Source organism: Rhinolophus hipposideros (assembly GCF_964194185.1).
Source record: "Rhinolophus hipposideros genome assembly, chromosome: 12".
Classification (NCBI taxonomy): Eukaryota; Metazoa; Chordata; class Mammalia; order Chiroptera; family Rhinolophidae; genus Rhinolophus; species Rhinolophus hipposideros.
The window spans coordinates 24,937,108-25,007,063 of NC_138058.1; the positions used below are offsets into that span (position 1 = coordinate 24,937,108).

At 49.4% G+C, this 69,956-nt stretch overlaps 3 protein-coding genes and 1 long non-coding RNA gene across 9 annotated transcripts in view; 2 read left to right on the forward strand and 2 right to left on the reverse strand.

Moving 5' to 3' along the window:
- SFXN5 (sideroflexin 5) overlaps positions 1-7,458 on the forward strand; it is a 110,245-nt gene extending 102,787 nt beyond the window's left edge. For 3 of the 4 annotated variants that reach the window (XM_081069408.1, XM_081069405.1, XM_081069406.1), the window contains one exon: positions 4,315-7,458. In XM_081069408.1, the coding sequence (XP_080925534.1) occupies positions 4,315-4,392 (78 nt within the window). In that variant the 3' untranslated portion in view covers positions 4,393-7,458. The remainder of the gene's footprint in view (positions 1-4,314) is intronic. The other variant, XM_081069407.1, reaches the window with a different exon arrangement.
- Positions 7,459-15,044: 7,586 nt separating this feature from the next.
- EMX1 (empty spiracles homeobox 1) lies at positions 15,045-31,522 on the reverse strand. Of its 2 annotated transcripts, none has more exons than XM_081069410.1 (3): positions 30,294-31,044; positions 24,334-24,518; positions 15,045-15,610 (listed from the first exon to the last, which is right to left on the reverse strand). In XM_081069410.1, exons 1-3 carry the CDS (start codon positions 30,820-30,822, stop codon positions 15,443-15,445), a joined length of 882 nt encoding a protein of 293 aa, XP_080925536.1. In that variant the 5' UTR covers positions 30,823-31,044; the 3' UTR covers positions 15,045-15,442. The 2 variants fall into 2 exon arrangements, with proteins under 2 accessions (XP_080925536.1, XP_080925535.1); XM_081069409.1 differs by lacking the exon at positions 15,045-15,610 and adding an exon at positions 23,539-24,232 and having other exon boundaries at positions 30,294-31,522.
- Positions 31,523-56,726: 25,204 nt separating this feature from the next.
- On the reverse strand, positions 56,727-60,770 carry SPR (sepiapterin reductase). The gene is made up of 3 exons (XM_081069628.1): positions 60,144-60,770; positions 59,235-59,525; positions 56,727-57,539 (listed from the first exon to the last, which is right to left on the reverse strand). Exons 1-3 carry the CDS (start codon positions 60,463-60,465, stop codon positions 57,349-57,351), a joined length of 804 nt encoding a protein of 267 aa, XP_080925754.1. The 5' UTR covers positions 60,466-60,770; the 3' UTR covers positions 56,727-57,348.
- Positions 59,880-69,956, forward strand: part of LOC308506310 — a 15,205-nt gene continuing 5,128 nt past the window's right edge. Inside the window, exons 1-3 of one of the 2 annotated variants that reach the window (XR_013994682.1) lie at positions 59,880-60,085; positions 61,135-61,295; positions 62,547-62,707. This is a non-coding gene — a long non-coding RNA (uncharacterized lncRNA). Of the gene's footprint in view, positions 60,086-60,823; positions 61,296-62,546; positions 62,708-69,956 lie in introns of those variants that run through there. The other variant, XR_013994683.1, reaches the window with a different exon arrangement.

A 69,956-nucleotide genomic window follows, 5' to 3' on the forward strand; every position in this document is an offset into this window, starting at 1 on the left:
AGCACCCCTATCTCAGGCAGGTGATCTTCAAGGGTGGGGGAAGGGGCAGCCCAGGCATCCCTGCCCAGCCCTCCTCGTTAGCCCAGTGGCCATGCGAGGACCCCTGGTAGTCCTGACACCCATGAGACTTCAAGACACCCCACCCCCAGCTGTGGCCAGAGAGCTGGAGGGGTCTTCACCAACGGCCCGTTGAGTTGGCCCAGGGCAGAAGTGAGAGGCTGGGACTGGGGTCAGTCAGCATTGAGTGAAGTTTAGGAAATCTGGACTCTGGAGGTCACCAAATCCCGATACCAAGACCAAAGCCTCTTGGCCTTCTCTGGGACCACCCAGAAAACTCTGGTGTCCATGCTGCCTGGTATCTCTCTGTGGCACCCTCTGTCACTGCTTCCACTCCTTGGGCCGGTCCCCCAAGGCCACCATCATGGGTTTGTTCCCTCCGCCCACCCCTCAGTGTGCCTGTTCCCCAGGCTGGCACCTTCCCTTTCCATCTGCTCTCCTGGGCAAGCTCCTCCACTCCGGGGGCTGTGGCTGTGCTCACACACCCTGGGCTCATTCCCCTGCCCAGACCCCTTCCCCGAGCTTCAGAACCTAAGGTCTGTCTGCCTCTCAGATCTCTACGCCTGGGGGACTCAACATGGCCACACCTGAGCCTGTCCCCCTCCCGTGTCCCCTGCCTCTGAGAATGGCATCACCAGCCTCCCAGCTCCTGAGCTAGAATCAGGAATCATCCAACGCAGTCATCCATGACACCTCCCTCTCACCCCCACATAGGATTGGTCATCAACTCCTATGGATTTCATCTTCAGAAAGGATCTCCAGCGTACACCCTCCTCTCAGCTCCACTGGCAGCATCAGAGGGCAGGACCTGGCACCTGTCTCTCATTCCCACAGCTGCCACCTCACCCCTCTAGTCCGTCCTCCATACCCACTGCCACCAGAGAGACCTTTCTAAAATGGAGCCCACCCCTGCTCAGAATCCTTCCATGGCTCCCAGCTGCCCTCAGATAAAAGGCTGACACCTTCACGTGGTCTACAAGGGTCTGCCTGTCGCAGCCCCACCTCCGCTGCCACGTACCTCATATGCCCGCTATTGCCCACTCCAAACAGGCCGTGCTAGCCAGCTAATGCTTTTCCCTTCATCTAGCAAGCTTTTCCTGCCCTCTCATCAAAATCCCCCATTTTCTTCCCAGCCCACCTCCTCTGAGAAGCCTTCCTTCCTTTTTCTTTCATCAGTACACGGGAACCCCCGACCCCTCCCCAGTTTCCGAGGCACTTTGTTTCTCTCTGGGAACATGTGCTCTCCTATCTGACTCCTCTCCTTGACTTTGAGCTTCTCAAGGGCATGGGCTGATCTTATCCATCCGTGTGTGCCCAGCCTCGGTGTATGGAGTTGGCAGCCATCAACACCTGCTGACTTGAGGGCCGATGGCATTGAAATGAGAGAAGAAGCCTTGAATGCCAGCTCTGTCCCCAAGCCCCTGCTCCTGAGCGCCTCAGTCACCTCCCCCCCCAGAACCTTCCCACTTCCTGCATCTCCCCCATGCTTCCCTCCTACCTGCCGCCCTCAGCACAGTGGGGAGCCTGGGAGCCCTGGGTCTGTGACCGCCTCCACTGGAAGGGTCCCCCCGGCCAGTGCTCTCCAGGGAGTGGGCCGAGTGGGCCCTGGTCCTGGCCTGTGCTCCTCCATGTGGTGGAGAGCAGCGTCTCCGATTTTAATGCGGGCCTCAGTGCTTCAGTGAAAGCCGGCATGGGAAGTTGCTAATAATGGCACTAAAATAAAATATGCTACATCTGTTATGGGTAGCAGAACAAAATTAGCTGCTCACACCTCTGACATCCAAGATGTCTTAACTTAAAATACTCCTTGGCTTACTTTACATCATTTACTGATTATATTTAAAAGAAATACAATTTTGCAATTACTGTTCTTTCCAGCGTGATATCTATGCACCATTCTCCTTTTATGTTTATATATTTCTCCTTCATTAGTGCAGTCTGAAGGGTGATTAGGATTCTTCAAACATTTTACAGAGGTTAAACGTTGATTAAGATTTAATTATTACTGTAAATAGCTTGGAATGACATATGGTGCAAAAGCCTGACATATGTGCATTTGAATAAATGAAGTGCTATTTCCCAGGATGCCTCAGTAGCTGTTTAACAGCTTTCCCGAAGGGTTATGTTACACCTCATGGTAAGATTGCTGGGATGTTATATTTTGTTGGTTTTTGCAGCTGAAAGCTAAGAACAGTTTTCCAGTTTTTTAAAAACATTGAATATTTTAAATACCTAAATTGTTTTGCACAAATTTTTGCTAATTTGTCTAACTAGGTTAAACATTTTCAAAAGCATTTAGATTTTTAAGCGTGGGCGCTGTGCATTGTGTCAGTGGCAGCATGGGGACGAGGGGAGCGGGTGGAGTGGAGGGGCCTCTGAGGCCAACAGAGGTGGGGACAGAGGAGGCGGTTTGAGGAGGGGGGTGGGGAAGAGGCCCAGGTCTCCAGCCGAGCTCCTGTCTCTTTGGCCCTCTCACCTGGTCAAAGCCTGGGTATTGGGGTACCAGGGACTACAGGAGAAGGGGCCCCCTTCTCCAGGAACTCTGGTATGCCCACCAGTTCTCATCCACACCACTTCCCTCTTGTCTGGCCTCTGACATGCACAGCCTGGGCATGACTGAGCTCTTCGCAGGCAGAGCTGGTCTGTGACACCTGCTGGCTAGGCCCCAGGGTCTCTGGCCGGAGCACCATGGGGGGGCAGTGTGGGGAGCTGGGTTGGGGCAGGGGTTGATTCAGTTCCATTTTATATGGGTTGAGTTCAAGTGCTTGTGAGACATCCATAGAAAGATCTAGTAGGCAGTCAGCTGTGGGCCTGAGGCTCCCGGGAGAAACGTGGCTGGAGACTCCTCCGAACTGAGAGTCACCAGGAAGATTGAGTCACCCAGGGTGTGTGTACAGGGAAGCGAGCCCAGCCAGACTGAGCCCTGGGGACCCTGAGAAGTGTCCATTAGATGTCACAAAAAGGGGAACAGCAGTGACCATGGAGAGAAAGATTTTTGTGGAGTGTTGTGGGAACACAGGCCAGATTTGCTGTGGGTTGAAAAGTCTGTGGAAGGTGAAGAAGTGGAGACAGCCACTGTAGACAACACCTTAAAGAAATGTGGTTGCTGGGGACAGCGGGCAGTAGCTACAGCATGACGCAGGGTTACGAGGAGGTTTTCTCAGACGGAAGGTTCTGGTCTGTGTTGAAATGCTGATGGGCAGGAGTCAGTGAACTGAAAAGATGGGAAAGAGGGAAGACAGTCAGAGAGTGGGCTCCGGGAGTGAGCAAGGGGGAGACAGAGCTCATGGAGATCTGCTTCTGAAGGAAGGGATTGTTGCTTTGGGGGAGCAGGAGGGCAAATGTAGAGCAGAGTGTGGACACAGGAAGGTGGTGGGTTTGATGATGGGACCCCGAGGGGTTCCTTCTGATGCCTTCTACTTTTCCTCTTTGGTACAAAGAAGGCTGTTCTGCTCAGGATGAGTGGGAAGCTGAGCGTTTGGGGTGGCCTCTGTGGAGAATGGGACGGAGAGGTGACCGGCCATGTGGCCAGGGTCCAGGGATTTGCCTGGCCACTGGGAGGGTCCAGCCAAAGTCAAACGGTGAATGTTGCATGGCCTCAGATGGTCAGGTTCAAGTGGAGACAGGGTGGCTGTATGATTGGTTTCCTGCAAAGTGAACTTCTGCCAGTCAGGGCTGGAAGGACCTTGGGGCTAGGGAGTGGCTGAAGTGATGGGCCCTTGTGTCCAGGTTAGAGGGGGAGGATGTGAGATGTTGGGAGTCTGGAGCCTGAGATTTTGGTAGTCTACAAACAGGCGGGGAGTGTGAGTGAGGTGTTGGAAGGATAGGGGACTATTGGGTCCGAGAGAGTGAAGTTTGGCTATAAGGAGTCTGGATGGTGACCAGGTCCAGGGTGTGGCCCTGGGAGGCAGTCTGTGCAGTGCAGTGCAGTGGGCAAGGTCATTGGAGATGAGGAAAACACAGAGCTCAGAGACCAGGGTATAAGATGTTCACCCCCATGGACACGCTGTCAGAGGAAGCAGCACGACCTGGGCGGGAAGGGATACTGTGAGCCCCTGGGCAGGAGGGCAGAAAAGAAGGAAGATGTGTCATTAGAGGGCACATGTGCCAGAGTGCTGAAGTGCCAGAGGCAGGGCGGGGGTGGGGGGAGAACTGTGGGCTCTAGGGTAGTCCTAGCTGCTACTCCCAGCTCCCCACTCGCCTCTTCCCTCCTCTGTCCCCTCACCTTGCCTCCCTCTATTCTCACTCTCTCCTCAGATCGAAACATCCCAGTTAGAGCCTGAGATTGCCCGGGCCACGAGCAGCCGGACAGTGGTGTACAACAAGGGGCTGTGAGTCGTGGCCGGCTGGCCTGGGGACGCAGCGTTGTCCAGGCCAACAATGTGTGGGCAGGGAAGGAGGATTCTGGGCTGCACCTGCAGGGAGGGGCATGCTGACCCCACCAGTCCTGGGCCACCTGGGGTGGGGGGGTCTCCATCCACAGTGGTAGGGAGACTAATCTATTCACATGTTAACATAAGGGAGAGGAATTCTGACACGTTTCCTATCAAAAATAATCAAGTGCATTTCTGGGCCTTACATGGGGTTGTCAAAACTCTACTCCACACGATTATGTGTGAAGCTAAAAAATTGTAGAGTGCCCACGGGGTAGAATTAGGATCCTTTTATACTTTGTGTTTTTTTATTTTTATTTTTTATCAGAATCAAGCCTTGGTTGCGGCTGCCCAGACTGCTAGCAGGTGGACAGTGGTGGGAATAAGAGTAGTTCTGGAAGCTGGTTGGTTTGGTGGCTAGGCTGGTAGATTTAGGATATTACTGTGGCCAAAACCAATGTCTCCCTGGGCTGGGCAGGGGTAGTGAGGGGAGGGGAGGCAGTCTACACCTCACAGGACGAAGCAGCTATGACTAAGTTCCTCAGAAGGTGGCCCAGGAAATGAAGGAGCACTGGAGACCTCTGGAAGTTTCCATGGGCATCTGGCTCTGAGTTTGGCCGGCCTTCATCCATGCCACACTTGCAGAACCAGTTCCTTTGCATGAAGCCCAGTGATACACTGGGGCTGGTGTTACCCTTCATTGGAGCCCTGATCCTTTCGAGGCCCCTGAGATGACCCCAGCTCCAGGCAGGAAACCCCAAGAAGGAACAGTGTTAGGCCAGAGCCACGGGCACGCACTCTGGTGCACTTCTGCACTATGGAAGATCCTCCTTTTGGGCACCACCTTTTGGAAGATCCTCCTAGGCTGGAAGCTGGGCGTTGGGTCTGGCCCTGGGCTGACTGCCGTCAGAGGGGCCTCGCCAGCCCCCGATGATTCCTGCCCCATCTCACTGCTTCCTGAGCAGAAGGGTCTCACACCTGAGAGTTTGGAGGCCAGATCTCTAAGCACCTATCAGAGAGGAAGCATCAACCCAAGAACGGCAGGCCTCAGCTCTGGCACGAATGGGCTGCGTGACCTTGGACAAATCCACTCCCTTCTCTGAACTTTCACTCTCTGCCCAGAACCAGAGGACTGGATCAAGGGGTTCTCACCTGCTCTTCCAGCTAGACCTTGTCTTGGCCTGTCCTGCTTAGATACTGGTCATCCCAGGCACCTCCCAACGTGGACACTGGACTGGGAAAGGGGTGGACCCCTTTGGGAATGACCAGATGTTGGCCTCAGAACCTGGACCTTGCCTTTATGTATGTGACCCCACATCCTGGGAGCATTTGACCTTTGCCAAACAGTTTACCGTTCCGAAAGAGGAGGCCTGGGCCTGAGTAGGGGGCCACACCCGCATGCCGCCTCTCACCCTGCACTGGCCTTGACGCTGTTTGCTGCCGGCTGTCGTCTCCTTTCCATTTGCAAGCCGGGAAAGAAGAGAACTCTTCAGAGGAAAGCAGGGCCTGAGGGGGGGGTAAACAGGGTAACCCCCTCATTGGAAAGGCCCACAAAGGAGGCAGCATGGGTCTCAACGCACCCCTCACCTGACCCCATCTGGAAGGAGCCCTCGGCAGCCACAGGGCCTCCCCTACCCTGGTGACTCTACCTGGGGAGAGACCTGGCTGGAGGTAAAGACGTGCACATGCAGGAAAAGGCAGGTACAGGGCAGCAAGAGCGTGGCCGCGGGCAGCTCTCACTGCCGTTAGGGTTGGGGGAGTTGTGGTGAGGTGGATTTCCGCAGGTATTGACACCAGGCATGCCCCTAGAAGTCCTTGCTGCCGTCACCTCCTAGCCAGGCTCTGGCCTGAGGGCCCCCCACTCTCCCAAGGAGCAGCCCACCCACTGCCCATCAGGAAGGAGAGAAGGCAGAGACAAGCTTGGAAGACAAAACAGCAGAGGGAGGGGGTGCCGTGGTATTGGAGGGGCAGGTATGTTTTAGCTGTTCCCGCCATAATGTGAGTGTGCCAGGGATGGGGGGCTGGGTATATCGGGATCCTCTTTTGCAAAGTTCACTTCAAGCTCACCCTGTCCCTCGTCTCATTGGGTCTTACTCTTGTGCACTTTACCTTGGGACCAAAGCTGTCCACCCCAGCTCCACTCCCACCCCTTTGAAAGGCCTGGCAGAGATGGGGTCTGTCCGACTCCCCCTCTGTGCCGGCTGCCCCAGCCCAGCCCCAGCCCTGTGGCCTCTTCATCTCATAACCTACTTCCATTGTCTTTGGATGATTTCTGGTCATGCTCCCAAATGCAATTTCAGGTGAGCTAAGGGATGGTGGTGGCAAAGGGTCCTTATAGCTTAGGTGATGGTGACAGAGATTCAGCAGGCCATGTTGCGAAGCCCTGGTCTGGCTGTGGAAGACACCGTGAAGAGAAACTTTCAGCCGACATCCATCCTCCACTCTGCTGAGGCCAGAAGAAGGGAGGCCTCATGGGAAGATTGTTTCTTGCCTGGGGTGGAGGCTGAACCAGAACCCACAGTCAGGGTGGGGCTGGCTAGCCCCGCTGTGCCAGAACACAGGGCATATCTGCAACTGGTTCCCCAATCCTGGTGTATGTGCCCAACCCTACTCTCATCATTTCAGACATTTCCAAAGGCTTCTCTACTTCCAGTGGGATGCGCTTCTCCCACTTCCAGTCAGCAAGCTGAGTGTGCAGGGACCAAAAGCCCAAGATGTCAAGATGGCTGCTAAGTCCAGATGGCTGACAGACCCTTTCCACTTCCTGATTGTGAGTGGGGGGGGGGGGGTTGTTTCCTGTCCTGGGGCTCCAGCCTGGCAGAAGGGTGGGGTTCTGAGAGAAGAATCCAGTGGATAGAAGCAAGGTGGTTTCCCAGCCCTGGATCTGTGTGAATGAGGCACCAGTACACATGCCTTGGCCATATCCAGGTTACTTTGCAGTGTCTTTTTAACCTCAGAAAATTTCTCAATCTCTGTGATTTATGTAATACTAATGAACTGTGGGCAATAAATGATGGATTTAAAGCATCAGGGTTTGGCTTTGTGAATTGTGGGTGGGAGAGGTGGGGGCACTGAGACACAGTGGGAACAAGCCAATGGGCTACCTGAGGATTTTGTGGGAAGGTCCCTGAGAAAGGTGCAGACCCAGGGAGGCTCAGAGGGAAGGAGAGACGGAAGGATGGAAGAGCATGTGAGGGCAGGAAGCAGGACAAAGGGGGTGAGTTGAAACTCCGCAGAAAGAACCCCCTTTACAGAGCTGTTGCTGAACTGGAGTAGGTAAGGGATTTTGGTAGATTTTCATACTGATTATATCCAGGGGACTGGGAGGGGGAGCAGAACGGGGGGAGCGGGTATTTCTGGACTTCCTGGGGGCCAAGAGAAGCTCCATAGGGAGAAAAGGTTTGAGCCAAGTGGAAAGGTACCTACTGTCTGCAAACTGCTCAGCACAAGCCCTGGGAACTGTTCCTTCCTGACTCCTCCATGGGCTTTGGCTGCCTCTTGATAGTTCAGGCTCCTCTTCTTCCAGGCAGTGCCCAGAGTTCCTGAGGGAGTGAGGCCAGGCCTCTTCTCTGTGCCCTCCAAGCAACTTCCACTCCTGCAGAGAGAAGCTGATGGCCTCCCAGGGCAGGGAGACCATGCAGGAAAGGTGAGCTGTGAGGTTGAGAACAGGCCACCTGGGTTCCAGCCCCAGCTTGGCCTCAGCACGACTGACTTCCAGCCACTTGCTTTATTCACCCATTCATTCGGTCAGATGTTTGTTGAGTATTTTCTCTAGCAGAGCCTTGGTGTCCTTAGCTATAAAATGTCAAGAATAGCATCATTCGCTGGACTGTTGTAAAGAGATCGGAGACACCAGGTGAGGAACTCACCCACTCTTCTCTTACCCTCCCTGGTATCAGGGGCGCTGGGTAGGAGGGAAAGGGATGGGGGAGGGGACTGTTCCCAAAGCGATACTTACATACTTCCCGGTCAGGAGGCTTCTGGTCTCTGGGGAATTTCTTTGCTAAGAGCTCCACTAGTCACAGCCCCCATCGGGTGGGGTTGGGCGGTGGGCGGAAATCCTTGACTCTTGGGACAGATGCAAATCCTTCCTGGGAGCTGTTTGTTGTTTTTAGCTGGTCTGGGGGCTCAGCTCCTGCCCAGCCCAGAGATCATTAACACTCCAAGAATGTGGCTTCTCCTGGCCCTCTCCCCACCTGCCGGCCCCTAGGGCCTCCCTCCTCCTACTCAGGCCATGGTTAGGAGAGTCAGAATGCTAAGGGATGAGGGCAGTGATGAGTGACCCTCTCCCAAGGCTCTAGGGAGCCCGATCTCATTTTCAAATGGAGCTTCCCTTAGTCTTCCGGAGCTGCTGCTGTTCCTGCCATCTCACCCATCCTGCCACTGATTAGCCCCCAAAACAGGAACCTCTTAGCCACTCCCTGCAAGGCCTAACCCCCACGTTCCCATGCGTCCCTGCAATACCAAGTGTCTCTCAGGGCAGTGACTGAGAAGTGTTCCTTCTCCATGCCACACTCTGAGATGAGGTAGCTGCTGGCAGCCTTGTCTAAGGTCAGAGCCTGACTCCTTCCCCACAAGGACACCTCCTCAACCAGAGCAAGAATCTAGGGCCTCACCTTACCCCATGCCCTGGGCCTTGTGGAGGGGTGGAGAAAAGGAAGAAGAGAACAAAAACGGGAAAAAGAAGATGGGCAAATGGGCTAACAGGCAGAGGCAGTAGATGTGAGGAAGTGAGGGAAGGGAGCTGCCATTAGTCCCCTGGACACTTGAGCTGGTTCTCGTCTTCACAGGTAAGCCGGGCAGAGGGAGGAACAGTACAAAAGCTCAGTGTTATTAGAGAACAGAGGGCAAGACACTGGAGGTGAAAGTGTGCCAGCTGCAGCAGGGCCGAGGATAGTTGGGAGTCCTCAGAGGCTTTCAGTGGGGAAGAGGAGTCATCTGGCAACAGAGTGGAGTGTAGGGTGGACCCAAAGAAGACTGTTGGAAAGACTAGGTAAGAGGCCGCTGTGGCAGTCAACGTGAGGGAAGATGGGGCCTGGACCAGACGGTGGGATGGGGATGGAGAGAAATGAAGAGATCGAGACTGTTCAGCTCTTGGTGATTGATTGTGGGGAGGGTGGCAGAGAAGAGAAAAAGATGGCCCTAAGTTCCTGGCTTGAGCAGCTGAGGACATAGATGGTGGTGCCATTTCTCAGTGCTAAGGAACAGAGAAGGAAGAACAAATTGGCAGAGAAGGTGATATATTCTGTTACAAATTAATAGAGGTTCCTGTGAGATAACCAAATTGAGATGTTAGGAGACAATGCGTATACTTGTTTGGCACTCAGGAGGCAGGTCGGGATTGGATATGTAGAGTGGCTTGTTATCCGTTTATTTTACTGAGAGCACCTGGAGCTAACGTAACAGTGGTAGCCACTCGGGAGTACGTGGGATAAGAAGAGGAAGAGGAAGACCTGTGATGGCACCCCAAGGAGTCCCCATCTCTAAGGCCTGGGCAGAGACAGGAGGCTGCTAAGAAGTTCAACCACAAGATAAGTGTTAATGGCCTGAATTGTGGCCCCCACCCCCCCAAACTCATATGTTGAAGTCCCAATTCCCCATACCTCAGAACGTGACTGTCTTTGGAAGTGGGGTCTTTAAAGAGGTATTTAAGGTCAAATGAGGTCATGAGGGTGGGTCCTAATTCAATATGACTGGTGTCCTTATAAGAAGAGGAAATTTGGACACAGACATGCATGGAGGGAGAACAACACCATGTAAATATGAAGACAGGCGTCTGCGAGTTAAGGAAGGGGGCATCGGTAAAAAACAGCCCTGCTGGCACTTTGGTCTCGGACTTCCAGCCTCCAGCACCGTGAGAAAATTTCTGCTGTTTAAGCCATCCTGTCTGTGGTATTTGACATGGCACCCCTAGCAAACTAATACAAGAGGTAAGAGGAAGATGAGGAGAGCATGGTATCCCAAAGGACAAGAGCGTGCTTCAGTAGGAGGGGTTGTCCACGTACTTAGTAGGTGATGAGAGTTGATGGAAGATGAAGTGCAGAGCGTGTCCCTTGGAACGACCTGCAGAGAATGGTCCAGTGGAGTATGCTCAGGGCAAAGGCCAGTTTGCCATGTGTTGAGAAATTAACAGGACTCCCACTGACTGCCAGTGTAGATTATTCTTTACAGAAACTTGGTTGTGAGTTGGGCAGAGAGGCATGACAATGACTGCAACATAACATGGAGCTAAAGTGGGGGGGCACTTTAGAAGGGATACTCTTGGGCCTGTTGAAACTCTAATGAGTGAGAGTGGGAGAGACTGTAAAGGCAGGACAAAGAAGGAACCCAGGAGTGGGTTCCCCTGGGGATGTGGGGAGAATCCTCTTTGAGGAGAGAAGTCTCAGGCGGTAACAGGAGGTAGGTGGAGAAGATGGTTTGGATGCAGGCAGCGTAGATTTGAAAGTGGGAAGTTGAGGGGTGAGAGGCTAGTTTCCCCAGCCCCTCCAGGTCTACTCTGCACCCTTCTCCACCAGCTATCCATCCCAGGTGTGTGGCTTGAGTGGCCTTGATACCTGACTCCCACCACTGGGAGTCACCAGCAGGAAACGAGGATTGGAGGAGACCGAGACTGGGGATTTATTTCCCCTGGCCTCCCCTGCAGTCTGTGGGCCTCTTGCTACTGAAGTCCCCAACTCCATCTGGGGCGCTCCCTTTCCAGCTGGCCTAAGAGTCTGGTAACTGCTCCCCTTGCCCGTTGCCGCTTCAGGCTCCCCATTATTGATAGCGTTGGGGTACTACAGCATCTCTTGTTGGCTTCCCCAAATCATTAATTGTTCCTTTAATTAACTCTCAAAGTGCCCCATTTGAAGGGACCATCTCTTCCTGTCAGGCACTTTACTGATATGAAGGTGTCCCCTTCAAGTGCTTCTTTTTTCTCTCTGAAGATGGAAATAAAGTCCTCTGCTGAGGGAAAGGGAGAGAAGAGGTCTGGGGAGAATGGTGACTGTTTGAGACATCTCCTGTGGAGAATGCGAGTGGGCTTATCAACAGGGGTGAGGCCTCGGCTGAGGCTGGGACCCCGGGTGTCCAGGGGGGCTACCCAGCAAGCTCGCCTGATGTCCTCACAGCCTCAGTTGCAAGGGCAGACAGGGAAACAGGTTCAAGCAAGTGTGCCATGTTTGCCAGGCAGGTGCCGCTCAGGAACAGTGGGACAAGGGGATGTGGGGGGAACATAGAGGGGCCGTGGCCAGGAGGGGCCCATCAGGTCAAAGCACGGATGTTGAGGAAAATTGAGTGAGTGAGGGGGAAGAATGTGGAGTCTGATAGGAAAGGGCATCTGAATGTGTGATTTGAAGGAAGCTGTAATTGTAGGCTCCGATGAGCCCTGAGAGTGGGTGGTGCTGAGGAGGGTAGGGAAAGAGAGGCTGGAGGGCTGGGGGCATTGTCCATGTAGACGCTCAGGCCTTAGGGAGACAGAAAGCCTATAAGCTGATAGCCACGGGCTTTGACAAATGAGGGGGTGTGACCAGGACCTACAGCCACATACTGCCCACATGCACAGCCGCACGCCCACGCACACCCACACTGTCACACTTGCACACACACGCCCACAGCCCTCCCAGACACTCTCACATGCACTCACCCTCACACACACCCCAGACAGCAGATGGGGTGCTCGGGTAATTGGTTAAACCTGTTCCGATGTCTGGCTCCGCATTGGCAGCGCCTGTCTGACAGGAAAGCTGGCTGGGCCTGCTCTGCTAAGCCTGCTGGCCTCCCTGCCCCTCCCCCTGCACGGCTGCCCTGGAGCAGGGGCTCTGGGAGAGGCCTGTGGGCCCAGCCTGGCTCCCTCCTGGCCATGAGGTGGGGGTTCCGTGTGTCCCATGGGCAGCAATCACAGCACCCGTAAGGAGGAGGTGGTGTAAACCAAGTGCAGAGATGCTAAGAGCACGAGCCATGCTGCTGCGGAGGCTGGAGGGACTAATCCTGGAAGTTCTGAGGACAAGGGGATGTGTAAAGATCATTCCCTGAACGTGAGGCACAGGGTGTAGGCCAAGAGTGTTCAGAACAGCTCCCCTGTGCTCCCTCTTCTTCCGCCGCATGCAACTTAGCGTTCTCACAGGTGCTCATCACACCTCAGCCCATCGGACTCTGCAGGGCCTGCCCTGCTGAGGGGATAGAACCCATGAGGTTGTTACAGAGAGGGCCTGGTCCAGCAACTCCTGTCCACCTGTCCTCACCCCTGCAGGCCCTGATCTCCAGGGGGAGGGGCAGTTGGGGGAGGGAAGGGAGCATCATTCTTGGGCTGCTTCTCCCCTTCCCAGCTGCATCTGTGTCTCTTCGAGAGACTTTGGTTTGTTCCCTGGAGAGGGCCCAAAAACTCCCAAATTAGCAAACCTGGCAAGCCCGCAGCTCAGAAAATAGTTCATCCTGATTCCATGTTTTTCAGGCTCACAGAAGCCTTTATTAATGAAGTCACAACACCAATATTTACCGTCTGCAGGGAGAGGCACAACATGGGGGATGGATGGGAGTGCAGCGGGACTCCCGCCCCGCCCCGCCCCCTGCAGGCCTGGCCTAGGAAGATTGGCAGGTTTCCTTGGGTCCTTTCCAGCTCTTTATCTGGATGACAGGGGGTGCTCTGCTGTGATCTCCCTATACCCCTCCCCCACCAAGTGAGAGAGAATCTTGAGAAGGCTCACAAATGCCTCTGACTCCCACTAGTGCCAAAAGGATGCCTCCTCTTCTCACCCTCACCCAACCTGTGCGCATATGCTCCCCAGAGGTCATCCCACCTGCTTGACAGGGAGCGTCTACCCAAGGTTTAACTTGGGCTTCTCTAGAATGCGAAGGATGTGTTTCCTGGTTGGGGTGGGGGGTGGGGAGGGTAAGGGGCATTGGGATGGGACAAAGCCTTTTGGTTTCTAGCACTGACTGGCCCCAAGTAATATGCTGATACTCCCAGCAGAAGGACCTGTGTTTGGATCCCTGCGTGGGCCCCAGGCAACAAGGCTGGGCCTCTGACATCTTTCCAATGACTTCAGCATTGATCAAGCCCCCCCCCCCCAGGACATTCCAGTCGCAGGAACAGCATAAGTAAAGAAAGGCACAGTGCAGGCAGAACCCGTGGCTCACTGAGGGACAGCGATGACATGGGTGAGACTGAAGCAGAGGGCACCAGGAGCGAGGTAGGAGCGGCCGAGGGTGGGAAGAAGTGAGGGCAGAATGGGGGGCTCAGGAAGGGGGAGACACGGTCCTATTTGGGCTTGAGGAAGCCCCTAGCCCTAGCATGGAGGTCCTGCTTTGGAGTTGGCCTCATCCTTCACATCTCCACAAAGCTCACTGTGCCCACCCCTTCCCCCCCTCCCAACCCACCAGGAGCCATGTACACTGTTTCCCACGGTGGAAGAAACCTTGGCCACTTGCCAAAGTGGGTGACCTGCAGGAGAACAGGCGAGGAGATGCGTTATCTGAGAATATGTTGGGTTTGAGGTGCTGAGGGGCATGGAGCCGGACACGGCTGGTGGCAGGCTGATTGGGTCTGCAGCTCAGCAGAGGCCGGAGGTTAGCTGAAGGCATAAACCAGGGAGCCAAAAAGAAATCCTGGCATTGGATTCGAAGCCCCAAGCCAAGGGCTCAATGAGGAGGACTGACCCTGGGGTGGACAGAGGCGATGAGGCGTGGCCCAGACTGGGGAGGACGCAGGGAGGCGGGAGGAGGAGGTGTCAGGTACTGGAGTGAAGGTGGGGGGGAGTCATGGGTGGATGCCCAGAAGATTGGGGTGCAGGTGGAGCCAGATGGGAAGCAGTTGAGTTTGGCCACAAGGGGGTGGCGGTAACTTGTTGGTGACTGTTGTCAGCATCAGCAGAGGGTTGGGGGGCACTTGGGAGGAAAGAAGCAGAGACAGGTCTGGATGGCGTAGGGGAAAGGCTATTAAGAATACAGGTTTTGCTTTTTGAGGATGAAGGAAACGTTGGTGTGTTACAAGCAGGAAATATAAGTGGACAAATTGAAGCCAGGGGAACTAAAGAGGTTGGTGTGTCCTGCCTTGGAGCTCCTTCCCAGGCTGGGAGGCCCTGAGACCTCGGGCACTGGTGGCAGGCTCAGCCTCAAGCCCAGTCTCTGAAGCTATAATCTGCACAGGGGGTCTTCTGGGGACAAGTGAGCAACCTGGTGGGGCCAGGACTTGGGGCTGGGACTGTTAGCCTCTGTGAAGTGTGCCCTCTCCACCCAGCCCCCAACACGCCCCTTCATCTTCTGGTTTCTCCTCAACTGGAAAAGTCACCAGTCTCGTAAGCATGGGGAAGTACACATGCCCTCTCTCTCCCCTGACCCACCTGGGCCTGATTCTCATTGCTCAATAAGTTTGGAAAGACCTGGGCATATAGGCTCCCTCGTATACAGGGTGGTCATTCCCTGTGTCTAACCTCAGTTTCTCTTGTTGTGACGTTGGAGCTAGAGACCGAGTGAACCACCAACAAAGCAGGGGAGTTAATAAAATGAGTCTCCAAGGCCCCACCCCAGGCTTTCAGGCCCTGACCAAGCTGGCTCTGCCAGTCCCCACTGGCCCCCAGAGCCAGAAGCCAGCACGCCAGGCCCACGGGCTCTGGAGTTGGTGCTAGATGCCCATGTCATAAGAGAGAGACTTTTATTGTTCCCATAGGGAAGGGAAACACAGGGAATCACTAAGAACTACAGCAGGTGCCTGGAAAATAAATTAAAACAGAAATACATCAAAACAAAAAGAAGATAAGAGAAATGGAGAGTGGCTAGGAGGCAGCAGTGGCCAGCGGCCTGCCCAGGCAGGCAGGCAGTTTCTCTGAGGAGAAGGTCGAGCAGTCCCAGGCCTCAGCCAGCCCATTTCTTGTCCCTCTGTCGGTGGTGGCCCCAGGCTCCAAGCCCTATGGGGCTGTGACTTGACGCCACCCCACAGCCCAGCCAGGGAGTGGCCAGAGTCCAGCTGAGCCTAGCCCAGGGGCCTGGACAGCAGCGAGCAGCACTCTGTCCTCATGGGTTCATGGCTGCTCACCCTAGTCATTGGAGGTGACATCGATGTCCTCCCCGTTGGCCTGCTTGGTGGCGATACGCCACCGATTGATGTGGTGGGAGCCCTTCTTCTTCTGCTCAGACTCGGGCCCCTCCTCTTCCAACTTCTGCCGCTTGTACTTTGTCCTCCGGTTCTGGAACCACACCTTCACCTGGGCCAGGGAGGGAGGGGCACAGGTGAGAAACACCCAGGAACCCCCCCTCCCCCCCCGAGCAGCCAACAGGGCCTCAGCACTCAGGCTGAGCTGGGAGCCAGATGGGGAAACTGAGGCCAGAGTCCTCTCCTCTGGCCAGCTGCGACCTGGTGGGTCTGGAGGCCTGTTGGGCTGGGTGAGGACACAGTGGGCCAGAGGGGGGTGGTTTTCCTGTCCCTCTCATCAGAGGGAAGGGGAGGGTCAGGGAGCTGCCAAGCATCCTGCAGCCAGAGCATAGCAGAGCGGGAGGCCCAGGCTCTGGAGCCAGGGAGACCTGGGTCTCTACCAGGTTCTAGAGAAGAGATAATAATCACTCCTTCACAGGGTCGATGGGAACAGTAAATGAAAGAACGTCTGCAAAGTCATCACATGCTCCGTCTGTCAGCTCCTCCTGACCATGCAGTTCTTCACTTGGCCTTGCAGAGCCAGGCCAGACCATCCTGAGGCAGTGGGAGGGGCCTGAGTGCCGATCCTCTGCTGAGTTCCTCGCCCTCTCTGGGCTTAGGTCCATCGGCTATAGGAGAAATAGGTTCTAGGTCCCTTGCAGCTCCAGGGCACCTCCTGGGCTTTTGCTCCAGAGGGTCCCTGGAGGAGGTCATGCAGACTGGGCAAGGTTACAAGATGTGGATGGAAATGACAGCACATTTAAAAGCAAGTAGTGCCAAACTGCAGCTGGGGCAATCCATGGTGCCCGTGTGGGTGGTGAGTGGGAAGTGGTGTGTGTGGAATGATGGGGAGCACCTTGGTTTTGGCAATAGCCGTGACTGCTGAGGGGAGAGCCTTTAACCCTAGGCAGAGCTGAGGGCAGTCCTCAGGAAGATTACCCAGTCCAACCCCTGCTTCCTGAGAATGAGTGAAAGGCACAAGCCTCAGCCAAAAGCCAAGCAGTGGCCGCCAAAAGCAGCCCTGGCCTATGGATCCGGGGAGCAGTTTCCTAGCCAGGACACCCGACCCTGACAATTCCAAGACACTTCCCTCTGTCCCTTCCTTGGAGCCCACCCAATCCAGGCTCCCCCAAATGCACTCCCCCCCCAAGGTGTCCATAGCACAGTCTACCCTGCCCCCTGGATTTTAGAGCACCAGGATGGGGATGGGAACAGACGGTGCTCAGTGCTATGAAGAGCAGACAGCCAGGGAGAGGAGGAGATGAGCGGCCTGGCCTTGGGGGATGGAATAAGGGGAAGGTCTCCTTCCCTCATTTTCAGGTCAGGGTTCAAACCTGTCGTCTGCATGTCCCACCTCAGGTAGATGGGAAGATGCGTTAGGTGCAGGGCTTCTGGATTCCCACCTTTCCTTGGGAACAGGGCTGGTTGGGCCCTGGGTGGTTCTCAGCATAACCATTTGGCAGCCAGCCTGGCCCCTGCCTCGCCCCCCACCCCACCCCCGCCCTGGAGCCTGCTGTGACTGTGCCATCCAGCAGGCGGGTAAGCTCACCCTGCCTCCTGTGCAAGGCGTGTGCGTGAGTCAGGTCTGCATGCTGGGCGGGGGCAGCATTCCTGAGAACCCAAGGGGCTGGCTGAAGGCTAGGCAGGCCAGCCTGGTGATGGCGTGATCCAGGGCAGCCCTGAGCAGTACCAGGGACAGGACAGATGGGTCCCTCTGCGCCTTCGCACTCACACACACTCCCAAGTCTCCTTCCAGGAAGGAGACTTACCTATGGTGGGATACGCCCAGCCTGCTATCCTTGCCCAGTATCACTGGCCCATGGAAAAAAAGCTTCAATGGTGGAGCTTCAGGCACAGGAGCAGCTTCCGCACACACCCACATGAAAGTGATTTCATGACTTCTCTACGAAAACAACCAGGGTCAAGGAAGGCTGTCGAGCCGTCTAGAGACAGGGCTATAAACCCTCTGCCCAGGCGGCCGGGCCATCTTCCAGTGAACAGCCTCGGGCCACGTGTCCAGATGCTGTTTACAAAGACTAATACCGGGGGGTGGGGGGATGCTGAGGACTTAGGAATATCAGTGAAACCGGCAGGACGTGCACTTTGGGCAGTGTGGGCACACCACGGGAAAACAAAATCTATGCACGGGGGGAAGAAAGACTGGAAGGAAATGTAACTAAAGTATGGCTGACTTTTTTTCTTCTTTCCACTTTTCTGAATTTTCTTTAATGCATGACTGATAACAATTCCTGTTTGGATAACAATTCCAAACAATTTTTTACTTGAGAAAGAAAGGGAACTGGGCTCTGAGTGTAGTGCGTGGTAAGAATGAAACCCCATAACCTCTCTAATCCAGCCAGGCAATTCTGGGGTGAACCCAGAGCCCCTTCCCTGGAGGACAGAGGTCACGCAGTGTGGCGACCCAGCTCGGTGGCAGGCTGCATTAGGAGATTGTACTTCTTCTGCACCTATCTCCCCACCCCACACACCCATACACCTCTCTGTAAGCCTCAAAAGTACTGTTGGGACGTTGGTGTTGGTGAGAGGAATCCATCCCATCTCTGACCTCTGGGGGTTTGGGGAGACATTCCTCATGGTCTCCCAAGTCCCTACCTCACAGAACGTCTCTGTTTTTCAGATAAACAGACCCTTCCAAGATTCTCCGCTTTGGCCTAAGTTACCCCACCTGAAATTTACTTAGCCTTCAAAACCCTGCTCTGACGTTCTGTGACTGGACCTGCCCCATTGCCTGTCTGTACTTCCTTAGTTCTTTTCTCTGTCCCAGTAACAGTGAGCCCAGCAGTGCGCTAATGTATTTGCTGGAACCTGTCTCTTCACAGGATTATGGGAACCTGGAGAACCAAAGTGATGAGTTAGTCTGCTTGGGAGGCCCAGTGGACACATTCCAGGTCTGTTCAGCCAGTTGTTCAGAAGCGAGGTAGCCCAGCCCTATGCTCTGGGCCAGACCTGGAAAACAGGAGAACATCAATGGCAGAAGGATTGAGGCCTAATCAACAAAAGGATTTGGGTAGTGCTAATTGCCAAAGAGATGGGATCCTTCTTTGGCTTAGTTCTGTGGATGGTCAATTCTTAATTTTCCATGTTGTAAACTGGATTAAACACTTGTAGAAGGAAGCTGGGGAAGGGACACTCATTGTTGAGGGGACAAGGGACAGTCTGAGTATGGCAGGATGAAGAAGGTGAAACTGCTGTGGATGAATGAATGAATGAAGACATCAATGCATTTGCAGATAGATCAAAGTATGCATTAATGAATGACCACCCACGCATGTATTAATGCATGAGCAAATGGACAAATGAACTAACAAGCAAACTACAGCTCCAACCCATATTTCAGGTCTTACTTTTGAATAACCTGCTGTTTGAATGACCCAGCCCCGGATCCCTTCTTTTCTACTACTCCCCAACCTTAGCCCATCCCAAATGGAAGTGTCTGTGGCTCTCAGCCCCTGCATACTTTCGCGTGAATACGTACCTGTGCTCTCCTCAAGAAATTCCAATAACTCTGTCAAGGGGTATTTGAATTTTGTCACTTCAATACAAGAAGTTCCTCCTTATGTCTTACTGTTATCTCTTCTGCTTTGATTTAGGCCTGTGTCCTCCTAGTCTGTCATCCTCAGACACAGAGAGAGTCCTCGGACTAGATAGAGGCTTGGAGCCATCAATCAAGCCACCCCTCAGTCTGCTCTACTCCCCTCCCCGCCCTCTCCCCTGGGGATCCATTTCCTATCATTTGATCATGCGATCTGCTCCGATCTGCTCCTACTCTCAAGGTGAAGCCCAATGTCATGCTAAGCTGAACTCTCACCCCACCAACCTGAGGTCACCTCTGACCCCCCATAAATCATAACCCTAAGCCTTCCTGTCTCCTCTCTCAGACCATCCTGGATGCTTGCCCTCACTCTCAAGTGAATCTCATAGGATTTACGTACCTCCTCAGGACCATGGCCTCAGAGAACCACCCTAGTCTTCCTTATCTCCCCTGCCCCCTTCTGTCGCCCCCTGGACCTAGAACTTCAGAGGTGCCAGAGTTCTTGGAGACGAGCCAAGACTTAGAGGAGGGACAAGTCCATCTCAAAACATACAGTGAGCTAGTAACAAAGGTCCCTTGACGTTTCTCTAAAATTTACATCACTTGGCTATCCCCCTCTCATACATCTCCCAAAAGGCAGAACATTCCAGAGCAGGAAGGGACCCAAGGAAGTCTACTTATCATGCCCCTGGGGGAAAAAAAAAAGGTAACCACACACTCCTGTCTCCTAAGACCTCCCTCCATGCTCTCTGGCTCCAAGATAGTGGCCAAACTTTAGAGGTCCTGCTTCCTATTAATTTTCCCACCTCAAACCCCTTCCTTCCCACCAACCTAGAATCCTATGCCTCGTCCACGCCCTCTGGGCCTGAGGCTTCCTGGGAGCCTTTACCCATGCAGGTCTCCCCTGACCTGTCAGCCCACACTTGTGACTTCAAGGGAACTCCAGTCGCTCACCCTATGCCTGTCCCACAAGTGTGCACACTTTGCATTTAGGTCCTACCACTAAATGAATCTCCTAGGCCAAAGACCACATTTCTGCACCCTTTCCCCTCACAGCTCAGCTAAACTCAAAGCCAGCGAAGGTCAAGAAACGCCTGCTGAACTGTTCATAGCAAGAGGGGCAGCTGGAAACACTGACCAGTTAGTCAGGCTGGAGCAACCAATGCTTTTTCTCACTCCCCCTAAAACTAACGTTCCCGTCATGCGCAAGCACAGAAGCATGCGAGCTGCACTCCATGCTGTATGATCACTTGCCAGCATCTGATGTGTCATATGATATCATCTGACCTTTGGGCATCCATCACACTAAGCCTGTATGTGCCCCACATTGTGGGCACAACGTTACACCCATTTTACACACTCACTCACTCGCATTCGTGGATCTGATCAGACTTGGGCCTGGGTCTGACCCCCCAGCCACCAGGACCGAGCTTAGATGGGCATCATGCAGGTCAGAATCCAGGGCTCCACCACAGTGGTGAGGAGCAACTGACAGAGCCAGAGGGGAGAAGAACCCTCACCTGGGGCCACTCTCTCCACCTCCTGGGTGGACCCACAGCCATCCCAGCACAAATACCCTACTCCCCACATATTACCCTGCCCCAACAAAGAAGCTCAGGGTACCCATCTCCCGAATCTCCATGCTAAAGCTTTGGGTGTACAGAGACTCCTGAGCTCTGGATGAAGAACCACACACTGGTGGTTCTTCATTTATTTAACCCTCCCAGAAGCTTTATCCATAGATAAAACTAGGTCAACAATCTAGATGAAATTGCAAGGGAAAAATGAAAAACAAAGGGACAAGGAGGGAGCAGTGACAGCAGAGAGCAAGGGAAATGACTGATAAAGTTAACATGTGGGTATGTGTACAATCAAATGAAGTCTGCCCATTCATTCAAAACATGTTTACGGAGCATCGACTCCTTGCTGGTCACTGAGCTGGGCCCCTGAGGACAGTGAGAAATAGGAAAGCTCAGCTTCTGTCCCCAGAGCCGAAGTGCTCAGGCCTGTTGTTCATCAGAATAACCCAAACAGTTATTTTAAAAACTTTTCTGGGTCCCATCCTGGAATTCCTAAGAGAATCTCCTGATTGGGGCCCAGGAGTCAGTATTTTAGATTTCTTTGCGAGATAGATAACAGTCTGTCTGTAGACTGACATGTGGACCTGACAGATAATTAAACAACAGCAAAGTCCTGTGCATATTATGATACGTGGGAGATATACTGTGAGCTCTGAGAACTTGGAAGAGGGATTATATAGAAACACAGAGAAGTAGAATATAGATGAGCCAGAAACTCAGGGCTGGAAAGGAACCTAGACTTCATTCAATCTTCCAGATACAGCAACTGAGGCCCAGAAAGAAGATAAAGCCAGAGATGATGGACAACCAATAGAGACCTAGGAATACACTATGTGTCAGTTGCTAAGTGGATCTATGGAGATGGAAATGTGAGGTGGGTTGTGGATACACAGAAGACAAAACAAAATAGATGATAAAGAGATAACCAACAGTGGGGTAAATAGGCGTTATTGTTAGGAAGAAGATTATAATTAATAGAAGATAGGAAATATAAATTAACCAGTTTGGGGGAGGCAGTTTAATGAAAGAAGACAGAGTACAAGGCTAGATATTAAACAGCTTATCTGTGAGGGTCAAATAAGAGAGCTCTGAGAGACAAATAGAGATATTAACAGAAGAAATCGATGGCAGGGGGCTGATGGGAATGACTGATGCTTCACAAGTAGCTGACAGCTGGAAATGACAGGTAAGCCTGCCTGGAAAATACTGAAAGATGGATAAGTAATTACTTAATGACATAACCCAGGTCCAAATGATCAGTTATGGCAGGGACAGAAGGACAGCTCTGATGATAAAGGAGACTGGACATACTAGAAAGACACCAGATTAAGGGTCAGGAAGCCCAAGTTTGAATCTTATTATAACACTAACTTGATATATTACTTTGAATAAGGGAAAGGGAAGGACGGCGGATGACAATTAATATCACTTGAGTTTATAGTAGGTGCCTTTAATCCTTAAACAACCTATTTTTCTGAATGAGGAAACCAGAGCTCTGAGAGGTTGAGTGACTTGCCCAGGGTCACACAGCCAGTTAGCAGGGAGGCAGATACTGAAATCGCATCTGCCTGCCTGGGGAGCTCTGCGCAGTCTCTCCATCTCAGAGTCCTCACCTGGAAAGACAGGTCTCTACAAGGAGGTTTCTTAGGCTCAAACCTCCCGTAGTTCTATTATTTTTTTTTTGGTTCCATATGCTAAAACCAGGTCATCCATACAGATGGAACAAGATTAGACATGAGTTTCGATGGTGAAGTTGGATACCCTATATTATTCTATCTGGTTTTGTTTTAAATATAAGTTTGAAACATCTTATAATAAAAGTGAAAGAAATAATTATTATGTTTACTAACTGGCATTGTTAGGAGCAAATAATAAGCAGCTAGATTCGATTTGAAAGAAAGTTAATTAAAAATGCTCTCACTGCACTAAAAAAATGAAAGTTTAGAAACAATGACATTATTTCAACAAGTATTAATCGGTGGGTGGTGGGATTATAAACCGTTTTGTTTTCTTACACTTCTGCGATTAAAATTAAACAACTGTTACTTTTTTTAATGAAGTTAACTAAACACCATCCTTCAATTGACACCTTGTTTTAGACGACAATTTTAAAACGCTGTTTGCTGGGAGGAAAAGGGGGGGATTCTTTTATTAACGTGTTTTTAAAAAGCAAAACAAAACATGTCTTTCTTTAAAATATTTTTTTTAAGTAACTCCGTTGTTTATAAGCTGTATCTCTGTAGTTAGAACAGCCGCGCTAGTAACTCTGAAAAAAACACGGGTCCTGCATCAGAGACGGGAGTAATGCTCTGATTAAATGGGGCATCAAACCGATAGGACGACAGTAGATACCAAAAGGCGACGCGAGGACCGGCGGGTGAGGTCCGCGGGCCGCAGGGATCTGGCGACGCAATGAGGGTTTGAATCCCCTGCTAAGCTCCCTTCCTATCCTCATTGTTTCCCCCCTCGCCCCAACGCCCGCTACTTGTCCAACCCCGGACGAGGGTGGAAAGTGGTGGAGGGTAAGGGCTAGGCAGACAGGAAAGGGGAGAGGATGGTGAAAGGCCGGCGGGGCGGGAACTGCTAGGCCAGCGTGCAGACCTCCCTCATTTGCAAACCCGGGAGATGTTAGGGACCCAAGGGAGTAAGGGCTTCTGAGGCCCAACCAGACACTGAAATCAGCCTCCAGGAGCAGCTACCCCTCCGGCACGCCGTACTCCCTGTGAGTTTAGGCGTCGCCTCCAGGCAGCATTAATTTATGGCAAAGCCTGTACTTACAATCAACCCCAACTTGCTGCCCTGTAACTTCCATCTAGTTCTTTCAAATTTTTTCTTAATCATCAACTACCAAAACACTACGTGACAACTGTCATTTCACCCAGGTCAAATCCCTCCAACACCATTGGAGTTTATTCTCTCCCCAACTCAACAGCCCTTCAGGTGATGGAAAACAGCCCCCAAGTACCCAGAATCTATTTTCCCACCACATCCAGGCCTCTCAGACGGCCGCGCTTTTCCAGAGCCATTGCCACGGTTTCCAGAGCCCTGCCTGCCGGCCTGTGCGGAGACCAGGGCCGCCGTCCGACCCCAGCAGGGCCGGCTGCTCCCTGGCTCATCCCCTGTGCTGCTGCTGTTGTAGCCTGAGGCCACGCGGGCTCTCTCCCCGCACCGCACCCGCTCCTAGCGCAGTCGAGGCCTCCACCAACCGTGCCCAGGAACTGCAGCAAAGCCGGTGCGGGGAAGGCCTGGGCATCCCGAGAAACCGTGAGAGCCCCGGAAGAGAGGCGGGAGAAGGGGGGCAGTAATCGCAGGGCCGGGGTGGCCCCAGTGTCCACTGCTGCGGCCCGAGAGTGACAGAGGGCCCACGGCCTCCTGATAACCTGGCGCCTCGCGATGGGCTTCGGGAGCGGACTCGGGATGAGGTTTGGTCCGCACGTCTGTTGGGTCCTTAGGGCTTGATTAGAAAGCCCTGCAGCCTGTGCGAGGCTCACCACCGTCGGAGGTCCGGGTGCCTAAAGTCAGGGTCGGCTTGGCCGGAGCGCCGCCGCTGTGGCTCTGGGAGCTGGGCGGGAGAGGGGCTCGGGGCAGCCTGGGGCAGCACTCGGGCGCCCGCCGCCCCCACCTGCACCGGGGCGCCGGCCGCGGGCTGCCGGGTGTCCTTACCTGCGTCTCCGAGAGGCTGAGGCTGCCGGCCAGCTGCTTCCGCTCGGCGCCCACCACGTAGTGGTTCTTCTCGAAGGCGCGCTCCAGTCGAAGCAGCTGCGAGGGCGAGAAGGCCGTGCGGATGCGCTTGGGCTTGCGTGCGAAGGGGCCGTGCAGAAGCAGCCCGTCCTGGGGCACGTCGCTCGCTGCGGCGCCGCCGACAGCACACACGCAGGTACAGACAGAGAGAAGGGGCGCCGTGAGCCGCAGCCCGGGCCTTCCGTCAGCTCGCACGCGTCCTGGAGAGCTCCGCTAGCCTCCCCGACCCTCCACACACACCCCGCCTCTGTCTCCCCTTTCCCTTTGGCTGCCCCTTCCTTCGGGCCACTGTCCTTCCCCACACCTCCCCACAGCCCCCGAGCTACCCGGTCAGGGGACGCACGGAATAGCAGCGCTCCTGTGGGGCCAGGTGGTGGGCCCGGGCCTGAGGAGGCGCAGCCCCGCCCAGAGCCACAGCACCCGGAGCAACCCAAGAGGCCCAGGCTGGGAAAAGTCCCTTATCTCTCTTTGTCCGCGTGTGCCATCTTATCTCTCTCAAAGTGGACCGACCAAGAGTAAAGAAGGGGCTGAGTGCCAGGAAGGTGAGAAGGGGAACTGCGAAGTTGTTAGGCACCCTCATGCAAACACAGATTCAGAAACTAAAGGACACCCAAGGAACTCTCCCCTTAGACCTGCTTAAACCAGCTTTGCAGCAAAATGCTCAGGCTACTAGCCCTTTGAAAATTCCTACCAACAGGCCCAGGTGCTTACCTTCCAGGTGGTAAAAATAGGACAGTGGCTAGGTCAACTGCCAGGTAGTACCTGGAGGTCTAAGGTCAGGTTCTTCTTCTGCCCTTCCCCACCTCACTCCCCCTTCCCCTTGGGTAAAACCCTCTCCCCACAGGAAACTCTCAGTGCTCACATGGCAGAAGACTGCTTCATCCCTGAATAGTGCCATGCTAAAGAAACATGTTTATAAATATCTAGATATCATCTTTCTGTCTAATAGATAGAGTGGTTCTTGCATGGGCATGTGTAAATATATGCTCCAGCTTCCCTACTGTCTTTTTCTCCCATCTACCGTACAGGTCTCTCAAAGAGTGTGACTGTCCTTTGGCAAATGTTGGCCAAAAGGGGACTCAGCTCCTACATGCAGAAGGAGGCGCTGTCATTGGACTAGATGAGGCTGGGGTGGCCGAGGTCAGGAACTACAAAAGCCAAGCTTCCACCCACAGCCCCAGTCTCAATGAACCCCCCACCACGCCCTCACAATCCCTGGCGTGGTCACCCTGCTAACAGACTGGAAGCAGGCACTGACATCACCTGTGGATTCCCATGCAGTGGCACATACGCATAACAGTCCTCCTAACCCACCAACAATGCAGAGCCCTAGATGGAATATTTTGACAGTTAGCTGTTGAGATTGACGGATCCAATTAATTCCCTCTGAAATGGCCACTGGTTTGACTCAATGTGACCTGTCGTTTTGTTCTTAAGACATTTGTTTGGATCATTCAGTTGAGATCGCCCATCTCTGGAAATATCCCTGTTAAGTGAAGCCGGGCACGGAACTGAGAAGCTGTTGCTAAAACTCTCCAGGTTCATGTCCCTCTGCTGGTGGAAACTGCCTGACGTTACTTTCTCCAAATCCCTGGGCTTTGGACACTGACACAGGAGAACTTTATTGCTGGGGTTTTCTGTAGCACAGGGTTACCTAGGAATGAGGGGCTAGTGCCTGGGGGTGGAGGGAGACCAAGTCCCCCGACCCTGAGAAGTCACCAACTTCCAGTCACCTATCCATTTTAAGTGACTGGATCTGTGCTGCTACAAAAGAGAGTGGGGTCACATCATAGGAAATGGAGGGGGAAACACCCTGCCCATTGGGCCCTTCAAGATGGAGTCAGGCCAAGGGCCACAGGCCTATCTAAAGGAAGAGAAGTTTAACTTGTGGTAGTGGAGAGGACAGATGATCAGGGCGGTGGTCTGGCAGTGAGGGTGAAGAGGGAGAGAAAGGAGGATGCAGGTAGGAATGAGACGGATTCAAGTCTTAAGTACTGGCCAGTATGACAGGCCAGAAAAAGGTGGGAGAGGTGGGTGGGAAGCAGACACTTCTTGTTGATGTTAAAACAAATTGTTTCAAAAACACTATCCTTCTGAGCCCAGGTGAAATCTCAACGGTGGTTTCCTTTGGACAAATGAGCTGGAGAGAAAGAGAGAAAACCTAGCGCATGCCAGCACTCACAGGGTTTGGCTCTAGCAGCTCGATTGGCTCAGGCTGGTCAGAAGTGACAGATGAGATGAGGTGGCCGTGGAGAGACCCATAGGTGTGAGAGAATGGGATGCAGAGGTGTGAAGGGCAGCACTCCGGGGAAGCAGGACTGCAGTCTACCTCAGTGTGTGTGACTTTGATGGCTGCTTCATAATTCCGTGCTTTGTGTCGGTCACTTGGGCGGTGGAGTTCTCTGTGTTTGTCTTTACAAACTCAAAGTAGAGGATGCAAGCAACAAAGTTCTCTCTCATTCTGACATACACATCTTTCTTTGCCTCCAATCTGGGTAATTTGGGGGAAAGTGAGATTGTTTGGGGTCTGCCTAATTGAGGGACCGACCCCAGTTCCTTGGAATGTCCTGTCGGGGGAGACAGCGCGTGTCTACAGTCTGTGTATATGCAGAAACAGAGGGATCCTTTCCACCTAACCGCAAAGAAGCAGGGGGCAGGAAAATTATTCACGATGGTGACAGATTTGATTTCAAAGGAATGGGGATGTTTAGTACAAAACTAACCGCCTGGAGAAACCGATCAATAGCTACATGTCTCTATAAGTACAGGGTGGTGGCTTAGGTGCTATGTGCAAGGACCCCTCTCACTCTGACCTATGGGGAGGAGGCCTCCGCCATCTCGAATGGGGCTTCAGTTTCCCTTAACTGGACCATAAGGGCAGAACAAGCTTGGGGCTGGGGTGCAATGTGGCCTGTTTTGACCCACGAATTCTGGCCTGTGAGAGACGGCTGTCCGTTTCAGACCAGGACAGGTGGGAAAGTAGAAAGGGGCTGGCTTAGCCTTCCCTGGAGCGAGAAACTGAACCCCACCCCACCTCATTTCCCTACAGCCTCTCTCCGGGGGCCACTTCAAGGCAATGCCTGGCAACTAGCAATAGAGCCTCCCAGGAACGAAGCAGCTGGAGGTGGGAGCTCGGGATCCGGAGGGCCCGGGGCTCAAGCTGCAGTCCCTTCCACAGCCGCGGCGGCGGGCCCGGGGCTCTGGGACGGACGGCAGGGCGGAGGGGCCTGGGGCTACGGGAGGGAGAGGCCGGCCAGGCAGCGGAGATAACCTCATCCCCCTCCTCCTGCCGGAACAAAGGCGCCCTTTGAAGCACCGGCCCATTACCGTCGCCAGTCCCACAGGGCCAGGAGTCCCACGGCCCCCTCCTGCCGCTGCGCCTTGGCTTGGAAAGTTCCCGAAGTCCGGGAAATAGCATGGAAGGGCAGCCAACACCTCGTCTCCACCAGCACCTCCCCTCCACGCTTCGCAAGCGGATCCCTCCTCTCCCGGCTTCGGGGTCCTGAAAGCTGGTCCCGATCGCGCCGCGCGGGCCCTTCCTCTCCCACCGCCTCGCTCGGCGGAGAAGCCGCTTCCCTGCCCGCCGGGGCCTCGCTGCAGCCGCAGCGCGCAGCGCACGGAGTGCAGACATGTTCCTTTTCGTTCGTGTAGGGTTTCCGTTTCTTGTGTTAAAACGGGGCTGAAAAGAGCATCGCAGAGACCCGGTTCTCTAGAAAACACGGCGCCGGAGGGCCTGGGCCGGCTCAGCTCGCAGCGCCGGGTCCCCGCTGGGTGCGCAGGGCGCTCGGCGGCACAGACGCGCACGGGTCTCCAGTGACGCTGACCGGCCCCGAAGCCGAAACGTCTCAGGGTTCAAACAGTCCTTCCTCGCCCAAGGGGTTTCCGCGTTCACAAACGCGGCCCCACTCGGCTCCATCTCCTCGTCCAGACATGGTTCTTGAGAGAAAAATCCAACGGTTTTTCAACTCGACATCGTGCCCGCCGGGACTGATGGCTCAGGGAGCGGAGGCAATTTCCGACAGGGTTTCGTGGGGGGTTTATCCGGCCTCGCCAGGCCGGGGTGCTCAGAGCCGGAGCGGGATCTCTCGCGAGGTGCTTGGGCCCTCCACCCTGAGCCCTCGCGGGCGAGCCCGGGGGTGGGAAAGGCGGCTCGGAGGGCGCGGGGGAGCCGGTCGGAAGCCGAGGGCGCCATGGCAGAGGCCTTCTCCGGCTGAGCGGAGACCACAGGGCTTAAGACCCGCTCTGCCCTCTCCGACGAGTCGCTGTCCCTCCACCAGCTCCTAACCTCTGGCAGCTCCGCCGCCCTGGCCTGAAGGTTCACAAACAGCCGCGACTCGCTAATCGGTCTCGAGGCACTGCATTTCGAGACCCAGGCCGCGATCCCAGCCCGTGGAGGATCGACGCGGTTTGCTCAATTTTGAAGAAAACTGAATTTTATCAGTAAACATTGATTTTAATTGACAGATTTCTTGCCCAAAGCTCCTGACACCGGAAGGCATTTTTTTTTTCCCCGGATGATTTGGGCAAATCTTTGAAATTCCCAGGGGAGACAAGTCTGCCCACAAAAATTCTTGTTCAAATAATTACATTCTCTTGTTTTGTGGGTTCTGTTGAATCAGTGTCTACGAGCCAGATGGGACTGAGAAAGTAGTCCGACAAACCCGGAGCAGGGAAAGCGGCTTTCTGTGAAACAAGCATCTATAGCTAAAGCTTCAAGAGATCATGTTGTGTCCTATGATCTAGATAATTGTACCAAACATCTCATTTACTTTGACTCTGTAGAGCCGGGTTACCGTCAGATTAGCTCCTGGAGCCCAAGCTCTAGCCACGTCGTTTCCATTGGTTTCACTCACAGTCGGGGTACCTAGCTCTGACTCGTGGAACCTCACAAGGCTGAGAGGTCCGGTCCACACGAACAAAATAAAGCCGGAAACTAAAGCAAGCACTGCACAAATGAAGGCTACTCTTTAAAAACAAGAAAGAAAAACAAACTCCAACAAATTCAAGGAAGAAAACCAACTCCAACAAATGCAACTATCTTTCCTTCGGGAAAGTCAGCTAATTCAAGTGTGTGTGTGTGTGTGTGTGTGTGTGTGTGTGTGTAAGGGCACTAGAGGACCTTCATTAGCAAACCCATTGCCCAGTGCAGACGAGGGGGCTCAGACCGCCCACGACCTTAAAAGCTTTCTGCCGGGTCCCCTGCCCGGGAGGACTGCCTTCGGTCCTACAGAAGCGAGGCGGGCTCTCAAAGTCAGCAAGCGGCGGAGGAAGCTGGTTTGCGACTGCAAACCTTCCTCACCCTGCGTCCGCGAGGCGCTGGTGATTTGGGGAAGTCGGGCCGAGGTTGCTGAGAAACATCCCAAGACAGCTGAGCAATCCACACCTAACATTAATTAACTCGCCAGTTTGCCCTGCCGGCTGCCTGTGCTTCGCACAGACCCGGGGTGGACGTTCCCTGCCGGGAGGTGCCAGCGAGTGCTGATCCCTGGGAGCTGGTTGTGGACACACGAGCGAAGTGTGATCCCAGGCCCAGCACCGGCGAAGGGAGGGCGCGGGCGCTGCGCTTTCTGGGCCGGGACTGGCTCAGCAGAGAGATTACGACTGGCCAGCGGGAGCACCAGGAGAGGCTCCAAGGATGCGTCGGGACCCGCATCATTCCTGGGAAGGCCGGAAGGTCCCAACCTGGCTCTCGGGGAGGCAACGCAACGCGACGGAAGCGCGATGGATTTGGCACGGCTCCTCCCAGCTTGGGACTGGCCTCTGCGGACCCGCAGCCTCCTGGAAACAACTTCCGAGCAGCCCTGCGAGCCCCCGAGCCCCCCCGGCTTCACGGCAGCGCGGGCGCGGGCCGGCCGCGTAGGCGGGCAAGTGTGGGCACTCACCCTGGAAGCGGTGGCCGAAGAAGCGGTTCCGCAGGACCCAGGGGTAGAAGTGCAGGGGGTCCCGGTGCTGGGCGCCGAAGAAGGAGTGCGGGGGCTGCAGCGGGGAGGCGCCCAGCTGGTGCGCGGGGTGCACGGTCAACGCCGGGTGGTTCATGGCCTCGGGGAACACGAGCTCCGGCCCACCGTACAGCGAACGGCCGGCGCCCGCGGCGGCGGCGGCGGCGGCGGCGGGGAAACCGCTCACGAAGGCCGCCTCGGCTGCGCCGGGATGAGGGTAATTTAGCGCCGTGGGTCGGAGCGGCTCCTCCGAGGCGGCCGCCGCCAGGGGATGGGAGCCCGCGCCCCCGCCGCCAGTGTCCCCGCCGGTGCCGCCGTCCTTGGCCACCAAAGACTCGATGGTAAAGCCGCGTTTGGCTGTGGGCTGGAACATGGTCGCAGGCGCCAGAGCCGAGAGAGGCAACCGGGCTCTGGGGAGGGCTCCGCGTCCTGGCGCCGCCACCGTGCGGGGTGTGCACCCAGCCAGGCACATGCACGCACAGCAGCACCCCTCACCTCCCCCGCCCGCCCGCCCGCGCGCAGCCCCTGCGGGCGAGCCAGGCGCGGAGCGGCCAGGGGCGTGCGAGCCAGCGAGCGCTGACTCGGGTTCCGGCGCGCGGCTGGGCGCGCCGGCCTCTGCGGCCAAGCGGGCAGCTCCCGGCGCGGGCACTGGCGCGGGCTCCGTGCGACGCTGGGAGCTGCCTCTGCGGCCTGAGGGCTGAGCACCGACCCCTCCCTCCGGAGTCCAGCCCCGACCGACCCCCGCCCCCGGTTCTCCCAGCACTACCCGGCCCGGCCTCGGCCGCAGCGCAGCAAGGCGCGAATTAGCGGGCACCTGCCCTGCGCTCGCCCATTGGCCGCCGCTCACCTGCCCAAGGTGGGGGGCGGGGTGGGAGGGGCGAGGGGCGGGGGGACCGGGGCGGTGGGGTGGGGGAGAGGAGGGAACCCGCAGTCGGAGGCAAAAACCGGACTGGAGCCTCTGCCGGGCGATCTGGGCCGGCCCTCCTCCCCCATCCCTCGCCGCTGGCTTCTCCTCGCGTCTCCGCCCTTTAGCTGCGTCTGGCAGCCGCCGCACTGGAGCTGGAGAAGGCGTCCAAGGGGCCGGGGGCTTGGGAGAAACTCCAATCCCACTCCCCGTTGTCTAACTCAGTTGAACCCTTTCCATTTTGTCCCGGGATGTCGTTTCAGTTCTCAGACAACTTGGAAACGAGTGGAGGGTGGGTGTTTTGGGTCCAACAAATAGATTCTCCCCAAAAACCACCTCCCCACTCCCGTAGCCTGCGGGACCCTCCCGCTCACCCACCATCCGTCTCCTGGTCCTCGACCTTGTTCGTGAAGTTTCGCCTTTTCTGGGTGTCATGAGGGACAGCTCCAGAAAGGGGACACTCAGTTCTTTTCACAAGGAACCGTGCTGGAGACAGCGCGAGAGGAACCGCCGGAGCAGTCGCCCTGCAGCCCTCACTCAAGCCGCAGTTCGCCGGGCTCAGAAGCACTCCCTTGGCCCAGCCACAGCCACCGCGGCCGGCTCGCCCCGGGACGGCTGGCCTCAGCGCTCAGGGCAATCTGCTTTCCTCGCCTTCTCTGGTCGCGGGGCTTAGGTGCAGGCGGGCCGGTCCAGGCCGGGGCCTCGGGGACACGGTCTTAAATTGGAGCTGGCCGAGCAGTCTAACCCATCCCTAAGAAAACACACCGGCCATCCCAGGAAGGCAGCGGTCACATGGCCTCCCTTAACCCTCCCCTTCCACCCGCGACTGCGATGTAGTGGACAGCCCTGCTCCAGCCAGTTTCCATTTCGTGCAATAATTCCCCGGGGGATGAGAGGGTGGTTGGGAAGGAGAATCGATACTCCGCAAACTTTTTCACCGGGCCTTCCAGGCCGCAGGAAACACTGTGCCGAGGCCTAGGAGGGCGCTGGGCGGTGGTGGGGAGGCTGGGACCAGAACCCTGCCAGCCCAGTGCGAGGTGGGGACCGCAGCGCGTTCCTCTTCCTCGCCACTGCCGGGGTCAATCAGAGCCGTCGCGCCGCCGCTCGGGTGCGCAGATTCGTGCTGAGCTTCCCCACGCCGGGAGGCCCGGGGGTCCGCGGGCCGCGTGAGTCTGGAGGGACTCCAGGCCGGGTCTTGGCAGTGGCCCTCCTGAGCGCCTGCAGCCCTGCTTCGCGAGAGCGCTCCGGGCGCCCTCTGCGCCACAAAGCGGGTTAAAGTCTATTTTCCACTCCACTGCTCCGAAAAGCCCCCCGCGCGCGGACGCCGTTCCGGCCCCCTTGGGCGAGGAGGGGGAGGTGAGGCCACCGCACCTAGCAGCCCCTCGCGTCCTGGGAAACCCAGGGTTGAGCACCGCGGAGGCCCCTCTAGACACGCCTGCGGAAGAGCTGAGGAATCCGTGCGAGTCTCTTTTCCCGGCCTCTCGGGATCGCCGTCTCTCTCTCTGCTGGTCTCGCCCTCTCTCACATTTTTGTCTCAGGCTTTCTATTTCTCCCCTCTCCTGCCTCTCGGCTCCCCTACCCCAACTTTTCTTCTGTTTCTTCTTCCTTCTCCTCTGCCCCATCCTTAATCCTGGAATAGGGGAAGTTCCACAAAGTGGGGATGAGGACCTTACCAGGACGTATCACTAAGAGGGTGAGGGTGTGGAGCTGGGAAGAGGCACAGACGAGGAGAATTTCGTTCTATGTGGAAAGAAATGACAGGGGAGCCAAGTCCTCGCAGGGACGTGGGGGCAGTTGGATAGGTACAGACCAAGTGCTGGGGGCAGCGAAGGAGAAGGAACAAGTTGAATGCGGCCCCACGGCCTTTTGCCTCTAGCCCGAGAGAGGAGCCCCACCTGTCCAGCTCAGGCCCTCACCTCCCTCCCCACCGCGAGGCTGAGCATTGACCTCGAACTCGCTAAACTGGGCGACTAGAGGAGCTGGAAATACACCAGGCTGTTCCTAGACTTGGATCCACGCTGACCACGTCTACTTTCATTCGTTCGGCTATGGACATACATGGTCGTATTTAATTCGATCGACTTTCAAAATAACACCTTCCCTTGTTGTGGTGCTTTCCAGATACTTGGACATTCAGCTGTCTGTCATTAACCCCATTTTACAGATGAAGAAATAGACTGCACAGGACCAATGACTAATCGGGTCTTAGCCTGGCTCAGGTTCCACCCCACCCCCACCCTCTGCAGCCCACTCTTCCAAGACCGGGCGTTCACAGGGTTAGGGAGGGGGGTACTAGGGTGCGCTGGGTGGTGGGAGTTCTACCGTCATACTACCTCTCTTTATGTCCCTTTCTCACACTTTCCTCTGCTGTAATTTTCTAATTTCCTTCCCTTTGCAGACATTTATCCTTTACCCAGTTTCCTCTATTTCTGCTTTTTAAAGGGCCTCTTCCTCTGTTGTCGCTTCCCCTGCAGTAGGTTAAGAGAGGAACTTGTCACCCTCAGAGGGTCTCTAACCCTACTACTGCATTCTGGATACAGCATCAATGATCCCCACCTGGCCCCAGTCTCTTCCTGTGCCATCTCCCCTGCCCAGTGTCTGCCAAACTCATACCTCTGCCTCTACCACCCTCCTCCTCACTGCTGATTGTGTGCACAGATGCTTTCTCTCCTCACCAGCAGACAGCCACCTACCCTAACCAAAACTTGCTGTCCCCTCCCCCACCTCTGTTCCCCAACCCTTCCTCTCCACCTTTCCTGTCCTCCCTCCCAGGCTGCTGAGTTCTGCTGGTGACCAGAGTCTGGTCATGCCTTCCTCTTGCTGGAGTGCCCTACCATCCAACACGTCTGTGGGCTGCTTACCTTTCACTTCACACCTGCTCTCCTCTCACACCCCTGGATCATCCTCCTGGCTCTGGCCCCTCATCAACTCCACCTCTGGATCATCCTCCTGGCTCTGGCCCCTCATCAACTTTCCTTCCTCCATCTCTGGAATACCCTGGGCTCAACTCCTGACTCTTCTATTTGCTAATGGTGAGACCTGGGACCAGTAGTCTTGCCTCAGTTTACACATCTGTGAAATGGCAAGCATTATATGGAAGCTGTGAGAATTAAATGAAATGAGTATGTGGTACACAGAACTAATGCCTGACTCCATACAAGCACTTGGTAAGTGTTACCGTCTCTGCCTTTTGCCCATGCGAGAAACTTGGGAATTGTCCTCAAATCCGCACTCTCTCTCATCCTCTGCATCCAACCACAGTCACTGGGTCTTGTAGTCAAGTACTTCTCAAGTCTCATGCCCTCCCTTTTTGCTTCTTTGCTGGCTGCTAGCTAACTTCATTCTTCACAACTCAGTTCAACTCCTCTCTGGAAGCCCCTTCCACCACCACCTCTCACTACTCTGTCGTAGCATTCACCTACAGGATGGAGTTGTCTGTGTCTGCATCTGGTCTGTCTCCCTCAAGAGGCTATGATGCCCCCTAAATCCCCCAAGCTGGGAAGCTGTGGTGTACGTCATGTCCCAGCCATCCCCCTCATACTTTCCATCTCCCTCTTTTCTCTTCAGCCTAAGTTCATATTCTTGTCTCCCTGCCCTACAAAAAGTCTCCTCTCCTCATGTTTCCCTCACTCTTGTTAACTTTTCTTCTTCACCACCAAAAATCTTGAATAAGTTTTAATCTCTGTCCGACTCCCTCATTGAGTCAATAAGACTTTACAAGGTGGCTTCTACCCCATCACATTAGGAAAATAGCTTGTAAAAGCTCCGAAACTTTTAGTATGATGTTATTACAACAGCAACCTGTGCTGATGGAGGCAATAATAAACACAGTTTTATGGAGTTATTGCGAGATTGAATGAATTGTAATCCCCACCCAATGGCTTAGAGCATTGCCTAGCACATAATAAGTACTTGATAAATGTTAGCTATTATTTTATAGAACCCTGCTGTCCAATATGGAAGCCATGTGACTATGGGTGCTTGAAATGTGGATGGCCTGAACTGAGATATATTGTAAATGTTAAATACATACCAGATATGGAAGGCCAAGTGTTAAAATAATGTAAAATATCATTAATATTTTCCGTGTTGATTACATGTCATAATGATAATATTTGAGATATATTGGGGTTAAATAAAATATATTATTAAGCTTATGTTTATCTGTTTTTTTTCACTTTTTCAATGTGGCTACTAAATATTTAAAATTACATTATGTCTCATGTTTCTATTGGACAGAGTTGTTATAGAAAACACAGGTAATGCAAAAGTGAGGGAGGGTAAATGGGTGTGGGGGAAAGGAAAACAGAGGTTTTATAATTATCATATCCTACCACTTGGAAAAAACCATTATAAACTGAGCTCTGAAGCTGGAGTTTGTGTTGGAACAAATCTTAATTCACTGGTGGCCCAGAGCTTGGGTTTTAAAGGGCTGCAAATGAGAGGGACAAGGGAAAAAGCTTGGGACGGGAAGTCAGATAAGAGACCCTGAAACATGACATCTTTACTGAGTGAATGAGTAAAAATCCCACCCCCACAAAGGGAGATGATGGATATATGTGTCTGACTTAGCTTTGGCTCTGTGTGGAAAATAAAAAAAAACACACACGAAAAAACATATTTTCTTGAGAGTTCTGAACCACAGCCCCATTTTACTGGGATTTGGGGCCAGAAATTTTAGGAGGCCCTAAAAGATTCCAAGCTGAAAATGTAGTATACCCAGAAGCAAGCAAGTATACTTATACTGCTTCTTTCAAGGAATATACTTGAAAACCAAACTTCAAGTAACTGCCCCAGGAAAGTTCCAAGAAAGATAAACTCTCAATCGAAAATTACAAAATACACAGGGAAACAAACTACCATGAGAGTTAACAGAAACCACAAAGTGCAGAATCAGACCTGCAGGGACAGCATATATTAAGATTATCAGATTTAGAATATAAAATAATTATGTTTAATATGTTTTTAAAAATAAAAGAAAATATTAAAAAGAAACTTAAAAATACTGAGCATGGGGGTGAAAATGATGCAACTTTGGAAACTCATATGAGAGTTTTATTTTTTCCAATTTATTTTATTTTAAAAATATTTTTATTAAAATATAGCTAACATACAACATTATGTTGGTATGTTTCAGGTATACACCCTAGTTATTCAACATTTATACACCTAAAGAAGTGATCATCATGGTAAGTCCAGCAACCATCTGACATCGTACAATGCTATCACAATATTATTGACTATATTCCCTGTGCTGTACATTACATCCCCATGAATACCTGGAGATTTGAAAGTCTTATTCCCCTTCATCTTGCCCCTTCTTTTTAAATTTTTCAATTACAGTTGACATTCAATATTATTTTATATTAGTTTTAGATGCACAGCATAGTGGTTAGACATTTGTATAATTTAAGAGATGATCCCCCTGACTAGTCTACTACTCACCTGGCACTCTACATAGTTATTGCCACATTATTGACTATATTCCCTGGGCTTCACTTTACATCCCCTTGACTATTTTGTAACTATCAGTTTGTACTTCCTTTTTTTTTTTTTTTTTTTACATTTTTATTGGGGAATATTGAGGAACAGTATGTTTTTCCAGGACCCAACAGTCGTCCTTCAATCTAGTTGTGGAGGGCGAAGCTCAGCTCCAAGTCCAGTTGCCATCTTCAATCTTACTTGCAGGGGGCACAGCCGACCATCCCATGTGGGAATTGAACAAGCAACCTTGCTGTTAAGAGCTCACACTCTAACCAACTGAGCCATCTTGTCGCCCCCAGTTTATGCTTCTTAATCCCTTTACCTTTTCACCTGGCCCCCCAAGCTCCTCCCATCTATCACTCCAACAAATCTAGTACCCATCAGCACAATACATAGTTATTACTATATTATTGACAATATTCCTTGTGCTATACCCTACATCGCCATGACTACTGTGTAACAACCAATTTGTACTTCTAAATCCCTTCCACTTTTTCACTCATCCCCATCCCATCTGGCAACCATCAAGATATTCTCTGTATCTATGAGTTTGTTTCTGTTTTGTTTGTTTATTTTGTTCCTTAGATTCCACATATAAGTGAAATCTCATTTTTTCTTTCTTTCTCTGTCTGGCATTCCACTCAGCACAATTCCCTCCAGGTCCATGCAGGCTGTCGCAGATGGCAAGAACACATTCCCTTCCATGGCCGAGCAATATTCCATTGTATATATGTACCATCTCCTCTTTATCCGTTCTTCCATTGACAGACACCCAGGCTGCCTCTACATCTTGGCCATTATAAATAATGCTACAATGAATATATAGATGCACACGTCCCCTCAAAGTAGCGTTTGGGTTTCTTCAGATAATTATCCAGAAGTGCGATTACTGGGTCCTTCTTTGTCTCTTATTATAGCCTTTGTTTTAAAGTCTATTTTGTTTGGTATAAATATTGCTACCCCAGATTTTTTTTTTTTAATTTCCATTTCCATGAAATATCTTTTTCTATCCTTTTACTTTCAGTCTATGTGTGTCTTTCAATCTGAAGCAAGTCTCTTGTAGGCAGCATATGTAAGGGTCTTGTTTTCTTATCCATTCAGCCCTCCTGTATTTTTTGATTGGAGCATTAAATCCATTTACTTTGAAAGTAATTGTTGATAGACATGTAGCTATTGCCATTGTATTATTTATATTTTTGATCTTTATCTTTTCCCCTCCCATTCTAAAGAAGTCCCTCTACCATTCCTTGTAATATTGGTTTGGTGGTAAAGAACTCCTTTAGCTTTTTCTTGTCTGGGAAGCTCCAAGTCCTTTGAGTCTAAATGATAGCTTTGCTGGGTAGAGTAATCTTGGTTTAAGTCCTAACTTTTCATCATGTTGAATATTTCCTGCTAATCCCTTCTGGCCTTCAGTTTCTCTTGAGAAATCAGCTGACAATCTTATCAGGGCTCACTTATAAGTTACTAGTTGCCTTTTCCTTCCTGCTTTTAGGAGTCTCTCTTTGTCTTTAACTTTGCCATTCTAATTATAGTGTGTCTAGGTGTGAACCTGTATGGATTGATCTTGATTGGGACTCTCCGTGCTTCCTGAACTTGTATGTCTATTTCCTTCACCAGGTTAGGGAAGTCATTATTTCTTCAAATAAGTTTCAATCCCTTGCTTTCTCTCTTCTCCTTCTGGTACCCCTATGATGCGAACGTTATTAAGTTTGATGTTGTCCCAGAGGTCTCTTAAATTATCCTCATTTTAAAAAATCTTTTTTCTTTTTGCTGTTCCAATTGGTTGTTTTCTGCTATCTTGTCTTCCAAATCAATTATTTGATACTCTGCTTCATCTAGTCTGCTGGTGATTTCTTCTAGTGCATTCTTCATTTCAGTTATTGTATTCTTCATGTCTGACTGTTTCCTTTTTATGGTTTTTGTCCTTTTTTATGCTTGCTATCTCTTTGTTGAAGTTCTCACTGAGTTTCTTGAGCATCCTTCTAACCATTGTTTTTTGTTGTTGTTTTTGTTTTATATAATTAAAAAAAATTTTATTGGGGAATATTGGGGTATAATGTGTTTCTCCAGGGTCCATTAGCTCCACATTGTTGTCCTGCAATCTAGTTTGGAGGGCGCAGCTCAACTCTAAGTCCAGTTGCTGTTTCCAATCTTTAGTTGCAGGGGGCGCAGCCCACCATCCTATGCGGGAATTGACTGGCAACCTTGTTGTTGAGAACTCACGATCTAACTAACTGAGCCATCCAGCCGCCCCTCTGGAAGACCAGCAGCCGCTCGTTGTCCTCAATCTAGTTGTGGAGGGTGCAGCTCACTGGAGCATGTGGGAATCGAACTGGCAATGTTCAGAGCTCACACTCTAACCAGCTGAGCCATCTGGCCACCCCCTAACCATTGTTTTGAACTCTGTGTCTGGTAGGTTGCTTGCTTCCATTTTGTTTAGTTCTTTTGCTGGAGTTTTCTCCTGTTCTTTCATGTGGATGTATTCCTATGTTTCCTCATTTTGGCTGCCTTTTTATTTGTGTCTATGTATTAGGTAGGTCTGCTGTGTCCCCCAGTCTTGACCAGATGGCTTATGTAGTAGATGCTCTGTGGTGTCCAGTGGCACAGTCTCCCTTATCACCTGCACTGAGTGCTCCAGGAGTGTCCCTTGTGTGGGTTGTGTGTGCCCTCCTGTTATATTTGAGCCTTGATTGCTCTCGGCACATCAGTGACTGGGATTGACGCTCAGGCTGATTGGCTGTGGGGTTTTGCCATGTCCACAGCTTATAGGCTACTGTACGTAAGATTTACCCCAGTGAGCTCTGGTACTTGTTGCAACTGCTCTTTGGTGCCACTTATGGGGCTAATTGGGCTGTGCTCTGCTGTAGTCTGAAGCCAACTTCCAAGTGTGTGAGTTCTGGGGCCTCTTGCGAGGGGCTCTGGAGCAGGCCTAGGTCACCCACTGCCTGTGACCAGCCAGGGACTAACTGGTAAGAGCTACAAAGTGATCCATACTTGATCACTGCCTGTACTAACCCTGGATGTGTGTGGGAGAGGCCACACTGTGAATCAAGGATGTCTGCCACCAGTACCCGGCCTGGCATAGCTATGCAAAATGCCAGGACACTCTGAGGCCTGCTGCCATCTGCTAGCTCCCTTAAGGTTTAGCCACTGGTAAAGCCTCATGTGGTATGCCAGTTGGGTGAGGCAGGGTCTCAGGGAGTCACTGGAGTGGGAAGAATTATGGTCATCAGATTAATGTAAATTCTGGTTTGGTGCCAATGCTGAGCCTGAAGCTACTCAGCAAAAGTCTGAGAGCACACCAAGGCCAGTCACTGCCCTTGGGGTTTATTGGACTCTGATAGGTTTTGAAGAACAAGTGCAATTCAGGTGGGGCTGGCTACTCTTGGAGAAACTGCCTCTGGCATTGGGGGAGTTGGGTGGGGTGGGGTCCCAGTGAGTCAGCTGGATGGAGTCCTGGAGTTCACCAGACGAATCAGATTCAGATTTGGCTTAAGTGTAGGGGGAGGGCTCAACACAGAAAATATGGCGCCAGTGTGTCTGCTGCATGGGAGAGGGACCTCTCACAGGGAAAATGCAGCTTTTGTCCCAAAGCTACACAACTCAGTCTGCCCCCTGTATCTCTCCAATACGCCCTGAGTTACTATCCTCCACTGGAGCCCAAGGAATGCCTGGGAATCAGCGAGTTGTGCATGAGCCCTTTAAGAGGATGCCTGAGTTTCCTGCCACCTTTTGTCCCATCTGGATGGTCAGAATCCCCATTGTGTTTCATAGCCCGATGTTTCGGGGGCTCCTCTTCCTGGCAGCAGTACTCCAGGCTGGGGAGGCCGGTGTAGGGCTGGGGTCCCTTGTTTCTCTGGGGGGAACCTCTGCAGCCCAGACATCCCTCCCAGTTCTCAACTGCCACACAGAGGTTTGGGGTTAGTCAGTTCTGCATCTCCGCCCCTTCTGCAAGTCTCAATGTGGTTTCTTCTTTATATCCTTCGTTATAAAACTTCTGTTCAACCAGACTTCAGATGGTTCTCCAGGTTGATTTTTCTATAATTTAGTTGTAATTTTAGTTTGTTCATGGAAGGAAGCAGGCACAGTGTTTATCTACTCTGCCATTTTGGATCTTGACTGACCTTTATTTATTTTTTTATTAAATTTATTGTGGTGACATTGGTTAGTAAAATTATATAAGTGAGAGTTTTAAATAAAATTAAACATATACCCATTCAGCCACTCTTCTCCTGGGTATATACGGTAAAACAGGCAAAATTATATGGTACTGTAAAACAGGCAAAATGAATCTGTTGATAGAAGTCAGAATAATGGTTACCTCTGAGGGGTTATTCACTAGAAAGTGACACAGTAGAATGTTCTGAGGTCCTAGAAATATTCTATATCTTAATCTGGCTGGTGTCTATATCGATGTGCGTGTATGTAAAAGTTCATCATGATACACACTTAAGATTTAAGCATTGTATAGTATGTAAATTATACTTTATTATAAACAAAAGGGACCAGCCAAGTTGGAAAGGACCAAAGAGAAATATAAACTAAATTAACTAAAATTAGAGACTTAATTTCTAAGAAATTAGCAGATTAGACATAGAAGAAGAGAGAATTCATGAGCTGGAAGATCTGAATAGTTGAAGTAATACAGCACAGAGAAAGGCAAAAATGTAAAAATTATCAAAAGGTTAAGAGATATGGAGGGTTGTGTATGAAGGAGTATGTGTAATCAGGATTCTAGATGTAAAGAATAGAAGTGATGGGGGAGAGTCTACATTTGAAGAGCTAATGGCTAAAAATTTTTCAAAATTGATGAATGACAACAATCCTTGGATTAGGGAAGTCCACTGAATTCCAACAAGATGAAAAATAGGAATCCACATATAGATAATGTAATTGCAGAAAAGGAAAAGAGATCTTAAAAGTAGCCAGAGAGAATAAAAAAAATTATTACAAACCGATGACAATTAGGCTAATAAGTGACTCTTCATAATGGATGCTACAAGAGAATGGGATATGGCTTCAAAGCAATTGGAGAAATTAACTTACAACCCAGAATTGTGTTTCTAGCATAAGTGGTCTTTCAAGGATGAGTGAAATAAAGACATATTCAGGCAAATCAAAAATGAAAATTTCTACCAACCAACCTCACTAAATAAATTTCAGGCAGAAGGAAAATCATTGCAGAAGGAAAGTCTGAGGTGAAAGGATGAGTGATGAGTAAAGTTCATAAAAATAAATACTTATATTGACTAATTCAGAAATGGGCAAAGGATGTGAATAGACATTTCTCTAAAGAAGATATGCAAATAGCAATGAGCACATGAAAAATAATGTTTAACATCGCGAATCATTGGGGAAATGCAAACCAAAACTACAAAAAGAGTAGACTGCCTTGTACCCATTGGGATGGCTACTATCAAAAAACAGTAAATAACAAGTGTTGGCAAGGATGTGAAGAAATTGGAACCCTTGTGCAGTGTTGAAGATAATATAAGACGGTGTAGCCGCTGGGGAAAACAGCATAGCAGTTTCTCAAAAAAACTGAAATGTGATCCAGCAATTCCACTTCTGGGTATACGCATATACCCAAAAGCATTGAAAGCAGAGTGTTGAAGAGATATTTCTACACCAATATTTATTGCACCATTATTCATAATAGCTAAAACATGGGAGCAATCCAAGTATCCATGGATGGATGAATGGATAAGCACAATGTGGTACATATATACAATGGAATATTGTTCAGTCTTGAAAATTAAGGAAAATCTGACGCTTGCTATAATATGGATGAACCTTGAGGACATTGTGCTAAATAAAATAAACCAATCACAAAAAGACAAATATTGTTTGAATCCACTTATATGAGGCACTTAATCATAGTAAAAAAATCATAGAGACAGTAAGTAGAATGGTGGCTGTCGGGAAAAGCGGGGAATAGGGAGTTACTGGAATGTGGAATATTAATGGGTATATAGTTTTAATTTTGCAAGATGAAAAAAGTTCTGAAGATGGATGGTGATGATAATTATGCAACAGTATGAATATAGTTAATACTGCTGAACTGCATACTTACAAATAGTTAATACGGCAAATTTTATGTTATGTGTGTTTACTACACATAATAAATATCACAATAAAAATAAGTTAAAAATAAATACATAAAAAAGAATAAACAAATAAATAAAATGATGGCAATAGCAAGTAGTGTGTGTCTTTTAAAATATATTTTTGGGGCAATATAAGAACTTAGCAACACCCCCCCAAAGTAGAAATATTGATTTTTTTAAAACTTAATGTTTCTGTATAATCTGTAGGACTAAAAAAATGAATTAAATATTGAACAATAACAACACAGAAGCTGGGGCAGAGTGGTGACCGAAGTTAAAGCATATTTGAATCATACATATTTCTGAAGGAAGGTAAAGATAGGGTTTAGATTATTTTTCGAAGTTAAACATGCTTGTTAAAATGTCTCGGGTAACCACCAAAGGAATAGAAACAGGACATTACTTCCAAATTAGTAAAAGAGAAAAATCAGAATTAAAAATATCTAGGATGAGCGATAATTAAATAACAATAAAACAGTTTCTTAGTAAGAACTGTAGTCAGTGGAAAAAAAATTAAAATCCATGGTTTCTAGGTTATAACAGTAGCATGCCACTAGGCTGAAAGAGCCCTGCTTTGGGACATTAATCTGGTTAGAAAACAACTGAGAAAACATGGAAAGTGTCATAACAAGAAGTGTTAGAGAATCTGTCATTGGCATTCTCTTCTTGGAGATGGAACACAATCGCTGAGCAATTCTAAATAAATACTTAAATCACAGGAATTTAAAAAGTGATGTCAAAACAAAAGTTTGAGTTCCGATTTTTCACAAAAATTTCCAAGAGTTTGCCATCAAATTATGATGCCAATAGGATTGTGAGGAGTAATCAAGTATTTCACCACCAAGAGTTAATCAGGGTTGACATGAGAGTTGGTATAGAGTAACACGTTTCAAGCCAAGATTCTGCACATGATTTAAAATTTATGAAAGAAAGTAATAGGCCTTATCAATCCAAACGTAACTTCAAAGTATAAAACTTCAAGGTGGGGGCGGATGGGTGGCTCAGTTGGTTAGAGTGTCAGCTCTGGGCAACGGGGTTGCCAATTAGATTCCCACATGGGCCAGTGAGCTGTGCCGTCCGCAACTAGAATGAAGTCAATGAGCTGCTGCTCAGCTACCCGGTGGCCAGATGGCTCAATCGGTTGGAGCGCCGGCTCTCAACCACAAGGTTGCTGGTTCGACTTCTCCACTCCCACAAGGGATGGTGGGCTGCGCCCCACGCAACTAACAATAGCAACTGGACCTGGAAATGAGTTGCGCCCTCCACAACTAAGATTGAAAGGACAACAACTTGACTTGGAAAAGTCCTGGAAGTACACACTGTTCCCCAATAAAGTCCTGTTCCCCTACCCCCCACAAAAAAAGCAACAACAAAAAAATAAAACTTCAAGGTGAATTAGAATATGCTCTTAAAACCTTTGTAATCAGATTGTGGACGGATGGAACAGAGCATTTTAAAAGGTGTGCTCTTCTGTTACCATTCCAGTTATTCTGCTAACAAAAATTCAGGAATGAAAGAACAACTAAAACTTGGAAAAAAAAACTGGAAAATTTCAGAAAACCAAAAAAAAAGTGAAATGCGTTTATATTCATGGAGTTTCGTAGTAAAAACCGACTTTTTGGTGACATTGTCTTTTGTAAACTACCCTGATTAAATGAAACCTAATGAGGAAAGTAGAATGTATTTAAAGTTGGAAATACTTTATTTCTGAAAAACTGTTTATCAAGGGCATAAGGAATCTAACATGTGAACAAAAGAATTTTGAGTTGGAAATCAGAGAAATATAAAGAAAACTTACAACTAATTTAAGATGGTTTCTACAAATTGTGTAAACTTACTATGAAACTTGGGCGAATTACTTAACATTTCAGTTAACATTCCCTTTTCTGAAAAATGGGACTAAATCCTACAACCTGCTTTATAGGTGGTTGGGAGGATTCAATGAGTATATTTATGTAAAGCACTTAGAATAGTGTCTGGCACATAGCAAGCGTTTAAAATTATGAATAAAATAATTAAAATGGAAATTGTTTTCATAAATTACTCATGAGATAGCAGATAAACAATTAATAGTGTAATAACACCAAACTCTCAACCTGTGCAAGTTTCTTGCAGAAAATCCCCAAGACTGTCTTAATGAAGCAGGCATTCATGGATGTCATAGATATGGATAAGATCATTGGGAGACTCTCACACCAGATTATTATGGAAGCTGATTTTAATAAAATGCGTGGCTATGTCTACACAGGAGCCGCTGACACAAGGGAAAGATTTAATGTTGCTACAACGTTTATGGAAGATGAGCCAAGAGCTTTATACACACATTGTCATGCACGTCTTAGGGATTTAATGGTGTTGAGGTTTGTCGGGACATGAAAGAACTGCACCGTGATCTCAGTACTGTCAATTCTTTGTATGACACTATTCATGCATCTCTGAAAAGCTGGCAAATTTTCAAATCGTTTGTAAGCAGAGTGAAGGCGTAACATACAGGAAGCTCCAAGGTTGTTGAAAACATGTTGGATGGTTGGTTGTGACTGAAGGACTTCTGCAGATGACTCAGACATGGGAAGTTGTATCAAGCAATTCTTGAAATGCGCAGGTGGCTGGTACAGGGAGGTCTTGGCTGACTTTGGTTTCCAAATTTGAATTTACCTTTTGTTTACAAATTTTAAACAATGGGCTAAGCATTGCAGGCATTTTTTTTTTTCTAAAGAGCTTCTAATCTAAGCTTAGACATGTTTTTCTCTTTGCCATGAAAGCTGGAAGCAAAATTTCATGGTTTATCTGCCGAGAAAAGTGACAAATATTTCAAAACCATTTGGGACAGAATGAGAATTTATGCCAAAAAGTTATACCCAAAGGTTTCAAAGTTGAAAAAATATTGTTGTAAGGGAAAAACGAAAAACAGTTCATGGTAATTCGGTTATTACATTTCCCCTATTACATCAGGAAAACAATTTATAATAAATGTTTATTTCCAATAAATAGTAGCCATATTACTAAATTTGTGTTTTCAAAAAGTAATGACAACAAAATGAGAGAAATTTCAGAAACAGTATATTCAATGAAGAAGCAGATAAACACGAGCAAGAATTTTCTGTGCCCACATCTCGCCCACCACCTACTAGCCTGGGTGAACCACGTGGCCATTCTACTGACCACAACTGATTGGACTTAGGTGGTCACTGGGAGTTTGCCGGTAACCTTGATTTGGGGCTGGGCTCAAACAATGAGATTTTCTCTCAGGAATTTGAACTAAGTGACTCAGAGGGAAATGACACCTGGTAGTGGGCAGAGGGGCAGAGAGTACAGCAAACCAGGGAGGCGGGGACAGTGCCTGGAGACCCTGTGAGCGGGGCTTGTGGGTGAGCCCAGGACAGCAGCTCCCGCAGAGGGCCATCCTGGCTTCAATCCACAGGCCTATTGTATGAAGTTCAGGAGACAGCCTTTATCGTGGACCTGTTCCACCCATGTTTGTCTCCCCTGAGCAACTTTAAGTCCTTGAGACTCTTACGTCTTGTTATCTCAAGTTCCCCCCTCCCCGCCCCTCAACTCACACACCCAGGAAATGTTCACCAGGCTCCTGGAAATGGATTAATTAGGATAAGAGGACAGTTAGGAAATCCAACCAGGTGAAGGATGTGATGAGTGTGGAAAGCACTGTAGGAGAGGACACTTACTGGATCCCCTAGAAAGGGGCCAGAGTATTGGTAGCCTCAGTGTCTGGGGAGAGGCCTAGAGGCGGACCATGAGACAGCCCTGGGAAGTCTCAAGAGCCTGGTATTGAGGACAGGGGCCTATAATAGAGACACTTGTCCCCAGGAAAGTAGTTTGTAAGCCCCAGTGCCTCATCCCAGGTGCCTCAAAGACATCTGTCATCCAGCCTCATTCCCTCCTCACCAGTAGTCCACAGGCCACCTCCTAGCTGGTGTCCCCGTCTCCACTTATCATGTCCATTCTCTCCTCAGTGCTTTTGCTTACGCGCTTTCTGCCACCTGGAATGCCTTCCTCCTCCCCACCAATGCCAACCCTTCAAGACCTGTCCTAGTCTCACTTCTTCGGGCAGCCCTCGCCACCTCCCTCCCCTAAAGGTTGTCCTTTGGAACCTTCGGGCCACTTGCATTTATATAACTCAGGAAAGGCATGTGGCAGGGACTCGGGACTCCCCACGACCATGGCATGAAAAAAATAAGGGAGCAGCCACGACCTTTGGTTCCCACACCAGAAATCCAGGCCCTCCTCACTTCCTTTCTGCCTCATTCCGTGGCCCACCACCACACAGACAAAGGAGAGTCGGAAGGGGTTTCTTTCTTCCACATCCATGTCTGGGTTTTCAGTAGTCCTCCCCCCTGTCCAGGGAGCTTCTGGTGTCATCTCTTCCTTCTCCTTCTGCCTCCACAGAGGCACAGGATGCTTCTTCCAGGCTGCAGCACACCCACTCACCCCACCCAGCCCTGGGGACACCCCTGTCTCTGCCCCAGTCTGCAGCCTCAGCCTGGGCCCCCAGCCCCAGCACCTGGCAGCCAACCATCCTTTAATGAGCACATTAGTGCTCAGGTGTGCGAGCCCAGGATTTTCAGTAAGCTGGGCGAGCATCTCGTTATCTTAATGAGGCGGCTGGCAGCTCTTCTGGAGACCCTCCTTTCTCCAGGGATCACAGACTTTGTCCCCTCAGTTGCACCAGTGGGTCTTCCCTGCCCTTCCGACCCTGCTGCCACCTGCAGCTCAGCCGCAAGCATGCTGCTGCCCCCATCTCCTGTTGTCTGTGAGCCTAACTCCACGCCCTGACCTGTCTGACGTCCTCAGTGCTAACACTCTGGTTGGTGGATTTCTGGTTGCTCAGACATGAACCAAAACAAGGCCCAGACATGCTAAGCCAAGCTTTCTTTTGCTGAGCTGAAGCCCCATCTTGCTACCCTTCAGCTCAATTTGCTCTTCCTCCAGGAAGCCTGACTACTCCAACTCACTTGGATCTTCCAGTTCTTTCCAGAGAAGTCTGAAGCTCACAAATGATTCTACCAGAGGTAAGAATGTTTGTCATGGTATGAGTAAGACCTCCAGGGGATGTAGGCCACACAGCTGCACTCACCACAGTGTGAGTAAAACAGCAGAAATTTAGTAGAAATTTAAAATGGCAGAACTACATTTTCGTTGAACATCTGCCCTTCCTTCCTCCCTCCCTCCCTCTCTTTCTTCCTCCCTTCTTCCTCCTTTCTTTCTTTCTTTCTTTCTTTCTTTCTTTCTTTCTTTCTTTCTTTCTTTCTTTCTTTCTTTCTTTCTTTCTTCCTTCCTTCCTTCCTTCCTTCCTTCCTTCCTTCCTTCCTTCCTTCCTTCCTTTCCTTCCTTCCTTCCTTCCTTCCTTCCTTCCTTCCTTCCTTCCTTCCTTCTTTCCTTCCTTCCTTCCTTCTTCCTTCCTTCCTTCCTTTCATCTTTCTATTACATTTTCTTTTTATTACCAAGGAAATGCATGTTCACTGTGGAAATGTTCCAAAATATAGGAAAGCAAAAAGAGCTACATAAAAATTCTTCCAAATCCTGCCATTCAGATACATTTTAAAATCATACTGTTATTAATATTAACAGCTAATATTTATTGAGCTCTTTCTAGATACAAGGCACTATTCTAAGACTTTCTATGCATTATTTTATTTAATCCTCTTGATCCTATGAGACAGGTGGTCTCTTTAACTTAATAGGTGAGGAAACCGAGACACAGTTTAAGTAGCTGGCAGAACTGCAACTTGAATCCAGGCAGTGATAACCAAGTCAAGCGATAAGCAGGGTTCAAATGGTCCTTTAAAAAGATAATACACTAACATGGACTCCTTTTCTGTTTCTTTATACAACTGTATTTTGAAAAAATTTCAAGTAACATATAGTCTTACTTTATATTGTGACATATTTTTGCTAGAGAAAGTAAAAAAATACAGATGATTTAAAAGAGGAAAACAAAAATTGCTTGTAATCTTCCCACCCACAAGGACACTGTTTACATTTAGGAGTTTATCCTTGATGTCTGGAATGAATTTAGGATTAGGAACATAGCTATAGCTCCTAAAATGGGCATCACCCAGGGAGTGTTTTTTTTTTAAACTTTTATTTATTTTAAATGTGTTTTTCCATGGCCCATCAGATCCAAGTCAAGAAGTTGTTTCAATCTAGTGGAGAGCACAGCTCCCAGTGGCCCATGTGGGGATCGAACCGGCAACTTTGTTGTTAAGAGCACCTCCGCTCTAACCAACTGAGTTAACTGGCCGCCTCCACCCAGGGGGTCTTTTAATGAACTGGGAAACCATGTGAACATTGGGCAGTTGGGTGCACACTAGAGGTTGTGAATTATATTTGAAACCTTGTAGAATGCTTCTGTCTGAAGCAGGCAAGCATGTTCCAGATTGTAATGTTAAATGTTGCACAAAGTCTTTATAAATACTCTGGCTGCAGTGGAAAGAGAACTGGGCCAGGGGTCAATTAAGCTGGACCCTCATCCTGAGCTGCATACCCTGGGGAAGTCATTTCTTGTCTCAGCCTCAGTTTCCTCATCTGTACAATGAGCTACTACAATTCTAGGAATGAGTGAATGTCCTTGAAACTTCATTTCTGGGTTATCTACTGCATTTTGGATGATTCCTGACACAGTTCCCACTCAGCTCTGGCAGGAAACACAAGAGAGGCGGTATTATGAAAGAAGCTGGGGTCAGGGAACACCAAAGGCTTAAGGACGCCCCAAAGAGGGTGTGAGCTCTATTTTCCTGGAGGGCTAGGCCAGCCAAGCCGATTAGGGGCCCTGAGCAGCTGTGGGCCCAGGGAGGCCGCTGGCAGTAAGGGGATTCAAATGGTTCTTTCCCACCCTCTCCCCCACCAGCTTGCTCTGTGTAAAAATTCCAAACTCCCAATCAAACCCCCTTCTCTTTTCTCCTTTCATTCACCTGCCCATCTTCCTCTCCTCTTCTCTCCTTTTCTATCCAAACTCATAATTAATCGCTCAAGGCAAAAGTAATGAATGTTAATTGGCCATCTGTAGGAAGACTAATTAAAATCTACCACGCTGGGGTTTCAAACATACCTATAGCAACGGAGTGAATCGGGAATGAGGCGAGAGGGGCTGAGGTAACAGCTGAAAGACGGCAAACCACCATTGGGCTTAGGTGTGAGGGAACGATGCCAGAGAGGGGCTGAGATGTGGAGAGAGAGACAGAGAGAGGGAGAGAGACACTTCCTGGATTTACTCTTACCACTGCCGGACCTGGCATTTTGTTGCTGTTCGGTTTTGTGTTTAACAAACACTTTTACACATTTCCATCTCACTGGACATGGCTGAAGGGGTGGCTGGAGTTTGTCAACATACAATTGTTGTCCCTCGGTCACAAGCCCGAACATACCCATTTATCTAGGAACCCCTGCAGTATGTCGAAACCACACCCAGACACACACACACACACACACACACACACACATCAATGTACACAAATCTCATGCACAGCTTTGTACAGGTTTATCCTTGCAACGCATTACCCTGTTGCATGTGTGTACACATGCACACCCAGTCATAAGCTAAGAGCAACCCGGGGATACAACATGTGGTCATACACAATCACACGTAGCCACGTGTAGGCAGACTGTCGCATGCATTCACAGTTTAAATACACAAACCCACTGTTATTCAAATGTAAATGTGATGGACACTCACAGTGGTTTACACTTGCACGCACACTCACACTCGTCTTGCAGGTATGTACATAGAGTTGCATAGCCAAACCCACATTTGCGTGCACACACTGGTATCTAGCAACTAGTTCTACACCCAAATGCTTATACATAGGTACACACACAATAACACAAGCTCCCCTTCCATTGCATACATACACATGACTGGGGCCTAGGGCAGGGCCATGTGTGGTTCATATACGTCCATATATGTGCACACAGGGACCCCAGCCCCAGGAGAGGACACACCCCAATGATGGCCTCCCACCTTCCTGAAAGGACAGGGGTCGAGCCACAGATCTAAGGGCTTAGGTCTCTCTCAAAACACCCTGCATTGAGCAACATTAGCACCCACAGCCTTTCTAGAATGTCCTGTCCAAGCTCTGGGCAGAAAGGATAGTGAATCTGAGGGGAGTTCGAGAGAAGGCCTGGGGGTCGGCCTGGGCTTTGATGATGCTGGGCAGGGATGAGGCTGCCAGTCTGTGGGATGGGTGGCAGGGCCTCCGTACTCTCTATATCTTGAAAGGGTCAGTTCTGTGGGTCTGGGAGGCTAACCTAGGTGGGCATGGCATTGTGGGAAGAGCCGTGACATAGGGGCGGGGTCCCTTTGGCCAGGGTCCCTATTTGCCTTACTCAGAATGATAAGAGAGGCGACTTTCTGGATAGTTACTGGGGCTTTTTCCCACTTACTGTAAAATACCATTATGATAAGCTTAGGTGAAAGCAGAAGGGAATGCAAACACATAAAAACTTTCTGACATATGGGGGACGGGAGGCTGAAAACCTGGAAAGAGTCACCAGAGAGAAAGGGCACAGAGTCCTATCCAAGGATCCTTGCAAGAAAGGGTTAAGCATTCCCGTTTCATCAGGCTTTGTGCCAACCCTCTCTGCTCTTGGAGGCTGCGGTCTGAGGTTCTCAGAAGTCTGCAGCCCAGAGACAGTGTCAGGCACATCCTCAGGTCCAGCAGAGAAATTGTGAGATGATCAGGCCACCGGAAAGCAGTGTCCTTGGTGCCACCAGAGGGACTTGGGTGCTGAGTTTATCCCTGGAGTCAGGGGCAGACACAGAAGGAATTCCTAGCTCTAGTAACCAAGAATCCCTGATGTCCCAGAGCGGCCAACATGCATGAGGCCAGGTGCTCGTCCCCACCCCTCTGGAATCCAGGTGGCATGGCTACTTTACATTCCCACCTGACAAGGGAGGAGCCCAGCTGTTCTGATTGCCCAGAGCCATATGGCTGTAAACAGACAAGCCAGGCCACAGAATTCAAGTCCAGTGGACTAGCTCCTAAAGATGGGTGGCCCCTGAGCCTCTCTCTCTCCCTGTGCAGGATGGGAAGGAAAAGGGCCTGTTTCCCAGGGTGTGGACTTCCTAGAAAGCCTTTGGGGCCCTCAGGGATCTCCCTCTGCCAGGCTAAGGCCTCAGAACTCTTTGGGAGGGACAGGCACACACAGACACACTTTCACACTCACACACACACACACACACACACACACACACACACACACACAGAGCCCTATGACAGCTTCTACATTTGGAGCTGACAGATGTGGAAGGTAACAGCTCGGCACTGCCTGTGCAGCTGAGGCCCGGGAGTCGAGAGTGGGATTATTTCCAGCGAGTCTTGGAGACAGTGAGCACACACCCGGGGTGTGTGTGAGTAAGTGTGTGTGTGAGGGTGTGTGTGTCTTCTCCCGCAATCTCTCTCCCGCCATCAAAATCTGTCCTATTATATTTCCTAAACTTTTGGTCTCTGTCTGTTTTCCTGTCTGTCTCTCTGTATTTCTCCGTCTTCCTCTCACTGTCCTGCTCATCCTGTGTCCGTCTTTCCCCCTGGTGTCTGTTTCTTGGATGCTCCCGAGAGGAAGGGAGACGAGCCTCCTCTCAACTCCTTCACTTTGCCCCTGCTGCCTTTCCTGTCCCACCCAGGCAGGCCACAAGAACGGACTCTTAGAGAAAGCCTATTTGGTTCCCGATAATGATGGAACTGTCCCTGCCCTGTGCACAGGGTTCCCGTTCCAAGAGGCTGAGGGCCAGGGGCATCTGAGGCTGTCCTGGGCGGAGAGCGGCTCCCAACCTCGGTCCCTGTCTTTAAGCCTGGCCTTCTCATCCTGGGATGCTCATCATTTATGCTCACATTAGCATTTTAAAAACCAATAGTGCAGGCCTCTTTTGCCTCCCCAAGTTTCCTGTCTCTCTCTCCCTGTTTCCAAACCCCACCATAGACTGAAGCTAGCCACAGTCCTGTGCTCACCCCAAATCTGGCCTCATAGTGGCCCTGACTCTGGCCACATATCGATCTTTAATTCTGACCTCAGACGAACCCCAACTCCTAACCCTGACTCTGTCCCCTGAACTTCACTTTCACTGAGGGGCTGCCTTCTTTGATCATTGCCAATACCACTTAGGTTCGAAAGGTTTACGGCTCACTTTTTAAATTAATTATTTTCACAGTTCACTTTTTAATGCTCTAGTGCAAAGTGGGGTCACACCTGGATCCCCATGTGGGTGAAGGAGGTCAAAGGGGACAGTGATTAGTGGGGAAAATTCCCCCAGGTGATTGTGACGAAGGTCAGCCCCACCCACTTCCACAATTCCCACATGTGGGCTTTCCTTTAAGGCTTCCACGGGGGGCTTGATCCCCCACATCGAGACTCCTGGTCTGGGTACCCACACAACTGGTGCTGGTCTGCAGAGACCTGACTCCCAGGCACCAGTCATCACACCCAAGCCCTGCAAATGCTTCACTGTGCACCTGGCAGTGGGTCACAACAGTGTTCACCTGCTCACTTGCTTCACTCTCCTGTTCATCCACCCATCCATGCATCCATTCATTCTTCAAACACTCAACAGTGCCTCACTGGGGTAGGTCTGGGTAAGGTCTGTGGGACACACACGGCCTCTGGAGCCTGAGGCCTTGGATCCCCGGGGACAAGCTGGGGTTTGAAAGGGCGGGATCCAGGCAGGAAAGACCTCTGTAGCAGCGGGCCAAGACCTGAGCCAGACTATTGGCCAGACAGATTCCTGCAGCTCCCAGAAGGTACCAGGTGTGAGGAGTTCCTTCTTGGGGTTGGGGTCCGGGAGGCTGGGGGGTAGCGTGCATGGGCCATCTTCTAGGTTTGTTGGCTAAACCTTTCTCTGAGCCTCTGGGATCGGCTGGGGGGATTAGGCCTGAGAGGTGGAGCCCCTAAAGTTTAAAGGAACTTTCTTCTCCCTCCCTTCTTCCTTTCTCCTAACTCCTCCCTAAAAATAGAAGTTCAGGGTTCTCCCTTTTCACCCTAGGGCTGAGGGGGAGTGCATGAGGATGGGTGAAATGGGAGACAAAGGGCGAGGTAGGGGAGTCTTGCAGGGAAGTAACAGTAATTCTGGGGTGGGAGTGGGAGGTGGGCTCTACTTCAGATGTCTGAGAGAACATTCAGGCTTGGCCCTGGCTCCTATCATTGCAGGCAGAAGACCTCAGGATTGGGGTGGGGGAGAAAGGCTGGCTCACTCCATCCTCTCCTCAGCCACCCCTTAATCCTTCCCCAGCTAACTTCCCTGCAAGCTGCCTAGTGGCCTGCTGCATTCCCCTCCTCCCTGATCACTGAGAGATTCTGTGGGGGCCGGACAGGTGTCATCCCTTGGGGTCCCCACTCTGGCAACTGGAAGTGCTCCTCACTCCCTTCCTAGTCACCACATGGGACCCCGATGGTGAGGGAGCACAGCTGGGCTCTCTTGGGCATGGGACATGGGTGTGCATATGTGCTATGTGACTGGGAATTACTACAGATGCGCGAGCATTGGAGGCCATGCTCTGTGGGCAGAGGCTGTGGTTCCGGTGAAGGAGACCAGAAGGCAGGTTCCCAGAGCACAGCTCCCTGAAGTGAGACATGGGGAGATGCGAGGACAGAGCGTGGCCTGGAGGAGTGGTTCTGAGTGGGGAGGGAGGAGCAGCTGGGCACGTCCAGGCGTGGCTAATGATGGACTCAGAGTGGACAAACACCACTCTGCATTGTATTCCCGGGACAAAGGACAGGAGTTGGGGTGGGGTGGGGCGGCTCCTGACCAGCCTAGTCCCAGATGGTCATGCTCATGAACAGAGGTGCTGTCACTCCCTGGGGTGGGCCTGGAATAGTCCCCTCACTCCCCTGCTCCTTACAGGCCAGCTGCTGGCCTCCAGCTCAGGGGTATTAAACAGAACAACAACAGAAAAAACTGCCCAGCTCACGCACGTCAAAGACAAAGAGAAACCTTGTTTGTCTTTTGGCTAATCTGAGGCCCTGCTCAACCCAGCAGCTGGGCTCTGGGCATGTGCAGGCATGTATTGTGTGTGCTTGCATGTGTTCCTGTGTGTGGTGACCAAGACCAGGCCATGCACTCTGGGAACACAGATTCTTAACCCTCTGGTGGATGGCTGCTTGTGGCCAGGAGGCTGGTTAAGAAAGTCTCCCTGTCCCAGTGCTGGGGAATCTGGGGAGGCTGAGTCCAGCCCATGGAGCGAGGCCAGGGAAATCCCTGTGGCCAGAGCTCATGGGTCACTAAGGAGGCCTTGGGGCCTGCCAGGGAGAGTAATCTTGGCCTTTTCTGCCTCCCCAGCTCCCTGGCGGCCCCTGAGAGGCCAGAATCCTGGAGGACAGGGAGACAGGTCTAGGGTCATTTCCAAGGCTCTGAAATCCCTGGGCTAGAGGACTTGTCAGGTGTGAGAAGTTCTCGCCACCTTGTGGGGACATGTGGTACTCCTCCTGGGCAACCAGCCTGGTGGGAGGAAACCTCGCTGGAGTGTCCACTGGCGTTTGGGCTGGCGCTGGCTGCCCTCATACTCCTACCAGGCAAGGGGCCAGGTGGGGAAATCCACCCAACACCCACCAGACAGAAGGGGCCTCTCAGGCTGGCCCAGCACCACCCACAGAAGCAAACTTGGTATCCTCATGTTTGAAACAACTCGGAGAAAGGTTTGCAGGAAGGAATCTTAAGACGCATCTTTCCTAAGGACACTAAAGCCCAGAAAGGGAGGGGGCGCTGTCCGAGACCTCGTAGCATCTCCATCACAGAGGGAAATTAGAAGGTTCTTGACTCCAAGGCTCATGGATTTTCCAGTGTGTCCAGAACAAGCTGTCTAGACTGAACCCTCGCCCTACTGAAGCCCAGAATAGGGGCAGCAGTGACAGTTCTTGCCTTAGGTCAGGAAGGGGAAGGCATCTGGGCCATGTAGAGATGAGGCTGCAAGTGGGGCTCCCGTGTGACCTGAATATTGATATTAAAAGGCAGTGAATCTTAGCACCTGCAATGCTAGCACTGTGTTTAACATTACAAACACTAGATAATTTCACACCCTGACCCTCTGAGGGAGGAATGGTTATCATCCACATTTTTCAGATAAGCAAACTAAGGCACAAGGAAGCAGCTTGCCCTGAGTTATATTTGCAAGTGGCAGAGCAGGAATCTTTGTAGAACAATTTTGACTCAGTCAGTGCAAAGGAGTCAAGAAAGTGAAGAAAAAGCATGAGTTGCTTGCTTCCTCCTGGGCAACCCAGCAGGGCACTGCCAGCTGCAGCCCAGGGCTTGCCTCCAGCCAGAGCTGCCAGTTCTCCATGGCCTCTGTGCGCCCTCTGCTGTGCACAAGGAGCAAAGAGCGTTCCCTCCTGCATCAGGCGCAGGGCTGAGTCCTGGAGATGGCTGGCAGGGACCAGGCTGTTCTCCTAAATACCCTGGCACGGGGTGGGCTGGCTGTGGACCATCACTGCAGGGCTCCCAGTCCACCCAAATTGATGCATCCGCAGGATGGGTTTAGTCACATCCCTGGTTTCTCAGGGTTTCCCTCTCTTGGAGTTTTGCCCACGCCTCCCTAAGGCATGTTGGTCCTAGGCCCACCACACTGAGGACCAAGGCCATGGGCCAAATGGACACAGTGTGCCTCCTGAGGAGCTGGGACCCATTCAGAGCTCCGCCATGTGGGCAAGGGATAGAAATGGGAATCCAAGAGCCAGGGCAAAGGCCCCTCCCTGAAGGCTGGGGTGATTGAGTCACGCCCTGAAGGTTAGACACCCTGAATAAATCAAGGGGAGCTAAAGGTAAAGACTAGGGTCAGTATAGACAAAAGGAAGTAAGGGCAGCACCCCCGAGTTTGGGTTAATTGCTTCAGGAACACCTCTGGGCCCAGCAAACCAGGGAGTTAGTCATGGAATCACTATATTCCAGGCATTAATAAAGGACAATCCACATTTTATTTGTATCTGCCTTTGACATGTAGAAAAACTCTTAGGGGCCTCTTCTCCCCCACCTGGGGGACAAACGGTAGGTTCTGGAGAGAGGCAGCCTTAGAATGAGGTCATCAAGTTCAACAGAAGGCGCTGCTACCCTGAGTGAGGGGCATCCCCGTGGCCAGAACTCACGCTGTCCTCCCTCCCTGCCAAGCCATCTGTGAATCTACTGGGTCCTCCTATGTGACAAAGCTTACCCCCCACTCCCCGTGGACTGGCCATGGGCAGGAGACCCAACCCCCTCTTCAGTGTTTTAGCTTCTTGTCTTGCTTTTCCTATCCCTAAAATTCTATTCCAGTAGAGGGAACACCAACATAATGTTTCTCTCCCAAGCCTCCTCCTATCTCAGGGTGCTCAACACAGATTCCTGAGCTGGGCACCCCAGCGACCTGAGGCCCTCACAGCTGGCTGGGGCTGAGGGCAGAACAGCAGGCATCAGTGCTTATATGTGTAAAACAGGATTGGCAGTGCCACTGTGGCAGGATGTGGGAGGTGCAGAGCTCCTGGGTATGCCTGAAAGAGGGAAAAGAAAAGCCCCAGAAAGCCAAGGATGTGTTTATTTCTCGTAGAAGTCAACATGGGCTCCAGACTTGAACGTGTCCTTTTGTAGCAAGCTTAGCAGTTTCTGGGCTGATATCTTGCAATCCACCAGCTCCCCATTTTTCTTCAGCTCCTGTAGCCTTTTTCGCAAGTCTGGGTCCACGGAAGTCTCCCGGGCCAACTGCTGCATGTCTGTGTCCAGGGGCCCTAGGGCATAAAGAGCAGAAAACGAAGGCACAGCTGAGGCAGGGGTCTCCGCTGTGTGTGAAGTGAGGTAAAGTCAAATCTGGCCAGAGGCAACACCTCATTTTGGCGGACATGTGTGGTCAGGGTCACCAAAGGGTCACTCTGCCACCCACTGAACATGGTCCCTCCAGACCACCGTGTACAACCAAGCTTATCATTTCCTGTCCAACCAGCACCTCCTCCTGAGGCGATGTCAGTGAACTTATAGGGGCACTTTCTATTGTTAACATAGGAACCAGAGCACCCTAGAATTTGGAGTTAATGGGCGTTAGGGGCAAAAACTCAAGGAATTTCAGGGTTGGAAGGAAAACCAGTCTCCTGACCTTCGAATGTCTTTCAAGAACCTTGCATCCCTGGTAAGTTGCGACTTGCTACCTTTTCAAACAGCCCACTTCCCCTCGGGACACCTGTCAGAACATTCTTTGGGAGACTGAAATGCAAACTCGACTGGTCTCAGCCTTCGCTCTGGCCCTGGTAGCCTCACAGAAGGTCATCTTCCTCATCAATTCCCAGGCAGTACCCTGAGATCTAACCCAGTCACATGGCATTCTGGAGTTTGCTCCACTTCTGGCTGTGGTTTGCATTTGCTCCCTGTTGACTGAATTCCGAGGCTGACCTGAGAGTGGGTGCTGAGTTGAATGTTGGCTGGAAGAATAACTGCGTGTTAGGGAAGACTGGGTATTGGCAAGCATGAGGAAGTAGCAATGATCATGTTCACTGATCATGAGCTTGGAGGCAAGGTTTGATCCTGGCTCTGCCACCTATGGGCTTTGGTCAGGTCAGTCTACCTTTGCCCCCAGGGGAACAAGGGGCATAGACTATTGGATCTCAGTATCTAAGTTGCTCAGACATTACATAACGGCTACGTCACGGCCTTCTAATTCCAGCAACCTCAAGCCTAGAACAGAAGCTTCACTTTTATGAAAGAGGCACAATGGCATCAGGGTAGGGTGATGAGAAACCAGACCAAGTGCCATGAGACCCCTACCCTGTAACTTCTGTGAGGACAGGGGCCCTATCTTATTTACCCAAGTACCCCCTCAGTGTTCTAGCACAGTTCAGCCTGGAATGCTCAGCATTCAACAATGTCTGTCTGCAGTTCATTCAAATAACATTTTCTGCAGACTGACTCAGTGGGGTGCTTCATTACATGCTGGGGGACATACAGGCATAATCCCTGCTTTCCTATCAAGAGAGAAGTATACCTATGAAGATACACAGTGTGGTAAGTCCTATATAAAAATTAGAAGTGCTAACAATTAGATAGCACTTCACAGTTAGGGAGTATTTTCACATATATTACCTCATTCAGTCTTCCAAACTGCCCTGTGAGACAATTGGAATCTTCCCTGTTTTACATGAAGAAATGGGTAACAAGCCTGGAATTCAAAACCTAAATGTCTCTCGAACTCTATCTCAGACTTTCTGGCTCCACCCTCCAGTCCAAGTGGTTCCCTACTCTCTCTCCGTACCCTCTAACTGTGGCTCCCTGCCCTTGCCAGCTCTAACTTCCTGGGAGCCTGTATTTCCCTTCAGGAGTTATGTGTCATGATTCATGGTCAGTATACTCTGTGGGCCCTTCCTGGACCCGGGGACAGGCTAGGCCTCTCGCCCAGTCCCCAGGGGGGGACAGGAATGGCAGTAATGCCCACCTACCTGGGGCATAGCTCAGCACCCTCACACTAGGTTCCTCTGCTGCCAGGACTTGGAACATCATCTCACGGGCAGCCTTCCCTGCACAGTACAGTGTCCAGCCCTTGAAAGGCTGCACAGCACAGAGGGAGGAGATGTTAACCACCGTCCTGTGGAGGCCAGGGCTGTCTGGGAAGGCCTTCAGGATGCTGGAAGTCAGGCAGAGCATCGAGGTCAAGTTCAGACCCCAGTAGCTGTTCATTTCAGCTGGGTCAGCCAGGTCCACGAAGCCTTTGGACACATCCCCAAGAGTGCCTGAAAAACCAGACCTTAAGAATCACCCAGTGCAAGAGGGGCTTTCCCTTCTTTCAGCCCTCCCCAAATTCCTCGACAATCCCTTCCCATCCAGACCGAGAGGGGTCTCCCTAGTGCTTCTGAAGAAGCCTCCCTCTTCCCAGCTCTGTAGACACATACATACGGGGGCGCCCACTCACCCTAAGTTGCACACTGAGAAAGCCCTGCTCTGGAACTGGGGGAGAACTCTAGGGGCCATTTGGCGAATTGGGGACATTCACTTGTGCTGGGCAACTCCATGCCCGGACTCAGGCCTCCGCCAGAGGGCGCTGAGCAAGGCGATCGGGAAAGTTCCACAGGCGTTCTGGAAAACCTGGCCTTTGAAAGGGGAGGGTGAAGCGGGGAGGTGGTGAGGGTGGGGGTGGGGGTGAGTGAAATGAGCCTCCGCGACAGCACTGGGTCTTCCATCACACTCAGCTGGAACAACTAGTACTTTCAGGCACGTTTTTTGACTCTTCGCTGTCACCTTTCAAGTTCCAAGCGGTGGGGGCAAGGAGAGGGAGGGAGCACGGAAAGGGATGGTGAGTATTCCAAGTGCTCACAAGGGGGGGGGTCTGACCCCGCCCGCAGGCATCTTACCTGCGTTGTTGATTAGCAGCACTCGCTGCAGACCCTCTGGCCTGGGGAGCTCGCGCAGGGCGCCGAGAAGCCGCTGCAGGCCGTCCTGGGCGCCCAGGTCGGCGGGAACCCGCACCACGAGCAGGCCGGGCCGCTCAGCGCCCAGCTCGGCCCCCAGCTGCCGCAGCGCCTCTTCGTCGCGGGCGTTTAGGACCAGCACGGAGCCGGGCGACAGCAGCGGGGCCAGGAGCAGGGCCAGCGCCCGGCCGAAGCCACGGGAGGCCCCGGTCAGCACGCACACGGTGCGTCCCAGAGGGCCCTCGGGGCCGCCGCCGGCCTCCATGCCTCCGACCACTACCTGCGCGGGGCTGGACGCCGAGACCCGCCGGAGGCGGGGCGGCCGCGGTGGGCGGGGCCGCGGTGGGAGCGGGCGGACGCCCCGCCCGGCGGCAGCGGAAACCTGGCGCTTCGGGCTTCCTCGCTCGCATCACCCGTTTCCTTGGCGACGGGTGGCAGAAATGGAAGCTCCTGCTCGGTAGGGGTCAGCGCGAAAGGACTAAACAAAAAGGGCAGGGAGGCGCGGCCCCCCCAGGGAAATCCAGTGCTGAGCCGGGCGCTGCCCCAAGTTCAGTGCCCAATGGGGACTCCTCCTCCAGACCCAACCTCCAAGCCCAAGTGACCTCCTCCTGGCAGGACAGCCTGTTCTTGGCCGACAAAAAGCCCTGAGTGAAGCCCATGCCAGTTTAGGGCTTGGAGTCCCTACTGCGCGTGCGGAGCTCACCTCCCTGTGGGTTACGAGACCTACCGCCGGGAAAACCAGGGTTGCTCTTCCAAGGGATGTAAAAACCTCTTCTCCCTTACTTCCCACGTTCTGAGCAACCTGGTGCTGGCGCCGGTTCCCCTGCCTCTCTCAGATTGCTGACTCCTCCTTTTCCTAAAGGTCTTTGTACCCCGGGATTCTGCACCCACTCACGCTCCACTCTTCCTAATACGCAATTCCATCTATTCCCAGCTTCAGGTTTACGGAGATGACCACCTAAGTCCCGTCGAGGCTTGTGCTTCAGAAAATCCACATTTCCGTCTTTTTTAAGGAGAGAGAGAGAGAGAGAGAAAATGTGAAAATTGGCCACAGGTCTTCTTAAAAGGAGTCTCCTTCCGAGTGTAGCAAGGGCGGTAAGTAATCACGGGTAACAGCCAAAGTCCTCACAGGGGTTTTTTCCCTCTGAAGATAAACTTCAGTGTTAACCTTTCAAGTTTCCTGGAAAAATGTGTTGTCCTGCCTTGTGCTGGGAGCTGTCATTACCAACACCAGAACAGTTTGAGAGGGGGGAAGCTTTTCACTTGTCGACATAGAGTACCTCTACCACGGACTTTTTGTAAAATGTGCAGTTCAGATTGTACATCTCCGTGGATCATATTCCAAGAACAAATGAAACGGCAAAGAAACTTAAACTTCATTTAGTACATTTATTGTTAATATGTATAGTATTATTTCAAAGCTATTTTATGTAAAGTAGGACCAAGAAAACAAATAATTATGCTAAAGTTGTTAGAGAAAAAGACCAAGTATGAATTCAAGGGAATTAACGGGAAAGTCAGTAAAATTGAATTTGAATTGGAAGCCAGAAAAATTGTAGAATTTATTGCAATTACTTTTACTTTTATGTGATAACACCAAAAACACGTTTTTCTCTTCTGGATGTATTGGTTCTCCAATATCTGTGACTAACCTTTTTAGGAGTTCTGCAGGCAAAAATGGCAGAGATGAAAGTGGTGCCTAGATAAAGTCTACAGTTGTGTTTTGTTTGGCCCAAACAGGGCTTTCCCCCACCCCCCTTTTTAAATTTGAGATGACATTTCTAAAGTGAGAGATTTTACATAATATCAGAATTCCCACCTTCTTTTGAATGATGAGTGGGTCTGGCAAACTGGGTGCTGGGTGAGGTGAGCAGCAGCGCCTGTTGGGAAGGAGACAGGGTGCTCAGTTTGCCAAGATCCTCACCACTCACAGATGTAGACACTTGGGTTTCTTACTTCTGATGTAAAGCTGAATTACAAAGACTTAGCAGCCGCAGCATTGTGCAGGGTGAGAGTCCAAAGACTTAGCAGCCGCAGCATTGTGCAGGGTTGTGGAGAGGTGGGTCCGGGGAGGGGTCAAGAGGCTTTTCGTATTTTAACAGGACTCTGTGTATATGTGTATATCAAATGAAGCTGCCCTGCTTTTCACTTAGCTGATAACAATGGATGATAAAGATCTTAAAGCTGATTGTGCCAAAGCTAAACTCTCCTGTACTGGTCCAACATCCTACTCTTGACATAATTTTCGGTAGCTTCTCCCTGCTCTCCAGGCCTCAGCAAACAGGTTGGTGAAAGCACAATCCCATCCATTCATTTGTCTTTTATTGAATTTCTACCATGTGCCAGGCTTTGAAGAAAGGAGGGAATGAAGAAGGAATGGCGGAAAATCAGACCTAGCTTCTCCTAAACCTAAATGTTTCTAGGAGGAACCTTTTGGAAACAACCCCCAAGGAGAGCGTGGTTTGCCTGGACTGGGAGAGAGCCTGGAAAATCCTTTTCTGAGGAAGGTGATTATCTGCCCCACACCTCGTCTTACTGCCAGCCTTCTTTCAAGTAATATTTCAGTAATTTGTGAGTAATATCTCAAGGGCAACACATTCTGTAGCATTCCTTTAACAATGGCACTTTGGCACAATGGCACTTTAATCACTGGGGAGCTTCAGGAGCACTGATCCCTGTGTCCTGCAGGCATGGATTTCGGAATATTTTTTATTACATTTATTTAAACTAAATATATATTCATCCATTTCTCCCACCCGCCTTGTTCTGTGTGTCTATGAGGAGCTTGGGTTGTTTTTTTGGGGCTGTGTTCAGATGTGTTGGGATGTGTTCAGATTCCACACATAAGAGAGATAACGCAGTATTTGTCTTTCACCAAATTATTTCACTTATCATGATGCCCTTGAGGTCCATCCGTAGTGTTGCAAATGGCAAGATTTCATTCTTTTCTATGGCTGAGTTATACACCTTGTACATATGTACCACTTCTTTATCCGGTTGTCTATTGACACTTAGGTTGCTTCCATATTGTATCTCATTTAAAGAGTGCTACAATGAATGAGGGGGTGCATATATCTTTTCAAATCAGTGTTTTTGTTTTCTTTGGATAAATACCCAGAAGTGGAATTGTTGGATCACACGGTAGTTCTATTTTGAATATTTGCAGAACCTCCATATTGTTTCCCATAGTGGTTGCATAAAGTTACATTCCCAGCAACAATGCACAAGGGTTTTCTTTTCTCCACATCCTTGCCAATACTGGTTATTTCTTGTCTTTTTTATAATAGCCATTTTAACAGGTATGAGGTGATATCTCATTGTGGTTTTGACTTGCGTTGTTGGGAAGATTAGTGATGTTGAGCATCTTTTCATATATGTGTTGTCCGTCTGTATGTCTTTGGATAAATGTCTGTTCATACCTTCTGCCCATTTTTTAATTGGATTGTTTGGGTTTTTTATTATTGAGTTATAGGCTTTCTTTCTTTCTTTTTCTTTTTTTGGATATTGGACCTGTATCAGATAAATGATTTGCAGTTATTTCCTCCCAGCAATTATTTCCTCCTTTTCATTTTGTTGATGGTTTCCTTTGCTGTGCAGAAGCTTTTTAGTTTGATGTAGTCCCATTTGTTTATTTTTGCTTTTGTTGCTTTTGCTTTGTGTCAGACTCAAAAAATCATCACCGAGACCTATGTCAAAGAGCGTACCACTTAGGTTTTCTTCTAGGAGTTTCTTCTGGTTTCATGTCTTGCGTTCAAGTCTTTAATCCATTTTAAGTTAATTTTTATGTATAGTGTAACATAGTGATCCAGTTTCATTCTTTTGCATGTGACTGTCCAATTTTCCCAACACCATTGATTGAAGAGACTGTCGTTTTCCCGTTGTATATTGTTGGCTCCTTCATCGTAAATTAATTGACCATATATGTATGTGTTTATTTCTGGGCTCTCTATTCTGTTCCATTGATCTATGAGTTTGTTTTTATGCCAAAATCATACTGTCTTTGTTACTATAGCTTTGTAATATTCCTTGAAATCAAGAAATGTGATGCCTTATCTTTGTTTTTTATTTTTTTTACTTAAAATTTTTCTCTAGGAATTTTAAAAAGATCTCCAGGTAATTCTAATGTGCAAGCAAGTTTGGGAACTACTGCAATAGCAATTGGCAGTCACATTTGTTTAAAAGGTACAAATATCTGAAAGGTGAGAGATACATTAAAATAGATTTAAAAGCCTAAATCTGATAAAGGGCATTAGAAGAAAAATTGGCGAAATTTGAATAAGATCTGTAGGTTAGTTACTGGCATTGTATCATTTCCTGATTTTGACCTGAATTGAACTGTTGTTATGTAAGGGAATGTCCTTGTTTAGAGGGAAAGGGCATCTTAACTGCAACTTACTTTCAAATGTTTTAGAACAAAAATGGAATGACTAATAGAATGGTTAAAGGTATGCAAGAGTTCTTAATACTATTTTTGCAACTTTTTAAAAGGCTGAAATGATTTCTAAATAGGAGTTTTAAACAATTAACCATACTTACATCCCAACAATAAAAAGACAAGTACAATTGAAGAATAAATTAAGAAAGAAAAATCCAGAATGTGAGACGTCTGCAAAACATTGATCAATTGCTTCGAGTCAGTAGCATGAGAAAAGGTGGGAGGGACTGCTTCATATTAAAAAGACATGGTAACTCAATGATATGGATTCTGATTCAAACAAACCAATGTAAAAAGCATTTTTCAGATAATTGAGGAAATTTCAATATGGTTTGGATAAATTTCAATATAGTTTGGGGAAATTTCAATATGGTTTGGGTCAATTAGATACATGTCAGTGATTTATTATTAATTTTTTAGGTATAATAATGGGATATGGTTATGTTAAGAAAATGATTAAATTTTTAGACAAAGTGATATGAAGTCTGGGATGTGCTTTAGAATACTTAAATAACAAAAAAGAAAAAGAAGAAGGGATAGATAAAGCAAAATCTTGATAATTATTGAATCTAGATTATGGGTATGGGAACGAAAAAGGGGCTATGTAGCAAACCTGCTTGGGAGGCCACTTAGCGAGCAGGGCTGACAAGCTCAGTGGCTACAGAAGTAACCACACAGGGTGATCTGATCATAAATTCCTAACTGGACACCCCAGGCCTATAGCTTTCTTAGTAAAAAGTTAATCTTTACCTTAGGTGAACCCTGTCTATTGTTCTTACACATCTGCAATAACATACCTTTGAAATGCCAGAGTAATCATCTTTTCCAGACCCCTGCAGGCCTAACTACCCTCAAAGGAACATATGCACCAAAGCTCATTATCTTGTTACCTACATACCATCTCTATTTACTGTAAATGTTAAACTTTATCCTGTCCCCACCAAGGTAAAAGAAGTATAGATTTCTCCATTTTGTTCTTTATCCAATCCTAGAGATTTTCCTGCTTTGCTTTCTCCCACTTCCTTAATCTACCACCAATGGATTTCATGTAACCTTTCTTACCTTTTCTCCTTTGATTCTAAATGTATAAAAGGAACCACAGAACTGCCATTTTCTGGAACATTTTTTCAATCTGTTAAGGTGTTCCTTCTGGGAATCGGTTTGGCCCAAATTAACTCTAATAAAATCTTACAACGTTTTCTATAGGTTTGGATTTTTTTCTTTGATAGGTATATTGTGGTCCATTATATTATTCCTTTTCTTTTGTGTATATTTGAAAATTTTTATATTAAAAAAATTTTTACGCTCTGGAAACTGGTAAAAGTACTGGAACATTATGCAGTTTAATAGATATTGCCTAAAAGACCTCTAAAAGGGTTAGAACAATTCTATACTCCAATTAATAGCATATAAGCATGTCCATTTCACCATATTGATTTTCTTTTAGTTCTTTAGGTTTCAGTAAAATTGTGTATTTTTATGTCTTTAGTGAGTTGTTTGCTCATGTTCTTTGCCCATTTCTATTAGGCTTCCTATTTCTGTCTAGGCTTTGTCAATGTAAGAATGTCCAAACCTATAGAGACTTTTTATAAAAATTTATTTGAGCCCCAAAGAAGATACACCTGGAAGCAGGATCTCAACAGACTGATATAAATACTTTGAGAATAAGTTTTACAGCTTCTTTTATGCATTTGAAATTAAGGAAGGAATGTAAGGAAGATTATATGGAGATGGGAGAAAGCAAGGTGGGGATTGGATTACAGGATAGTTAACGAGATTATGTGCTCTCTTGAGGGGTGTTATGGCTTATTTCAAAAGTGTATTAACTTAGATGCATAGAAACAATGGACAGGGCTTAACTTAAGGCAAAGATAAACCTTTACAAAAGAGGTTATATGCCTGGGGCATAACTACCCACCATGACCTACCCAGGTAGGAATTTATGATCAGATCACCCTGTGACTGTTACTTTCCAAAGAACCCCTTTTCTCATCCACGGCTTTGTGTGTGTGTGTGTGTGTTTTGTTGTTCCACTTACTTTTTTCCCTGTTGATTTGGAAGTTGCACATTCCATTTTTAGTCTACCAATGGTTAGTCTTTAAAAATTTTTGTTGGGGAATATTGAGGAACAGTGTGTTTTTCCAGGAGCCATCATGTCCATGTCAAGTTGTTGTTTTTAATCTAGTTGGGGGTGCAGCTCAGCTCCAAGTCAAGTCGTTTTTTTTGTTGTGTTTTTTTGTTTTGTTTTGTTTTGTTTTTCAATTTAGTTGTGGAGGGCGCAGCTCAGCTCCAGGTCAAATCGTTGTTTTCAATCTAGTTGTGGAGGGTGTAGCTCACTGGTCCATGTGGGAATTGAACCGGCGACCTTGATGCTATGAGCTCTGCGCTCTAACCACAGAACCAACCAGCCACCCACCAATGGTTACTTTTGAAATAAAATTATAAATGTGTGAAGTTTTATTTGTCTAGCAATATTAAAAACAAAATATTTTATTTTGGGGGAAATAATATGACTGGATTTTGGAGGCAAACAGGTCTGGTTGGAATCCTGGCTCCAGCTCTTATTGTGCATTCTTGGTCAGGTCATACAACACATTTAACCTTGGCTACTTTATAGGCTTGTTTATTCAACATTGCACAAATATTTGTTGCGTGCCTAACACAAACCAAGACATGGGCTAGGCTCTGGAGATATAATGATGAGCAACTCAGATAATCCCTATGTTCACAGAGGGTGGGATAAAGCAGCTAAATATAAAGCTCTTAGTACCTGTACATTGCTTTATAATTCAATAAACAGCAGATAGTGTTATTAATTATTGTTATTATTATACCTCCATATTATGAGAGATTTTAATTCCTTTCTCCCAGGTACCAGTTTTTTAAATGTATGTGGCTTCCAGATTCAACTTATTTAATGTTATATATTATGTCGTCTTCTTCAGGAATTATTTTTGACATCATACTGTTTCATCAACATGGAAACAAAGTATTTAAACACTAACTTTATATTTTCTGGTCTCAATGGCTATCTGTATGTTTATCACATTGCATCTTCCATATACTTGAGTTTTTTATTTTGATTCATTTCTCAGTCAACTGAAGTACTTCTTTGTTTGTTTCAGAGAATATGTATGAGTCGCTTACTTTTTTGAGTCCATGTATAAAAGTGTCTTTCTATTGCCCTCTCTTATGAAAAAGCCCTAGTAGGGCATAGAATTATTGATTCATAAAATTTTTAATGATATTCTGAAATGATCTATCACCTTTCTATTATTAATATTTCGTGTTATCCCAAAAGAAGTCTGATGTTGCTCTGTTTTTCATTTTGTAGGTAACGCATTTTGTTCCTGGCTGGGTCCATACAGAATTATTTATTCTTGAAACTTTAAAAGTCTATTTGATATGTTTAGGTGTAGGTCTTATTTTTTTATCATTTATTACACAAAGATTTATTTATTATAATTTATTACACAAAGATTTATTGAGAATCTACTGTGCTTTCATGATAATTTAGTGGGCCCTTTTGTTATGAAGGCTGAAGTCTTTCTTCAGTTTCAGGACATCTTTCTATAATTTTACTCATTTTAGTCTCTTCAGGTAGGACCCCCACGACTAGTTTATTTGATCTCTTTTTTTTTTCCAAAGTGAAAAAGCTCACACTTTATTCTTTTTTTTTTTTTTTGCAGTATTTTTTTTTTTTTATTAGTTTCAGGTGTACAAGACAAGGTAATACTTAGACGTTCATCATTTATATCCCTCACACTGTGAAGCCCCCCTCCCCCCATCCATTATCCCTCCGACCTCACACTGAGCCATCACATTATATATATAAAATTATAGTTGGCATTCATTAATGTTTAGCTTCTGGTGTACAATGCCATGATCAGGCATATTTGATCTCTTGAATCTATTTCCAAGTCTTTTATATTTTCACTTCCCATCGTATTAATCTCTTTATCCTTTTCACATGGACTATGTAAGTATTTCTGAGCAGTCTTTTAAATCCCTGTAGCGTCATTGTGTAAGTCAGTGCCGCCATGAGTTTACCTTGCTGAATAAAGGGCTCCAGATGGCTGTAAGGTGTAGGGTTGGAGCATTATGCTGCAGTCAAGTTGTATGAGGAGGAAAACTCCAAAATCATGTAAAACAGCATCCATGATGAAACAACTTTGACCCCGATATAATAAAGAATATGGACTAAAGGAAGAAAGTTTCAGAGAAAAATTAGATATCTCAAACCCATTCGTTTCTGACCAAATTTCAAAACAAAAGACTTTATAAAAATATTTCAATAAAATAGTGCCTTCTACTTTTGAATCCATGCAAAAATTTAAACAGAAAGCTTGACAAAATTATTGCTATAGACTGCTGACTATTTTTAGTGGTAAAAGATGAAGGATTTTTGACATTTGATGAAGATACAAAAATTCCTTCCTTAAGTATGTTACTAAAAACAGTCTATAGATTTAAGGTCTGCTGTGCATAAAAAGGTTGATGATATTATTAAATGTGCTACCTCGATATCCTGTACATCAGACACTTGAATATACTGAAACAACCAGAGCCTTTCTGAAAAATAAGAGCACCGTGGATTATTGGCAATAAATAGAGTAGACCTTTTCCATATTCTTCTCTAGCCAATGCAAACTATGTGATATAGAAAATACTTTGAACCTGCTTTGTCATGTAGTTACACAGTATAATCAAACAAGATAAAATAGCAGTTACTACGCATTAAGAAGGCCGTTTGAGCAAAAGAAAGCCTTGGCTTTTCAGATAACAATAGCAACATAGCAGGACTTTCTAAGAACTCATGATATCTTGAAGATGAATTAGTTTATTTGCAGGAAACTTCTGAAGAAGTAATCAACTCGGTTGTCTTGTGAATATTTCTTTCACTGTATGAAACCTGCTATTGGAATGGGAATTTACAAATAAACAAGAACAGGGCAGAAGGCTAGAACGAAGCATGTGGGAAAAAATTAGCATTGGAGACATCAGTATGAACTCATACTTACCTTAATACAGATACAGAAGGATAAATGGACAGATAATTACAGATATGGGTATATACACAATTATACTGCCAAGCTCTGTCCTCTGAGAGGGTCAAGAAGCAGACACCTCAGTAGCCACAAGCTTACCCAGTGCCCAGAAATTGGTTTCTAATACCATTCTCCAATAAACAGAACCAGGGCTTCTTGGAGAAATGGTTGATTCTAGAACTGGTGTAGGAAATAACCTGAAGCATCTTGTAGAGCCAGAAAGTTTAAAAGGTACATAAGAAAAAAAATCTCCCACAATGAAAGGGGTTTGTT

Bases quoted from the DNA above. Each gene is read 5' to 3' on its own strand.
- SPR (XM_081069628.1), bottom strand. From the start codon at position 60,465: ATGGAGGCCGGCGGCGGCCCCGAGGGCCCTCTGGGACGCACCGTGTGC. The intron at 59,526-60,143 runs GTAAGATGCCTG...CTGGTTTTTCAG, and splicing joins GCTGCTAATCAACAACGCAG to GCACTCTTGGGGATGTGTCC. The intron at 57,540-59,234 runs GTAGGTGGGCAT...TTTATGCCCTAG, and splicing joins GGTGCTGAGCTATGCCCCAG to GGCCCCTGGACACAGACATG.
- EMX1 (XM_081069410.1), bottom strand. From the start codon at position 30,822: ATGTGCCTGGCTGGGTGCACACCCCGCACGGTGGCGGCGCCAGGACGC. The intron at 24,519-30,293 runs GTGAGTGCCCAC...GCGGCGCCGCAG, and splicing joins CTTCGGCCACCGCTTCCAGG to CGAGCGACGTGCCCCAGGAC. The intron at 15,611-24,333 runs GTAAGGACACCC...TCCCTGGCCCAG, and splicing joins TCAGCCTCTCGGAGACGCAG to GTGAAGGTGTGGTTCCAGAA.